Source organism: Gastrolobium bilobum, unplaced genomic scaffold, assembly GCF_033153095.1.
Source record: "Gastrolobium bilobum isolate Gb01-03AN ecotype WA unplaced genomic scaffold, APGP_CSIRO_Gbil_v1 utg28129, whole genome shotgun sequence".
In the NCBI taxonomy this organism is placed as follows: Eukaryota; Viridiplantae; Streptophyta; class Magnoliopsida; order Fabales; family Fabaceae; genus Gastrolobium; species Gastrolobium bilobum.
The window spans coordinates 27,954-98,670 of NW_026896638.1; the positions used below are offsets into that span (position 1 = coordinate 27,954).

Genomic DNA, 70,717 nt, shown 5'->3' on the forward strand with positions numbered 1-70,717 from the left:
TAATGCTTCAACATTATTGCACTGTAAGTGAGACTTGTATTACTGAGAAAGACAACGTCACAGAGAAAAAAATATTATAAACAAGTATTTTATGTATTGGATATTAACTTTTTGTTCTGTAGATTTACTTTTTCGATGCAGGAGTACCATTCAACGCATTTTTTATTAAATATGAAAAAAATAATATATTTATATTATGGGATCTATTAATCTCATGCATGCAATAGAGATAAAATTGTGGGATCCACTACTTTTTCAAAAAAAAATAAAATAATGGACCCCACTATTTTATCTCTTTTGCGTGAGATAATTATTTTCCTTATATTATTCCTGCTTTTATGATTATTTTGTCAAATATTACTTTTCCTTTTTTTTTTTTTTTGGGGTAAAAGAGTATCTACACCTCACTACAATCCCGCCTTTAGCTTGTCTTATTTTTTGCGAGTAATGCCTCTCTTTTTTTTTTGCAATGTATCCTCAAATCAACAGACTAATTTTTTCAACACGGAAGAAGATTATATTAAATGGATAAACTTCTGCTATCAATGCCTCTCTTAGTAATGCCTCAATCAACACTGAACATTAATTAATTTAACATGCACGCAAATCAATAAAAAAAATTCAGAATCAGCGCACATGGTCAAGAAATATCACCCATGTAATTTAATAATAATTAGTATATGGTAGCCATCTGAGATCTAACTACATCTGATTTCTCGGTCAAGGTATTGGTAGTATATGCCTAGCTATATCATTATTTGATCATCCAATTTGCGTTGCCTGCATACTGTGCTTCACTCATGGCTTTCAGCTATTCATCTTTTATCATCTGCAAGGTCTTTCCGTTAAGCTTACACCGATACATTATTATAACTCTTAGCTAGTAGCTCTTTACTGTTATATTAATTCGATAGATTTATTTTATTTTCATTTTTATTTTATTTTAACTAACACAAATTTGTAAAATCTGATGATCTTTTTTGTCACAGAAAGACTTGGGTCTCTCTGCTTTACCTTCATTATCATTATCATCATCATTTATAATTGATCAGAAATGCAAGAAACCAATATCAAAGAATATTGTTTCACTTGTGTCATCTCAGGAGAAGAAACGCAACCCTTCTGCAACTGGCTCAGTTGGTTTCACTTTCTTTTCTTTCCCTGTTTTCCATTTATTAATAGTGCTAAATAATGATGGGTCTTGTTTGGTGCACTGTAGACCAAAACTCCAATGACAGCGACAGAGAAGATACTGGCCAGAGCTTCAGAAAAGTCCAAAGTGAGCCCTGGAGAAAATGCATGGATTAACATTGATGTTTTGATGACCAACGATATTGCTTGTCCTGGTGTGACTGGGATCTTCAAGAAAGAGTTTGGCAACACTGCAAAGGTATATATATGTATATATATATATATATATATATATATATATATATATATATATATATATATGCTCTTTTAATTAGTATATAATCTTCAATTGAGAGACACTATTTAACTTTGTGGCTCTGTTTGGAGATTTATTTTAGGTTTGGGACCGTGAGAAGTTTGTAGTTATCCCTGATCATTACATATTCACAAGTGATGAACGTGCGCACCGTAATGTGGATATTTCAAGAGACTTCTGTATGGAGCATGATATTAAGTACTTTTATGATATTCAAGATCGCAGTAATTTCAGGGTACGCTTCTCTTTATTACGCTTTCTTTACTTAACATTTTTATGTGATTTCTATATAGTCAAATTAATATACCAACAACATTCACTTAAAAGTGAATTTTTATTTATAAAATGATTAAGTAAAAGTGTATGCATTCTTAATTAATTTAACAAAGTATATTGTGATCTTAATCCACTAACTGATCTAAGAATGGATTCATTCTTCTTTATTTACTTTTAAGAGAAGCTCACTTTAGAATTTTTTTTTTTAATGTTCCAATATATATGCTGAAATTAAATGCTGTAAAGATAAGTTGCTGATGTATGCTAAGAATAATAATAAAAAAGAAGAAGGTAAAATAGGTAATTGACCTTTTTTTTTTTTGGAAATTGTTCGTATTCTTGGCCGAAAGTCAAGACTAATTCCCTTGCGGTGGAGAGATCACGCGATCGTGGGTAGAGTCTCTTCCAATAAAGTCTTTTTTATACACACGGCTAGAGATCAAACTACTGTCACAATGCTTAAAGAACTCAACTATCTATCAACTGTTCTGTGCCGTGTTGGTGTAATTGACATTCTCAACGCAAAAAGTCACATTTGGTTTGGTTGCTTTCGTCTTTTAAGTGTTAGCCTAGTAACTATCATAGTCGAGTAGAAAAAACAAAATTTGAGCTACTTAGGCTTAGTATCTTAAACAAAATTTATATGCTGATAACATTTAGTGGCAAAAAAATTAATTTATTACTTTTTTAATAAAAAATTACGAATAAGTTGTCGTTTTGCAAAAAATTACGAATCTATAGCACTCAAACACGCCCACATGGGGCGTGTTCTGATGGAGAGAGACACGCCCATGTGGGGCGTGAGCTTGTGAAGGAAACACGCCCTACGTAGGGCGTGTGTGGTCACGCCTAAGATAAGGCGTGTTCAGTGGGTTGACACGCCCAAATATGGGTGTGAGTGACTAAACTGACTGCTATTTAAACACCCACCCCCCTACACACTCTTCACAATTCTGTCATTGTTATGCTAAACTCTCTGATAGTTTGCACTTGTTTACTCATATTTTGTTTTATCTTTTAAAATTTTGTTTTTAAAAATGAGTGCGAATTCTGATACTATTCGTGTCGTTCTATATTTTAACGGTAAGAAAGAAGAAGGTCGTCGTGGTGTTATTTTTGTAGGGGAGAAAAGGCCATCACGTATTAAACGAAACTCAACGGTTGCTGAGCTGCATCAGAAAATACGTCAAAAATTATGTCTTCAAGACAACCAATTGATCACTCTTGTCACGGCAAGGTTATGGCAACGTGAACAATACATTAGCTTGCAAGTGGTCGATGACGAAGACATCGATATGGTAATGGAAGAGTTCTTGAACCAGTGTAGAAAGGATTTCTTAGAGTTGTATGTGGATACTACAACCGCGGAGGAAGTTGTCATACCAATGAGGTCAGTTAGGTCTACTTCTCCTCTTAATGCATCATCATCTGCTGTTCCTGCTGTTAACATGTCTGAGGAAGATGAACATGACCCTACTTGGGTTATGGATGAGGAGTATGACGAAGATGATGAGGAAAATATTGCAATAGAGGATCGTCTTCTTTTAGAGGATGCGAGTGCATCGGACAATGACGAAGAATGTGGCAGGTCTGGTACTGAACTTCAACCAGTGCATGATTTGGGGGAGTCTCGTATCGTTGTACATCATGGCACAACATCGAGTTAAGTACCAGAACATCCTGAAGGTATGCTATCAATTAATATACTGACAGTTTGGTTGTTGCAATTTTTGATTAAGAAAATAATTCAATTCTATTATTATTATTACGTAGTACATGTAGGCGATGCACCTGTTGATCCTTTTTGGTCAGAAATTCCACATTACACATATATTGATTGGGATTATCCGAGTGAGGCACAATCATGGACGCAGAGTTCAGGTTCAATCCAGGGTCCTTGGCAATTGGGAGAAAAGTTGTTTGTTAACCAACAATTTACATCCAAAAAAGAGGCTCAGATGGCAATCAAGCGCTACCTCATGAAGGAGCATCAAGAAGCAATTGTGGTTGAGAGCACTCCCACAAAATTAAGCATGAAATGTTGTGCACACGTCCAAGGTTGCCCGTGGAGGGTCAGGGTAATTAAACCAACGTATGGTGAAAATTGGAAGGTGACGAAATGGGGTGTGAAGCACAATTGCTTGAATGACCATATTTCTCAAGATCATCGACAACTTGATTCTGACGTTATTGCAGCACTTGTAGTAGGTACGTAATTTCAAATTAAAAAGCTGATTAAAATTGCAGTTGATATACCTGTTGTTCTGTTAATGTTTATATTCAGCTTTTGTGATTCAGAGATGATAAAAAAGGAACCTTCAGTGGCCATTTCGCTCGTTCAGGAGAGGATAACGCATTCATATGGATTCAAAGTTTCATATCGAAAGGCATGGTATGCGAAGCAGAAAGCAATGGCAATGTTATATGGTGATTGGGAGGAGTCCTATGCATTTTTACCCAACTGGTGTGAATATATGCTTCGTTTTTCACCAGGTTCCTTTTACAATATTCAAACAAAGGATTGTTTTGTTGGGGGGCAGTTGGTTACTGGAAAACGTGTATTTGTTCGTTGTTTCTGGACTTTCAGACAATGTTGCGAGGCATTTAAATTTTGCAAACCAATGATACAAATTGATGGCACTCATCTATACGGGAAATATAAGGGAAAGTTATTGATTGCCACAGCTCAAGATGGTAATAATGAATGTGTGCCATTTGCATTTGCCGTTGTTGAGGGTGAGACATTGGAGGCTTGGTCATACTTCCTTGCCAATCTTCGTCAGCACGTCACTCAAGCGGATAATATATGTCTAATTTCAGACCGGCATGTTAGCATATTATCGGCTGTTGAAAATAATCCCCTATGGCAGCCACCCCATGCATTTCATGTGTTTTGTCTGCGACATGTTGCAAGCAATTTTAATCAACGATTTAGAAATGACAAATTGAAGGCTAGCCTGATGAATATAGGTATGTTGCACACTATGATTGGTGAATTAAATAATTGTAGTTTTTTCGTTAAGCGTCAACTATGTGTGTTTTTTAAATTGTTCGCAGGATATACTCCTTGCATGGTGGATTTTGAGAGGTCGCTAGCACGATTTCGAGACACAAGCAGGCAGAGCTTCGCTGCGCAAAATCCTCCAAAAGAAATTTAGAGAGAAGGAGGAGGAGGAGGTTTAGAGAGAGGATGGGAGGGTGGAAATGAGGTAAAAAAGTGAAAAACGGATTTATATACATCGCGGATAACACGCCCTATCGTGGGCGTGTCTCTCTCCTGGAACACGCCCTTCCTTTGCCGTGTTTGCTTCATAGCTCACGCCCTATCCTAGGCATGTCTCTCTCCTGCCACACACGCCCTACCTTGGGCGTGTTTCTTTCACAAGCTCACGCCCCACATGGGCGTGTCTCTCTCCATCAGAACACGCCCCATGTGGGCGTGTTTGGGTGCTATAGATTCGTAATTTTTTGCAAAACGACAACTTATTCGTAATTTTTTATTAAAAAAGTAATAAATTAATTTTTTTGCCAACATTTAGTTCGTTTGGATTGAGGATAGAGGAAATGAGAAAGTGAAGGAATTAGAATCTCTTTCGTTATATCGTTTAGAAAACATATTCTTGTGTGGCTAAATAAGAACCATAAAATAGTTCAATTTTAATGTCAACCATTACATCATGAACTGCATTTCTTTCAGTTACTTTTAGAACTCTGGAGAATCCTAATCCGGAAGTGAAAGGGAATGAGTTCAAAATGCGTTTGATAGTTTCCTTGAAAATAAATCATTAATTTCCTTGACTATAAAGGTGTCAAGAAATCAAGTTTTATTTCTTAAAAAGAAAAAAAAATTCTTGTATAAATATGTTATAAATCGCATAATAATTTATACATTGCAGGCTAACCCTGATTATAAAGGTGTTTGCCACATTGCTCTCGCACAGGAGGGTCATTGCAGACCTGGAGAGGTGAGTTCTGTTAACAAAGCTAATAAAATGTTAAAATCTGAAATCTACTGGTTTGAAACTATTCTGAATTCTGATCACTTGATATATATTGATAACAGGTGATGTTTGGTACGGATTCTCACACCACATCAGCTGGAGCATTTGGCCAGTTTGCTACTGGAATTGGTAACACTGATGCAGCTTTTATATTGGGGACAGGGAAGCTTTTAATCAAGGCAAGTAAACACATATCTTCATTTTATTATTTGGCAAAACATATGTGCATATTATCCTTTATAAACTTTCATGAAGTTGTTCTATTATATTCCAGCAACTGTCTGAGCATTTTTTTCTAATAAAATATGGAATGGCTATTTTATTGGTGTATACAGGCATTGATCATCCCATCACTGCATCAGTTGCTTCTATGAGTGATATCATAAGTGCTTAGCAGTAACATTGTTGTTTGACACATTAGATCACTAGAGAAAACCTATAGATAAAAAGGGAAAAAACCTGTGTACAGGCTCCCCAACTTCGCGAGAATTAGGGTGGGATCAATTATAGGCAATCTTACTCTTATGTTTTTGTAAAGAGATTATTTCCTAAACTAAAACACGTGACCTTCTGGTCACAAAAGAGCTACCTTACTGCTATTTCAAGGCTCGCCCTCAGAGTAAACCTATAGATACTAAGATAAATTTATAAAGGGTTATAACTGATGAATGTATGAGTTCATAGATTGCGAATATAGGACTATAACTGCTGTATCATTTAATAAGAAGCTTTATGCAAAAATTACAGTTCATAGATTTTGTATGAGTTCGAGTGCATAATTAAAATGACAAAACTAATTATTGTGGAAAGTTTCTATAGAAGTGAAAGCTTCCATTCTACTCCTCTCCTATTATTTTTCTCATTTTCCTATAACGCCATCATCATTCCCAATAAGACCTCCACCAGTCCACCTACTGCATATGCTGTGTTGGACTTATCGCTCCTAATAATTATACATAACACTTTCATTGCTTGCAATAATACCACTCTGACACTAACACCTGATGAGATATTCATGATCTTCTTCCCTTATCTATTTTTTTTTTTTCAAGAGCAATTAATTTTTTTATGGCTATCAGCATGTTTTGTTAATTAGTACTAGTAATAGTCTTGTCTTCAAGACAAGGCAGATGAATGATAAAGATGGCCTAGTTAACTTAATTTATGCTTGCAGTTGCATTTTTGTCAATATAACAGTCAGAATCCAACCTTGGTGATCCAAGTAATGAAAACATCATACACATTGTACTATAGTTGATTTGTGTTGATTTGGATTTGAAAGAACTCTAGATCAGTGCATTATTTTCTTCTAACCTTTCTCTCATGTTTTTTCATACATGATTTTTGTCAAAATTGTCAAACAATTACTTCGAATTTACAGAGATCACAGGGGAAGGATTCTGCAAGAATAACTTTCTAGTCCTTAAAGATTTAAAAGTACATATTCGACCAAATGCATAAAGAGTGCGTTAAAGCACTATTTTGATTCATTGGATGTGCAGAAAGGTTTTCCTTTTACATGAGCTGAAATATCCCTTATGATGAAGGTTAAAACATTTCAGCACCCCTCACATACAAGATGAATGTTAATATTTTTATTCCAAGATAAACAGCACTATCATTTTGCTTCTGCATTTAGTATTTGTTGTTATCAATCACAGAAAAATTTACTGAATATACTTAAACTACAGGTGCCTCCAACATTGAGATTTGTACTGGATGGTGAAATGCCCAATTATTTGCTTGCAAAGGATCTAATTTTGAATGTAGGTGAAGGGTTCCTCTCGCATGTTTTTCCATTTGAATGAATTGCAGTTTATCAAAATTATGTGACACGAGTATATTATAACACTATTTTCTTGGTGTTGTTGCCTTATGAAAACACTAACCACCATTCAGATTATTGGTGAAATATCTTTGTCTGGTGCAACATATAAAGCGATGGAGTTTGCTGGGACCACTATTGAAAGTTTATCCGTATGCAAACTTTTAACTTTTTCTGTTTTCTTTCTCTATGCTAATGTTATTTGCACAAGTATAAGATTTCTGAATTGTTGTGTTGTAGATGGACGAAAGGATGACAATATGCAACATGGTTGTAGAAGCTGGAGGGAAAAATGGTATTGTTGCTGCTGATAGAACCACATACGAGTACCTTGAGGTTGTTGGAGTTAATCAGTGCCCTTTATGTTTTTCTCAATTTCATTGTTTTTCTCTTCTCTCTAGTAGCAAGTATGTAATATATGCTTATGCACGTGCTTAAATATACATATAGACATACATGCAAGATGCTGAATTTTCAACAAAAAAAGATGTGATAGTTCTGCAATGCTTGAAATAACCTCCTGCACGTGTTTTTATGTATTCTCGACCCCAACTAGTTTGGGATAAAGGTCTTATTGATGTTGATGCGTTTTTGTGTATTTGAGTTTTGCCAATCATACTCTTATTTCACTTTATAGAGCTTTTCATCTTAATTCTTTCCCCTTTCTCTCGAAATATTGCCTGGCTGCTTTGTACAGGATAAGACATCTGCACCCTATGAACCAGTTTTTAGTGATGAGAAAGCAAGGCAAGTTCTATTTCCTCCTCATATATATATATATAGTTATTATTTATTTGATCCATAATTACCACGTTATAAATTTTCTTTTGTTTGTTATTAGCTCAAACTGTTGCTCGGATATGGCATTACAATATTAGATGGACCAGAGATGATATTCTGAGTCTGCTTTGGCCTTAGGATGTAATTTAAGAATCTTTGTTCTTTGAAAATGTAACTTAAGATATCAGCATTTCTGATTGGCCAACAGAGTAAATGTTTTATAGTGGTCTAATGCTGAGTTTATATACTGCAAGTATTACTAACTTAGCTGTTGAATAATGAACTTTCGTGTTTTATCAAAATTCTGCCAGCGACGAGTAATTGGGTGACTTTAAGAGCTAGTTATCATATATTATTCATTTCTCCCAATGAAACACAATCACAACTTTTCAGAATAATTCATATATTTCTCCCCTTTGCTTTGTCTTATGTGACTTTTTATAATCGTTTTTCGTTTTCTTTCTTGTTGATGTGCTAGTTTTCTAGCCCAGTATAGATTTGATGTATCCGAAATGGAACCAGTGGTGGCAAAGGTAGTTCTACTCAATCAAATTTTTTATCTTCACTTTGCCATAAAAAATTTATGAATCTTTTCTTGTCAAAAATCTTTTTGCGTTTGATTGCTGATGAAATGTAAAATGTTTGAACCATTACACAGCCACATTCCCCTGATAATCGTGCTTTGGCAAGAGATTGCAACAATGTGAAAATTGACAGAGTATACATTGGATCATGCACTGGTGGAAAGACTGAAGATTTTATGGCTGCAGCAAAAGTTTTCTTAGCTGGCGTACGTCTATTATAATTTTCTTTCTCTTTCACTCTCTTTTTAACGTGCACTCAGCATATATTTTACGATGGAAAACCATTAATACTCTGGACTCTGGAGGGGCTTGAACTAGTTACCTCTCACCATGAAGGATGGTACATAGTTAACCCCATGCAGACACTAAAATGTTTCTGTATGTGTGGTCATAAATTTGGACTATATTCTGCTTCCCACAAAAAAATTGAACTGAAGATAAACATGTTATTTCTTTTCTCCACCTGTTATGCAAGTATTCAATTAAACATTTATGATGTATAAAAGGTTTTCCAGAATATCTATGTTATAGTGATAGCCATATATAATTTCTTCAAATGAGTTAGTGTATCATAATATCTATATGGAGAATAGTGTGTTTATGTAGTTCTTATTTATTTACTTTTTCTGCATAATAAACATTAGTTACTATTCTTTTTGCTTTTTTATAATCTTTAACATAATGAAACCGGTTCCACTGTAGGGGGAAACTGTCAAAGTTCCTACTTTTCTTGTTCCTGCTACACAAAAGGTTTGTCAAGGTGTACTACTTCTATTCAAGAATATGAACTATATTTCCATTTTCAGAAGTGTTAATCACCAAGATCATCGATTGATCATACCACTCAATTACAACTTTTTCAGGTTTGGATGGACTTATACACGCTTGAGGTACCTGGCTCAGGTGGCAAGACTTGTTCGCAGATATTTGAAGAAGCTGGTTGCGATCCACCTGCAAGTCCTAGCTGTGGTGCATGTTTGGGTGGCCCAAAAGACACATACGGACGCTTGAATGAACCTCAGGTAAACTTACACTTCCTCATAATCGAACTTCAATATTCAACAATCTGCTATATATATATAGCTTGAAAAGAAATCTTAATTCCTCTATAATATTTGGAACTCTTGGATACATCAACTTCAATTGTGAAGACCATTTATTATTTTTAAGAGAATCAGAGCTAATCATGAAACCTGAAATGTTGTTGGCAATTCACCTACAAGCATATAGATTTCATGTGTTCTTTTTTTTTTTTTTAACTCAAATTTCATTGAAAAAAAAACTAATTTAGAGTGACTATATATAATTGTAACACCAAAACCAAAAAATCACTTCCCGTCAAACCCGACTAGCGAGTGTGCCTTACCCTTGCATAATTGCAAAGAGGCTGTTTCCTGGATTCAAATCCATGACCTTTCAGTCATGAAGAAACAGTTTTACTACTGCTCGAGTTCGTCTCCTTATAATTGTAACACCAACTTATATATATATATATATATATATATATCTGGGTTTGATTAATCTCATGTTAAAGGAGATAAGTTATCTCATGTCATAGAGATAAATTTGTGGGCTTCACCATCTGAAAAATAAAAAAAAATAAAAAGAAAAAGGTGGCACAGTTATCGAAGGGTGTGTAGGAGAGAAAGTTATCACATGTAGCGTAAGAGTAGTTTTTCCCTATATATATATATATATATATATATATATATATATCAACTTTGTGTTTTTGTTTTCATTTTGATGTAACTTAAGAAAGGACTCTGATTGCAGGTCTGTGTCTCAACAACAAATCGAAATTTCCCTGGCAGGATGGGGCACATGGAAGGCCAGATATATCTTGCTTCCCCATATACTGCAGCAGCATCTGCATTAACTGGTTTCGTAACTGATCCCAGGAAGTTCTTGTAGTAAGCTACTATGTCTAAATAACTTGTACGCTAAAATAATGAGCTGAAATAATTTGTACGCTACAATTATGTATTCAAAGTCAAGTAGTTTCATCCAAATTGGCTTGTATTCTAAGTCAAGCACCACAGAATTGTTACAAACAACTCTTGGAAACACTATCATAATAGGTTGCTACGACCTACGCGGATGAGGTTTACAGAACAAGATATGCATAGGTTTCTGTCGAAATTCATGTTTAACAACACCAGAATAATGCAATGTAGAAGCAATCTTAAGGTACTTCTTCTCATCTGAGTATTTCCTAAATCACACATCTGGTTTATTTATTTATTTATTGAAGGAAAAGTAATATTAATACATCTAACTGAACACACGTTAGTAGATTGAATCTCGATTCATTCTGTTGAAAATTATATATGAAATCTAGCATGTTAGCGCTTACTTTACCAGAACCTCGTCTTAAAACCTGATTTTTTGTTCAGCTCTTGAGCAAAAAATTCCACGTAGATTAAAAAGCGAAAACTAAAAAGGGATCACATACAAAGTTCACTTAACTAAAATATAACCCTTAATTAATTAACCACATCATATATATTAAATCCTCAGTCAACTTTGAAACATTAATTTAATAATGTAAAAACATTAATTAACAACATATATTGTGCAAAAACTATAAGAAAACAGAGAGATGTTCAAATATAAATATATATGATGTTGTATAGCGTTTATGTTGAATTGTAGAGTCCCAGTCATTGGAGGCAAATGGGAAGCGAAACTGCGAAACTCACATGCATTAGAATGACAAAACAATAGCAAAAATAAATTAATATATATGATGTTCACGTCGGATCCACCTGGTGGCACTGTGGTTGTGGTGAGGTCACAGAAAGCTTGCATTGTCCGCCGAGGGAGTGCGGCGGCGCCTGTTCTTCTTGCCTTTACTGTCACCACCGCATACGATGGTGCACTCAATACCACAGATATTACTAAAGCAAGAAAACAACCCATTATCACCGTCCGTGTGCCTCCGCGTGTGGCGGCTCGTCTTAGTGCTCGACGTCGTCGGGAGGCTCGAGAACTCGCCGCGATCGATCACCGGCGGCAGCTCCGTCCGCCACCTCTCCAATTTGGACTGCAACCCTTCAACACTCTGTTCGTCCAAGCTCCACCCTCCCACGGTAGAGTTCTCGCCCTCGTCGACCACCGGCCTCCTCGCCATGGCCGCAGCCACCTCCGACGGCGAAGGCCCCAGCTCCGACTCCGTCAGAACAATTGGCCCCATGTTCCCCAAGTTGGACCTGCGCGGCGTCGCATATTCAAACCCACCATTCACCTTCCCAAACGGGTGCATCGGCGTACCCCTGTGAGAACCACCAAAACCCACGGCCGGGTTGAACTTGGAAACCGCCGGCGAGTTCCGGAACTGCGGTTTTGGAGTGACCATAAACTGCGGCGGTGCCGGAGTGACCATATATTGCGGAGCCGGAGAGTTCTTGAACTGCGGCTTCGGAGAGTTCTTGAACTGCCGCGCCGGAGAATTCTTAAACTGGTTCGGTGCCGGAGAGTTGTGGAACTGTGGTTTGGGAGAGGCTTTGACTTCATAGGTAATCTTGGTGACAGGCACGTGACGCTCATTGGTGTTGTTATTTGTGTTCATTTCACTTGAGGGTGCTTCAGAGACGCTGTGAATGGGTGAAGGTGCTTTATGGTTATCATTATCAACAATATCAACGACGTCGTTCTGAATGGGTGGTTGAACGGGAACATCAGAGGCACTGGGTGCGGAACTTGCTTTTCCATTTTTAACCTTCCAAGGCAACACATCGCTGAGAACAGAACTCGTTCCCTTTCCGCTTTTTCCGGAGACACTGCTAACCACCGACGAAGCCTTCGACCTTCTCTTCTTCTTATGGCTCTTCCCGCTTTTTCCGCTAACTTCCGAACTCGCTTTCTCCTTGCTCGCCATCGCCATGCGCTGTCTCGCCACCGCCTCCGACCCGATCATCGAACTGCTGTCGCTCTTCGTTCGCCGGAGCTGCTCCGGCTTCGGAGCTGCCGCGGAAAACACGTGAGGGCTGAGGTGGTTGTGCTCTTCATAGGCATCCTTCTCTCCCATCAAATGGCGGTACCCGACGGCGGAGGAGTTGAGTGCGTACAACGGCATGCTTCTCATGGAGCTGTCGAGGACGGCGACGCCGATGTTGAGGATCCCCTGAGGCCTGCCGGAGGGACGTCGGACCTGGAGTGCGACGAAGCGCATGCCGACGGGAGCACGGTTGTTGTGAAATGGCCTGGCCGGCGGAGGGATGAGGTTTCCGACGAGGACACGAACGGTGCCGACGTGGACGTCTTTGAACCAATGCAATGCATAGATCTCAATCATGATTGCGGAGGTATCAGAATATAAAAACTCCTCGTCGACGCGGAAGACGAACTTGTCGTTCCATGTAGGGTTGGTGTGGCCTTGGGTGTCGACACGCGTGGAGAGCTTGCGGTCAGGGTGGACCCACGCCACCGCGTAGGTTTTCATGTTGCGACCCACGGAAGCCAAATCTTGTGCGGAAATGACATTCAGTTCCAACAGTTGGAATGGTGCTAATATTTGAGACATTGTGTATTATATATATATATATATATATTTAATTAACTATATGGAATTGATTCAATAAATAATCAATTGAGAAGAAGAATAAGAATAAGAATATAGGAATGAATAAATGAATGCACCCTATACCTATAGTAGGAATTAATGTGGAAATTGTTGTATAGGTATTGGGTGCATATGAAAGAATGGAATGAGGTTAAGGTTGGTTAAATTTATTTGAGTTTGTAAGAACGAACGTATTTCTTGTAGAGTTTGTCAGCGGGTTTGGTTCGTTTGAGGTTTTTGATCCAAGAGAAAGAGAAGAGAGGAGAGAAATTATGATGATGATGATGATGATGATGATGGCGGGTTATGGAAGAAGGGGTGCCACTCGTGGTCGTCCAGGGGGAGGACGACGAGGGAGGGCGTGACATGAAGGGCTGGGAAAACCAATTGGACACCAAATACGCCAACAAAATAACGCATTTCCATATCGATCCTTGGATTCACTCATCTCTGCGCACTCAAACGACACCGAATCAACATTCTTTTCTTTTCTAAAGTTGGTTCTCCTCGTTCTTTTCGCTTACCCCTCCCTCCCTCTCTCTCTCTCTCTCTCTCTTTCTCTCCCTCTCCCTTTGGGGGCAACAGTCAACACAACAAAAAAACAATAACAAACAAACTGTGTGTGACTCAAAATTATTATAACAATCAGGACATATTTTATTACAGGTCATACCTTGTTATTTTTAGAGTGTCTAGATTTTGAGCAATTTGAATGATTGGTACAACTAGGTTTGTTAATTAGAGTTCCATTATTAGCTTACCTTCCTGGACGCCGGATAAATTATATGACTTTATGTAGTTTGTATTAGCCTATTAGGTTAGCCGTTCAATTATCACCATTGTATTAAAAAAAAAAAAAAAAAAATGTATATCATTTTGAAGGATGTAAAGTTGTGTCATTTTAAGTGAGAGAAAGAGATAGATAAAGGATGAGAGAGGGTGGACAAAAAAATATAAAGGTGTGAGTCTCACCTCTTTTTGAGAGTGAAAGGATATAAGTTGTGTCATTCAAAAGGAGAAACATTTCTCCCAAAAAAAAATTTGATGTGACGTGACTTTAGTCACAAAACGGCCTTCAAAAACTACTAGTTTCTTTTTTGTGATTGACTGATGAAATGATATGCGCATGTAAGGCTGTAAAACTAGTTACTCACACCGTGAGGATTATTATTTGCAGTTTTGAGTGTGCAAGTTGTGTTTTATACGCAAATTAACTTGTTTAGCAGAATTATAATTGAGTTATATTTAAAAATGATTTTCGGTCATGGAAATAAGAAAAGGGAATTATGTGTGGGAAACTATATATATGATTTCTTCGTTGCGTGCTGCTTCTTTTTAATTTATTTGAACAACTTCCATAACGCAATTCTTCTTAGGTAAGGATTGCTGAAAACCGTAGCTAGAAAAATGCAATACCTGATCGAAGCCGGTAAACATTGAAATTTAATACAACCTTAAAAATATTAAGTTCCAAATAATGATAAATGATTTAAACATGTACACATCTACTTGAAATATGAAATGGCACTTACAAAATATGGGTTTTTATATTCATACAAAATATTGATTTTAAAAAATAGAAATATAAGTTGAAGTCGAAATAATATATCATTGCTCGCTCAGAGTTTCCAGAGTTTTTGGTGGGCTAGAAAGATCCGCTGTTCTTCAAATGGTTTGGGAAATGATAATTGATAATGTTTAGTGAGTTGAAAAGATATTTGCCATATTTGGGGAGAAAAGGTTCCTATTTATAGGGACTTAAAGTAGAAGCCTCAAAATTGTTGGCCGATGCACTACGTGGCTGGCCTAACCTTCTTTCTCTATGCTTATGGATATATGAGATTTGTGTAATTTAGTTTACAACTGTAAAAATAGGTCAGCCCGTTTGATTAGCTATTAGCTCATGTGGATTACGGTTAAAAATTACGCACCGTCAAATGAACCTCAATAATAGAGGCTCACATATGTCAAGGTCAGTCAGTAGGTCATTTAAAATTATAATTTCATAATTATTTTATCATATTCAATACATTAAAAAATATTTTAACAAATAAATATTTAACACTTTCTTAACATATTTTATACAAATTATAAATTTTTTATAATTTAATTTTTTCAATAAAATAATATCTATACACAAATATAAAAGTAAAAATGTAAACAAAATTTTAATGTCAGTGAAAATTTAGTTACTACATTTACTAAATTCATTATTAAAGGATCACATCAAATAAAGATTTTCTCATCATGAGTTATATGACATAATACAACAACTCTACTGGAAATCTAAAAGTAACGATGAAAAAATGATCTTAATACCAATATTGAATAATTGCTCTTAGTATGTTATATATTTGAAAGTAAAACTATTGATTTTATTCAACTACTATCGTTACAAAAAACTTTATATATGCTTTACCTACTCATTTTCCATTGGATCAAAATAGGGGCTCAAAAATTTCACCTAATTGAGCGCGTCTAGCATATTTTTTCACAGTAGTTGGATCACTATAACCAAGTAGAGATTAATAGGAATGTATAAACCAATGCTTCATGGATGCTTAGCGGGGGTCCTCGTACATGGTGAATAACCAAATTCCAATTGAAGTGAAATCCTTAAAGTGAATTCTCCCTAGATACACAATATACATGGCATTTTATTTCACAATTGATTCAATTTAGAGACTCGAGAAACAAAGAGAAGGTGTGTACGAACGAGATATCCAGCAACAAGAATAAGGAACAAAAATACCCAAATATTGGTTTTAACGTAAATGGATATAACCTGGGTGAAAATGATATTAAAGATGGGTAGGTAAAGTAAGTATGAAAAAATATATAGATAGCTTGGGGTGGAAGGGTGGATAAAAATTAACACAAATGGTTCTTGTGCTCAAGGAGGTTTACAATCTGGCTGTAGAGGGGTATTAAGAGATTGTAGAGGTGGCTGGTTAGTTGGTTTCTCAAAGAATTTGGGGTGTAGTTCTTCGGTTGCTGCTAAGATTTGGGGTTCCTATTTGGGTCTTCAAATAGCTTGGGAATGTAGTTACAGAAAGGTGTGGCTTGAAGGAGATTCCACAGTTGCAATTAACTTATTCTCCCAACAGAATACTGAGATGCATCCTTTACATGGACTGATTTTACGTATCAAAGAATTGTTGGGAAGAAGCTGGCAAGTTTATATTTCTCATACATACAAAGAAGTGAATGGGATAGTTGACTGGTTAGCTACGCATGCATATACTGCAAACTGGGAAATTCAGTTTTTTATCACTCCTCCTGTAGGTTGCAAAGATAGATTTCTTCAAGATTGTAGGGGGCAGCTTTCCCTCACTTAGTTTTAGTCTAGTTTATTTTCTCTATGTATTACAAAAAAAAAAAAATATATATATATATATATATAGAGGCAGGATCCTTTGACACCGGTATCAAATTTGAAACTTGACACCTCATCTGAGAGCCGTTAGATCAAAAAAGATCAACGACTCTGATTTGTAAGCATGTGACACCATTGATCTTTTTTTATCTAACGGCTCTCAGGTGAAGTGTCAAATTTCAAATTTGACACCGGTGTCAAAGGATCCTACCTCATATATATATATATATATATAGATAGATAGAATACCATATACCTTACATTATTTAGAAAATTTAAAATGTCAGTTGGGTTGGGTTGAATTATACGAGTTAAAAAAAGGCACAACAAATATCCAAAAAAAAAAAAAAAAGGGCACAACCATAACCCAACCCATTCTATATATGTTTGAAGTTTTTTAATCAAACCAACCCACTATTCATGGAATGGGTCGGATTAAAACTCGTGAAAACGCACACACACACTGGACGTGATCATAGACCTGAGGAAAACTAGTCTGATCAAAACACAACCCATGCCCCTTTTCCACCACTGCATGTGCCCTCTAACAAGTTGCAACAATTTTTTTTTTTAATTTATTGTCAAAAAAATTTATATAAGCAACAAAAAAAAAAGCATTGGATGAATTACATAGCTTAATACAGAAATAAAAATATAATTTAAAAAAAAATTAAATATTAGTATAATTTTATTAAATAAAAATTATTGCCTTTATTAAAACTAAGTTGTGCAGATAATTTTTTAGGTAGCATTATTTGTTCCATTTACAGGGTTGCCAGCATGGGCGAACAAGTTGTACAGCATGCAGACTTAAAGATGCAATCTGATTACTTTCATGTGATGGGAGACTTTCCTCTTACGCTTCTTTTTACAGAATCACGTTCATCTTATTTCTTGTGGTTGTGGGTTGCCTTTTGACCTTGTGTTGCATAACTGGAAACTTAAATCTAAACTTAGCTTTATGTGTGCATTCTTTCAAGATTATAGTGAGTTAACCAGATTAGTTGTAATGGATGAGTACGAGATATGAAGATAAGCACACAATCACAAATTCAAATCATAACTATGTCAATTACTTGACACCATATGAAAAATAAATATTTTTGTGAATTCATTTATTTTGATATGTATAACTTTGCCTTTAATTGGAGTATATATATATATATATATACATTGATTGATATACATTTACTAACCAATACATTTGTATAGTTATTTTTTTTTTATACACAGTGGACTTTAATTAGGTGACCCAAGAAATGAAATAAAAGATTCAGGTGCACGTAATACCAATAAGAAATTTGAATAGCTTTATACGCAAATTGAAGCTAAGTGTAGATAAATTTTGTTGATTTTGATTATAAATTGATCTCGATATCTCTTATCTCACCATTCTTTTTTTGTTATTTCGCAAATTTCAAGACGCAAATAGCATCACAAGATATTTGAATAAAATTATAGGTGACTCTGTTTTAGTGTTAAGAGTAAGAAGTTTCCAATTCTTTAAATCGATATTATTGAAGTCGACTCGGTTATTCACCCGATCGAGGTACTGGGTCACTGGATCACTGGTTCAATCAGTGGGTCACTGGTTCAATCAGTGGGTCACTGGTTCAATCGCATGAACCGGTAAGTATATGTAAATCTACAATTTATATTAAAAAAACTATAAATACACTTAAATTCTTGTAAAAAAATATATCAATTTCAAATATTTTAATATGAAAATAATAAACTACACATCATTATCCAACAAAAGATCAATCAAACATATAATATTTGTGATACTAGTGTTTCATGTTCAGTAAATAACATCTCTAACTATAAATCAAATCAAAATTCCCTGCATATTGCATAATCAAAATAATATTAGTGTTGTAGGTACATAATCTATGTAAGTTAATAAGCTACAAATCACTCAAATATTTCAAAAGAAAATAAATCATTTGTGTTTGAGAGTAAAAAAAAGAAGACATTAATTTATGAACATAAATTAGTTTTTTTTTGTTTATAGACCGGGCCGGGTCACCAGTTTTTACGAATACCAGCCGGGTCGCACCGAGTCACACCGGTTCTGTAACATGGTCGGTCCAATATGAAAATCGGACCGATTACGTGACGGTTCACTGGTTTTTGGGTCAACCCCGCCGGGTCGAACCGATTTTTATAACATTGCTTTGAACATAAAAGAATTTCTTCTAAAAAAAATGCTACTAATATTTACATTTTGACAAATAAAACCTCCTCCTTAAATTCTGCGAAATCATATTTAATAATTAAATTAAAATTAGCAAATGGATCTACTTATCATCAAAAAAGTTTAGAACTCTTACAACCAATTTAATTACCGTTGATTTCCATCAATTTAACGGTTATAATTTATTGAAAATTAATAACGTTTATTGTGTCACATTTATTAATTTTTAATAAATTATAATCGTTAAATTGATAAAAATAAACGGTGATTAAATTAATTGTAAAAGTTGTAAAAAAAATTTGGTGGATTAATAGGACTCCCCTTACAATTAATAGGAGACATGGGAACTACGTTCTGACCTTAGCCAACCATTCAAACAGTGAACGCTATTAAATTAGAAAGTTTTTCACCAAAAGTTTCGAAGTGGTAAATCTCTATTTTTTGTTTTCCCAAAAAGATTGGATGACATACGTTTTAGCTTTTGTTTTTTCTATTATTTATTATTATTATTTTCTAGGGAAAGGTTCTATTTGCGTCTTTGCAATTTAAAAGCAAGCAAAAGATTAGATAAAAGCATGGACCAGAATGAATATCAACTTGAAACTCTCATTTTTCCCATTTCTCAAAAACTTGAGTCTCTTTCCATAACGGTGCTACCAATATCAAACACTTATTAAAGACTTAGATTCTGAACTAAAGAAATCTAGCAGCAATTCAGAGACATTAGATATCTTGTGGCTAGGTCCATGGATGAGTTTCATAGTCCCAACTCACTACTAGTAGAGGATGAGTTTGAGTCAACGTTGCATTCAGCTCCATCATTTGCAATATACAACAACTCCTCTCATGGAGAGTTTGGAGATGATGACAACGACCCAGAAGAAGTTTTGAAGAGAACTGCTTTGATTGGACAGAGTTTGAAAGCTAAGGGCAATGAGGAGTTTAGCTTTGTGAGGAAGAGGATGGATTTGATCGAAGAAGGAGAGAAAGAGAAAGAGAATGAGAATGAGAATGAGAATGATTGGTCAACTGGGATTCAGAAGTTTAGTGTTGAGGAAGAAGATATTGAACCACCTAGTCCTCCCATGTATTTGGCAACAGGGCTTGGTGTTGGATCTGATAACCTTGCCAGTGATGATTTATTTACTCCCAACTTGCAAGAAAGTGAGGATCTTGAAGAGTATTACAAGAGGATGGTTGATGAGTATCCCTGCCACCCTTTGATTCTGAAAAAATATGCGCAGTTTTTACAAGTGAGTTGTCTATTTTATCTTTATGGATCTTGATTCTTCTTGTTAATTAATTGCTTCACATGGCAGTGTGATTTTGGACATGAAATTTCACTGATGAAACTGATTTTAATCATTTCAGTTTAGTCTGTGTGTGTTCTTCAATTCAAAAGGACATAAATTTTGATTCTCAAATGAATAGATGCAGGTCCTAGTTTTGGATTGATTCATGTGGGTAGTAGACTTTGGACCTTTTATTGATGTTGTAAACCCCACGATGCATAGTTACTTAAAAGAGTTTCACTCATAACTTGTTTGGGTATGCAGAACTCACTAACAAGTTATTTTAACCCGAGAATCTCATTGATCTCAAAACCTAGAGCAGAAAAATAGACAAAGTGGCATACTGCCAATAGTGATATAAGAATTAATGATCTTGCTAGGAGAACTAACTACAAGGTTGACAACTTATGAGACTCACTTTTATTTAATCATAATCTTTTAGTTTCATTTGGACAAGCTTGATGTTTGTTATAGTTCTTCTCAGATGCTGAGTTCTAATGTTTGACATCTACTGATAGGCTAATGGAGAACTTCAAGGGGCTGAGGAGTACTTTCTTCGTGCCACCCAAGCAGATCCTAATGATGGTGAAATCTTGATGCAGTATGCGAAGCTGGTGTGGGAGCAACATCATGACATTGATAGAACATTGATCTATTTTGAACGTGCAGCTCAAGCTGCTCCTCAAGACAGGTAACCACACTGTTAAACTGTCTGGCTCATTTAAAAGGAATCATGTTCTCTTTTTTTTATTTATTCAACGGTTCATCAATTACTTGACTAGTTCAATTCAAGTCGAAAAGGATCATATGATCAGCAAAACTCTCCCAACCAAGTTTTAACACAAATGTGTTCCCAGATACTCGAATTTGAGATCACGGGTTAAGCCGGAACAATCCCTTCCCAATTGATCCACATGCTTGGCAGTGAAACATGCTCTTTTTAAAACTGAAAATATCATCAATTAGTCCTGGTCTAAAATATGCTCTTCAACCTCATTGTAGCCAGCAAAAACTGCAAATTTCTCTTTTAAACTTACAAAATGTTGAGCTTTCCATGAGTAAAAGATAACAGCAAAGATATAACATATCCTTTTCAGCCATGTTCTTGCAGCATATGCTAGTTTTCTCTGGGAAACTGAAGATGATGAGAACGAAGGTGGAAAACATGAAACTCAGGTGCTTCTTTCTTTACCTTTGTTTTTTCTGTCTAGGAGCAGTTTTGTCTTCGAAATGACACACATTGGTTATTTAATACTCAACAGTTTATAACTGAGTGCAGAATGACATGATAAAACAAAAGACTGAACATGTGAAGCCCTCCAAAGAAGAAAGTGATGCTGTTCGTTCATTCTCAATCCTTGCAGCCGGACAAGAGATTGATGCAGCAAATCTTGCAACAGATAATTATAGTGAAGGCAGTAATGTTGCAGATTATTTTAAGAAGATGACTGATGAAAATCCTCACAATCCTTTGTTTCTGAAAAAGTATGCTCAGTTTCTGTTTCAGGTGAGGTCTTTTTTTTTTTTTTAATGCACACGCACACACACCCCATATCTTTTAGAATTCATGTTAGGCATGATTTTACATCAAGGCGAATTTCAATATTTTAAGCACACAATGTGAAGATGCTGCTAAATCTAAATTTTGATATGGACTAACACATGAAAGCTTCTTGAGCTGTCTTAATATTTTGACAGAAGAAAATCTTTTTACCTTTGTTTTTCTGTTCTTTTTTTTACTAAAGCAGTCTTTCTTTTTTTGGTTTTTTGGATGGAAAATTCTTACACAGAACACTCATTTCTGGCTTCAAATATGCCCCTGCCTCTTACAGTGGTGGCATTTATCAATAGTAGGCACAAACATCAATTGAGGCATAAACTATGGTTAGTTAGTTGAGCTTCTCTTGATTTAAAATGAAATATTCGACAATCACAGGGCTTGCACGAGCCCCTTCATATAAGTGGTAAATACCTTATAAAATCATGCATGTGTGATCATCATTATAGCATGAGGGTAAATTTGAGAATCCCCATGGTTATAGATTTGTTATTACTTAGTTTAGGGTTAGAGAATTTTGAGACCTATAAAACTGTATTCTCCTTACCCCTTATCCACCTTAAATGTACAGTCCAAGAGAGACCTTCAAGCAGCAGAGGATTACTACTCACGTGCAATCTTAGCTGATCCAAGTGATGGTGAAATGATGTCAGACTATGCTAAACTAGAGTGGGAACTTCATCATGATCTGGAAAAGACATTGTTTTTATTTGAGCAAGCAGTTCAAGCTGCCCCTGAGAATAGGTACAATTTTGAAGATACATCTTTAAGGATATATGAAATGTTTTGTTACTACACATGCCTATTAATGCTAAAACATGGAAGAGAAAAATTCATTAGTGACTAAGTCCATGTTAAGAGTAAATCCTACTTTGAAAGAATTGTTGAATCATCTATAACTAGTGTGCAGGGCACTATAGAAGTTAAATAATTAAGATGCAAGTGTTTAACACTTGTCTGCTTTCAGCAATGTTCTTGCAGCACATGCCTGCTTTCTTTGGGAAACAGAAGATGGGGAAAGCTGAAATTTAAAGGCAGAGCCATGTTCAAGAGATCTTCTGCTAGAAAATGCCGTGACTGTAGCAAATAAATGCTCATAGTCATAGGAGAGAATAAAGGAAACCATACACAATCAATACTAGGGAGCAACAAGATTAGCTCATCTAGAAATAAGGAAAACCATATTTCTTTTATTTATTGCTTCTTCTTTTTTGGCTGAAGTTTTTTGTGCTTCTGGAATAACATGTATCTAACTTTCAGTGACACAAAAATAACTTACGAAATGAATTATTCTTATGTTAAAAGCTTATGCAGTTCGAGAAATCCGTTTGCATAATTAGTGGTGCAGTCATTCAGAGCATGTCATGTCTAGTTAATGAAACTTTTTTTTTTTGGTAATCAGTTAATGAACTATGTGATTTTGGGAATTAATGAAAGGTGTTTTGTTAAAATTTATATAATAAATAAACAAACAAAAAGACCAAAACACCCTTCATCAAGAGTTATATATATATATATATATATATATATATATATATATATATATATATATATATATATATATATATATATATAGGGATAGGTTATTCTACCTATCATTTTTTCTGCCTACTTTTGTCTACTACTTTAAAACATCATTAGATCAGAATCTTAACTAATATTTATCTTTTTCTCTGTTCTTAAGATTCTGATCTAATGGTATTGGAGGGTGGTAGGCAAAGATAGGCAGAAAAAATGGTAGGTAAAATAACTTATTCTCTATATATATATATATATATATATATATATATACACACTACTCTGGTTTTACTACTATTTTAGTTGTTTCATGCATAAGTTTATTATTACATCTAATAAAGTAATTTAATATTAACTGAAACCATTTTTCACTACATTTATAACTTACAGAATCAAAATTAGAATATTCTAAAAATTATAGTATTATATAAAGATAGCATTTAAAAGATATTTTATTTTGGTGCAATTTTCTGTTTTTAATTAAGGAATTTATAATTGAGCATTACTAAATTTATCTAAATATACATTGAAACTGAAATAAGTAGTATTAAGAACTCTTAACATGAAGCCACCAGGATTGTGCTTCGTTAGGATTGGTATAATGGTGAAGTGTTTGGGTAGGTTGTATTAGATTATGGATTCATCTTTTTATCTAAAAAAAACTCCTAACATGAAATTAATTTGCCACATGCAGTGTCAACAATGGTTAATTCGATGTTATTCAAATACCAGTTTGATAGCATTGATTTTTATTGAAAGACGAATGCAACGTCTATCAAAATGAATATTTATTCCATAATAGAACCATTCACAATGGTTCCTGTGGTTTCCCTATCCACCAACATTATTACAATAGCTGAGAAAAACAATGGACCATAGCAATCACCAATCATGGCATAATGAAGTAGAACTACGAACGTAGTTCTATGATGTTCCCAAAACGGTCATTGTAGGAATATTAGTTTTGAATTATATGGATTAAACTGAATTAACTTAAAATTATAAGGACACAAAAATTCTTGTACCATTTCTATGAAAATAACTAGATTTCAATGATGAGTCAAACAATTCTCAAGTTTTTTAAATAAATTGCCAACTAAACATGAGATTCCTGAATAAACAAATGAAAGAAGCCCGTTAGACAAAAACAAAAATATAACATTCATTTAGAACATCTTAATTTAAGACATAAAAAAATATATCAATATTTGGTTTTTAATATCTATCGAAACTGACTATTTAGATCTGAAATATCTGGACTCAAAATTTGATTCTGTTGCTAAAATTTCATGTTGATTCAGCAGCATTGAGACCGCTTCTTGGCACTTGATGCCCCGAATATCCCCTCTCTAGGCGTGGACTTGGACTGGGTCTATAGAAACCATTTCCTTTGGGTTTGTTATATTCCCTTTCACCTCCATCTTGGCCATTTCCCCTGCCAAAGCTCCTTGAACCAAAACGCCCTCTTTGTGTCTCTGCTTGATAGCTAGTCCTGCCTCTACCCCTCCCTGTTGATAATAAAGTGAGTGAGAATAAGCATAACAAAACAAAGTAAAAAGTAAAAACAATAAGACTTCTGGGAAAACTAAAGGTTGTTGCCGGCAATCATCTCTCTTAACCAATGTGAACATCAATGAAACAACATAGCTTGCCAAATTGTGGTTGGACAAGGTTTCATTTTGAATAATTGATGAGACAAAATTAAATGAAGCGTGACGCGGGTCAAATCATAAGTCATAACTATAACATATCTTTGTCCATGTTACTTGGGGGACCCCAGCAAACAGTGAGGTGACACTGACATGGATTCTAATATGAAGTTACTATAGTCCATAGCAAACATAATGTGATCCTTATACATAAATTAGCATATAGTAGTTTAATTTGTAATTTCTCAGAAATGCTATTTCAGATTCTACTACCAGTCCCATTAAAAGAGAGAGAGAATAAAAAAAGACATACTTCCTCCTCGGGAAGGGATGTAACTGTTTGGTCTCCGCTCTTCTATGTATACTTGTCTTCCAGCTACCTCAACAGCTCCTGCCTGCGAACATGCAAAGCAATCATGAGTGTATACATCATATAAAATCACAAAATGGCCTCAGGGAAAATATGACTTGTAAGGTGAAACTCAAGGACAACAAGTTTCTACACCAAAGATCAGAAACAGCTTGAATCTGTTTCATCAATAATGCAAATCGAGAACTCATGATCATTGTGAGCAACTAGTATGTTCAACATAAGTTTTTGCATGAGAACAGGTATTATTACATCATAACTATTAATTCATAAGCAGTAGATATCATAAACTTATCATTTAAAATCAAATCCAAACCTTGACTGCATTATGAACACCAGTCATATCTTCAAATTCAACAAATGCGTAGCAAACTCCCACATCCTGGAGATTAGAGATAAACTTAGCTTTATAATGTGATATAAATGAACTAATACAGTTATTTTAAGATGCAACGACTTATACCTTGCGACTTCTTATGACAACACCATCAGGCCGGATCCTACCAAAATTCTTGAATTCCTCTTCAATTTCAGAAGCAGACACAGTAGATGACAAGTTCCGCACATAAACAGATTTGATTTCATCTGAAAGCATTTCCCAATCAAATCAAAATCTGCAATATTGACAAATGAATACATGATAAAAACTACATACAAGCAAATTACAGATTCTTTTAAACAAATTGGTTTATTGATAAAAGGAAGAGACGCAATGAGCCATCAAAATGTGCATCAACACCAAAGAGAAACTATCCATATAATAAAAATAAAAGAACTGAATTAATGAGTCTCGACAAGTACAGAGAGTAACCTTCATCTTCTGTTGTGGGAAACTCCTCCACTGCATCAGTTTCAAACCTTTCGAATGCATTAGTCAATGCAGTTGTTTGCTGACTATTATTCGGTGGAGTATGATCCCACTCCAAAGAGGACACATTCTTTTGAGATGTCTGAGAAGCTACAGATGGTGTAGATTGTCCTTTAGCAACCCGTAACTACCAAAAACAGTTTAATGGCACAGTCAGTTCCATAGCCATAACTGAATCTCAAAAGAAAACATTGTTTGGACATTAATCTATTAGTTAGATCACACATACGATTGAGGCATAAGTATGTTTTTGGGGCTCCTCAGGAGGTTCTTCAGCAGAAGTAGGTGCATTGTCTTGCACGGCATTCACAGTAGATTGAAGTGAACCATGAGACTCTTCAGCAACATCATCCTCTTGAATATGTTCAGAATCATGGACTCGCTGCATTTGTTGCTCTGAAAATCCATAATTGTCAACTAAACCATTTTCTTTGACCTTGTTCGTAGCAACAAACTCCCTTGCCTGTATATCTCCACGCAGCAGGTAGTTGGACACTGTAAAACCCGTAGCTCTCAGTTACTTAAAAGATAACAGTACAAAGAATCAATTATACTCCAGAATCAGCCACAGTGGTTATAAATCCTAAATTTCTCATTGGTAAAAACTATTGAAGTATTTTAAAAAAGATATGCTTTATGAAAACATTTATCAATAATAAATGCAGTTTGCATTTAAACCTCACTTTCAACTTTACACTAACTTTACACTAAAAACAAAAACACCACAATTGGCATTGCAATATTCATATGGACATAGTTGTCAAGATCCTGATTTAGATTGTAGTATCCAAGGATACTGCTATCTTTTCGCCAAAATATATCTGAATCGCAAGTAGGATCCATGAGGAACAGGATCGCATGGGATCCTAGAGGAAGATCCTAAAATCGGTGGGATCCCACCACTTCAATGATTCAAAAAATCCATACCCAAAATCATTTAACCCACAACCCCAAATCACTAACCCATGACCTGCATTCATTTAATCCCAAATTCTCCTTTCGTAAAACCTACCTGAAACGCTGCAACAGCCAACTCACTCTTCTCTAACGATTTTGGGATTTTGTTAGAATGTGATTTGAATTATTTGAATTTGGTAATGTTTTAGAATTTAACTCTATTTGGATTTGTTGTCTTTTATAATTACTATCTTTTATGAATGAAGTTGTGATTTAAATGTTATTTTATATGCATATATATCATTATTTTTATGATTAAAATTAAGAAGGTAGGATTTTACGATCCGTCCAGATCTCACGAGTTACAATCTTTTTATTCCCTTCCAATTTTAGGTAAGATCTTGATCTTGACAACCATGCATATGGATCTACGGTTAACACTTGTTAGCAACACTTTGATTTCAAGTCCTACAAATCTATATCTTCTCTTATCATCCAAATATGTCAAATGCTAAGTTTCAGTTAGTGAAAAGCAAGGATACAGTTGTCAATGTGATAAAGGCAGGTGACAATAGAAGACTGATGGTGATGTAAAAAGTACAACAATTGGTAATACATAGACTCCAAACATTGCCCCTGTATTAACAGCTACAAAGGCGTCAGTAGTGCCAGACACAATGAATGTGAAAACGATAAAAACAATAATATAAAGAAGGGTTTAATGTTCCTCCGATCACTAGAGATAACTTATCTTCTGAGACTCCAAAATGACATCATTTTGATGTTAGGAGAAAAGTATTTTTGTAATTCTAATGCATTCTAGGGCTATATTAGTTCTTATCATTGTAATTTTTTTTCTCTCAACCTCGAAAAAATGTCGTTTTGGAATTATCTCCGGTGATTGGAGAAACATTAAACCCTTATTGTATTATGTTTAGTCAGGAACCCAAGTATATAACATTCTCTGCGACTAGCAAGACACCAGCTAAAAAACACAGGACTAACAGTGTAACACAGATTCTAAACAAAAATCAGATCCCCCATCCACATAAAAGAACGGGGAGCACCCATGGCCATAGAGAGACACACAGTCTTGACATAACTTCTAAGAAAGTATATCAGTAGAAACTCTATCTTACTTTTTGTTTATCTTCTAATTAAATAACTACGAAGTGAAGCAATAATTATAAGATTCAAGCAAAAGAAACCCCCAGTCTGAAGCAGAAACTTACCTGGTTTATTAATTGTGTTAGAAGCATTCAATTTTGAATCAAGATTGCCCTGAGCTAAAAAGACCCCTTGGTGACGATGAACTGGCTCCTCTTCAACAAAGTGAAAAACATCATTGAGCACAAAAAAGCCTTTTTCTTGGGGTGCAAGGAAGAATGTCTGCATAAATTTCCTCCTCAAATTGTAGTCCTTAAGTTGCACAGATCCAGAAACCATCACAAGAACACCACCGCTCCAAGATTCCAGGGATTGTGCTGTCTTGATTTCGATTCCAGTAAAACTGAGTGACATGACAAGTGCATGGATTTGCTGCCCAGAGAGAAATTTCTTTAATTCTGGGGGGGAAATAAGAGCTTTACTATAATTACACAAACATAAAAAATAGAAGATAATGTCCAATCCCTTCAATCAAACAATTAATAAAGGAACTAGCAGACTGTAAGAAATCCAAAAACGGCACTGAGAACCCCTTATCATTTTATCTATGACAAATAAATATTTTAATAAAATGCCAAGAGGGCACCACTAAAAGACAAAGCCAGAAGATAGGAAAGTTGAAACTGTTCAATATATTCCAAATAATCAGAAACGTATATTATATCCAAAAGAAAAGGAAGAATATTAAAGACGGTTGCTGTTTAATGTCTTAAATCATCAAAACCCTGGTTTTTCAACGGCTAACAGATGAACAACCACAATTATGCTGGTATCAAAAACCAAATTTTGAATACAAGCAATCCTTTTATAATAATAATAATGTGAAAAGGGGAGGAATTACTAGCATTGCTGTAGCAGTGTCCCTAGCGTTGCCATCGATGCGTAGCATGGTACTGGCATCAGAGTAGAACTGGTACACCAACTCTGGCTTAGTCTCGAGTACATGGTAGTACTGCCCCACAAAGTAAGTTCCAACCTGAACAATAAACCACACCCACCCACCAACCAAAAACACATTTTTCAGCTTATAAGCTACGATGAGAAAGCAAATAGATTGTTTAAGGCATAAAAGAAAAGAAAAAGAACCTGAGCAGCAGTGAGGGGAATGGCAAAGGGCGTGGCCATTGTATAAAACCCTAAAAAGGAGTTGTGCTGTCTGTCTGTCTGTCCCCTCTCCAATCAAAACCTCACCTCAGATCCAAAATGCCCCCCCTTGAGATTCGCACCACAACCACAATCAGAGGGTGAGGTTTTAGAGAGAGGGGGATTTCGAGGAAAAAGATGTTGTTGTTTTTTGAAACTTTTTTTTTTATGTTTTTTAATAAAGAAGTTTGTGGCGTGTTGTGCTGAGGTTTTGTTTTGCCTGAGATTCTGTTGTTGATATCATATTGCTGGTGGAAGTAGCTTTAGCTTGGCTGTGCCTTAGTGCTTCTCCACAATCTCGCTCGTGCCCACAACACCACAAATCTTCTCACTCAACCAATTATAATTTTTTAAAGGACACAACTTATACAAATTCTAAAACGTGAAATCCATACCTTTATATTTTTTTTGTTCATTTTTTTTTCTTTTATTTATCTCTTTCTCTCACTTAAAATACACAATTTTTTACATCCTTGATACACCTTTTTTCCATAATTATAAACAATCACTTCTTTTTTTGGCACATAGATTAATACTTTTTGTGAAACTTTGACCGATAAATGTTTTGGAAGGAAAAATTCTCAAATTGATTATGCTGTATGAAAAAAATTATCATCATGATTTATATTTTTTATTTTCCTTTTTTGGCAACGCAACAAAAAAAAAAATTGGTTAGAAGGAAATTTGTAGGCTAAATTATAAATTAGCACCTTATACTTATACCTCATTTTAAAACAACACCCTCAACTTTTAATTGAAACAATTAACCTCCTCAAATTACATTATTAAATTAATAAGAAATATATAACTCTGATAACTAACGTGATGACCAAAAATGGTTCACTTTCGCACTGGAGTGATCAAAATCTCTTTTGCATTTCTCTTTGGACGAAGAAGAAGCTTCCTAGCTCTTCTTTTATTTTTTTTCTGGATTATTCCAAAGATAATTCTACTTCAACGTGCCGCTGGTTAATCCCCAAAGCCAGATGATTGTCGAACTGTGCGGGGTAAGACCCAACATTTATGTTGTTTCTACTTCAACAAGCATATCGTTACGATAAAAAAGGAGATTGGAGAAGATTATGAAAAAAAATAGTAGATAAGATTAAGTGTAATGCTATTTCAAATGTAACTAGGAGTATAAATGATAAGGATTATCCTTATCATAAGTTTAAATTTAAATTGTTATTGGATTCTTTGTATCACACTATATATTAGATGAATGAAACCTCCCTAAAAGATTAAGAAAAGAGGGAAGTTTTTTAGTGAGGATGCAGGTCACTTGATCTAATCTCCAAAATCACTGTGTCATGTGCGTGCTCTATTGTAAAAGAAGGTTTTGATTTAACCGTATATGGTTGGATTACCCAACTAACGGCTTTTACTAACTCATCGCGTACCTACAATGAGCACCGCTCATGAAATTCTATATCCAGTTAAGCAGTTCTTTAATCTATATACATAACATATAAAATAATCAATTAAAAACATAAACTCCATGTTTGCCACCCAGATATTCATTTTTCACACATATATGACTTACCATAAAGCACTTATACATGATATCTCAAGCATTGAATTCTTTTTCCTTAAACAATCTTACAACAAGCACAAATATGAAGTAGTAGTAGAAGAAAAGATAAATGATATCACAGGCTTTAGCTTCTTCCGTAAAGAATCTGACATGCACGCGCATCAGGTAAACATTGTATTGGTGTAAAAGTATTAAGCATGATTAAATCAAAACATGCACAATTTTATTCTTTCTTTTCCTTTTCTTTTTTTGTTTTGGAGAGGGGGGCGGGGGGTGTTTAGTGAACCTCGTCCTACACTAACATCGTAATACATTTTGGCTACCAACAATCTAGTAACTAGCCACGCTCTTAGATTATAATGGAACTAAAACTTCCACTCCCTAGCTACATTTTCAGATTTTATGCTGCCTTTATGAACCTTTTTTTTCTCTACAGGATCAATTTTATGCTTGGACCCAGGCTCCTTGTATTTTCTTGTGTCTGGAGGAATATCAGTAACGTCATGTGATTTAACTTTACAGTGTGCATGTCTATTTTGTACGGTACCATTCTTCGGTGCAGAAAGTCTTCCATCTCTATTCCGGTTTCTATTCCCGATCAATATGTCATTATCTGAATACAAAATAGAGACAGAATTTAGAGGTCAACTTTGAGAAATCACATATAAACTGAGTTAGCTGCACACAGCTCTCTCATATCTCAAAACAAAGAAACTAGAATCAACACCATAAATGATGCTTTCGAAAATCACAAATATCCAACTCTCTCTGTTTAAAGCATTTCTTTCTCCGCAATTTGGGAAGAAAACAAAGATTTGCCTTTTCTTCTCCATCAGGCAGAAGGGAAAGTTATTTTAAAATATTTTAGGTTTCTTATGAGTGGTGAGAACCATGGGTAGATATCTTAAGAGCCTCCACTTAAACCTTTTGCACACCATAGGTTTTGAAGCAAACCCTATTATTCATGTGAATGATAATTGATTGGCTGTGTGATTCCTGGAATTGTGATCATAATGATATTTCATGTGTTAATTTGCATTTAGATTTAATGGTTTAAATATATTTTTGGTCCCTATATGTAACAATAATTTTCAATTCAGTCCCTACACATATGGTTGAAAATATTAGAATTATCTATAATTAATGTTGTAATTTTCTGTGCTTATCTTATTAGAATTTGAATTTATTCTTATTAGGATTTGGGTTTATTCTTTAATCCCATTAGTCTCTCTATATATTATAAACTAATGTACATGTTCAATACACAATTTTCTCAACTCTAAGTTGGTACCAGAACTCAAGTTCTGGCAAACCTAGCTTCCCCAAATCCTAATTCTGTTGCGCCCACTGCCCAACAACCATCATCTTCCTTGCCACGCATCCTACCGGTGTCATCTTGCTTGTCGCGCATCCTACTGGCAAACGATCCTTCCACACATCCTATATATGTTGCTCAGGGGGGTTCTGATCTAGTATACAAGCTTCGCAAATCTTTATACGGCTTGAAGCAATCACCCTGAGCCTGGTTTAGTTGTTCCAATTCAGCAATTCAAGCTTTTGGGCTATCTTGTAGTGAAGTTGATCGCTCTATCTTCTATCGGCGTCGCTCCTTTGATCCGTGTCTCTACTTCCTAGTCTATGTTGATGACATTATCATCACCAGCAGCAATTGAGTTGGAATGCAAGCCTATTAATACACCCATGGGTTCTAATGCCAAGCTTCTACTTAGACAACGGACGGGGGAGCCTCTTACTAATCCTAGTCGTTACCGAAGACTGGTCGCAAAGTTAAATTATCTTAATGTAACAAGACCAGATATCCCTTTCGTAGCTAGTGTGGCCAGTCAATTCCTCAATTCTCCTTGTGATGCCCATTGGGACAAAGTTGCCTGAATTCTTCGATACATCAAAGGAGCACCAGGAAACAGTTTGTTATATAAAGATAAAGGGCACGTTGACATTTGTAGCTACTCAGATGCTGATTGGGCAAGTTCTCATTCAGATAGATGATCTACTTCGGGCTATTGTGTCCTATTCGGGGGAAATCTAATTTCTTAGAAAAATAAGAAGCAAGTTATAGTAGCCAGGTGCAGAGGTTGAGTATCAAGCAACGGGAGCTGCAATCAGTAAGCTTATTTGGTTAAAGCAATTGATCAAAGGACTTAGCCTCTACGAACAATGTCCTATGAAACTAATTTGTGATAATTAGGCATCATTACACATATCCTCTAACTCGGTCTCTCATGAGAGGATCAAGCATATCAAAATTGATTGTCACTTCATCCGAGAAAAGATTCAGTCTGAAGAGATCGAAATAGCATTTGTCAATTCCATTGATCAACTTGTAGATATTTTCACCAAGGCTCTTAGATGTCCCCGAGAAGACTATATCTGTAGCAGGCTTTGAGCATATGATATATACACACCAGGTTAAAGGGGAGTTAATGTTGTAATTATCTATAGTTATCTTATCACGATTTGAATTTATCCTTACTAGAATTTGGGCTTATCCTTTAAACCCATTAGTCTCTCTATATATTGTAACCTATTGTACATGTTCAATACACAATTTTCTCAACTCTAAGTCATACAATCATTTTCAAATTAAAATCCCTACCATTTGTTGCCTTATAACACCATGAAATTGGTTTCGAGTTCTTGGGAAGTATAGGAACCAAACTGAAAATGACTGTCACATTTAAGGACAAAAATATAGTAATTTTAGTCCCGAAGCATGACACTAATTGTTAATTTAGCCCCTACGCTTTACTTTAATATATCTCCAACAGACAGTGTAATAACACAGTATCACACAACGAGGATCAAAATGAAAATAACTATATGTATAAGGACTAAATTTAAAACATTTTTTTATATAAGGACAAAGTTGAAAATAAATGTCACAAGTAGGGAGCAAAAATATATTTTAACCTTTTATCATGCTATTCAGGTTTCAGAATAGGAAAATGACGTAGACTCTTAGTCAAGAAAACATGACTCGTTGCATAACAGAATAATCCAAAACTAATATCATGGTCCGTTAACTTAAATATCTAGCAAAATATACTTTCACCCTTGTTATTTGGAGGTTTCACTCTTGCACTTGTGGAATTTTCTGCAACATTAATAACTACCATGGTTAAATAGATTGGTTTGTAAATAAAATAAGCGCAAATAAAAACTCCCCTTTGAATCTCACTTGTATGTCTTAGTGACTAAAATGCTTTGATTTCACCAAATATCTTCAACATATAGAGCGACAAACATAATCTGATAAGGACCCAACCTCAACCAATAGAACACAGCACTCAAATGGAAAACATAGATGAAAACAGGGATATGTATTACTGGGATTTAGCTTCAACACTACAAGGAAATTGATCAATTCTACAGTACAACTGATCTGAAACACTGCTACAGGGAAATTAAGGAATGTAGTAATGGAAGAAAAAATGCAATCGATGACAGAAAAATAAGAGGATAGTGTAGAGAAATTAGTGAGGCTCTACTCTCTCCCAAGCCCAAAGTTCCAGCCAAGATTCTTCCTCCCCTTTCTCCCTCCTATTTAACCCCTCTTACCTCACCTCCCTTACCACCCATTATGTTAAAGTTAGTTAGGGCCCATTATGTTCGATAGTAATTTTGTTTAAAGCCCTGTAGTTCACACACACTCTCAAGCTCCCATCTTTCTTTTTCACTAAGATGATGGGGCTGGAGTAAGGGCTAATATTGTGTCTAATCACTCCACTTTGTAGCATCTCAGAAATCAAATTTTCAATTTCAGATTTCTGATAGTGTGGGTACTTGTAGGGTCGCAAATTAGACACTTGGCTTCGTGGCTTTAGGTTGATAGCATGGTCGTGAGTCCTCTTCCGTGGTAAGCCCTCGGGTTCTTGAAACATGTCCTCAAATTCCCAAATTAACAGCACCAACCCTTCCCAGACAACTCCTCCTTCTTTGTTGGCACCCTCCTCAGAACTCAGAAAAAACCCTAGCCCCTGATCTTGTAAGGCTTTAACAGCAGACTTCTGAGAGGACACTGATCTGGATCAGGCAGGGTCGCCCTTAATTACCACTTCCTTTCCTACTTCCCAAACCTCATTGTCATTTTCTTAAAATTCGCTTTAATCTCTCCTAATTGCACCAGCCACTCCAAACCCAGAATCACATCAGCATCTCCAGACTCAAATGAGTAAATATTTCTTGACTCTATTTCCTTACAGCATGATTTCGACTCCTTTACACACTCATCGACAACTAACCTTATGGCCATTGGCCACCACCTCTACTTTGGTATTCAGGTGTCTCTGTGACCATCAACCCCAATTTGCTCTACGATCCCCTTTCTTACAAGACTATTGGATGCTCCACATTCCACCATCACCATGACCCTCTGACTACCAATCTCCCCCTAAACTTTCAGAGTTTGGCTAGAAGAGAGCCCAAGCATACTTTGCATGGAGGGCTCCAAAGTCATTTACTCCCAGATTTCCTACAGGTCTTGAGCAATTAAAGAGGCTCTACTGTCTCCCAAACCCAAAGTTCCAGCCAAGATTCTTCCTCCCTTTCTCCCTCCTATCTAACCACCCTTACCTCACCTCCCATGTCACCCAGTCTGTTAGAGTTAGTTAGAACCGAATGGCAGAGTCATCAACTGGGACCCACTTCCTCCTCGTTTTATCCCTTTTATATACTTTCAAAGGCTGAACCTTATCACAATCTTTTTATATAAATGTGCATTTGGATCTGTTCTAAGAATTGAAGACAAGAATACAAGCCACAAGCATCTATATTGGTGTATATTAAATTTCTCATAACAGAATGGACTTCAGAAGGTGGTATGCCACAAAAACTTCATCACAGTTGCTGAGAATTAGGGATTAGAGGGAAAATGGAAGCAGAGACTAAGAGGGGACACAGTGGTCTTGTTAGATTACATAAAATGGTTACATTACATGACTGATAGCCCTCCATTTATACAGGACTTCTACTACACAACGACACTAATACCCTTTACATTGGGCACACTACTAAAGCAATTTCTTAATAACATAATATTACTTTATATTCCTTAACAGACGTAAATGTCACTATCACAAACTCGGAAGTCTAGTTTTCCCTGAAATATTCTCATAAGTACTCCGAGGTTTCTTTTCATGCAACTGATAAACAATCTCGAACTATCAATCATATGAAGTGCTTCGATTATGTGTTTTGATTAACTTCAAAATCATTCAGGTGTTTATCTCAAGTAGAGTTTTGTATTGCAACCTTCTGAAACAAGTTTTAGTGAATTACAGTAGTTGCAGGAGCCCAAAATACGGAAGACTATCATCCATGCATCAATGGACCCAAGCAACAAACTCACAACAAGTGAATCTAACATGACATATCGACCAAAAACCTTAAGGGCCTGTTTGGAGCACCTGACAAAGAAGATAGGATAGGATAACTTATCATATCCTACTTGTATCTCTTGTTTGGTGGGTCAATAGGATATGATTAGCTTATCCTATTGTCTCATTTTATCTTATCCAATACATGATTTCTTATCCTATGGGAAGAGCTGGGTTAGGATTCAACAGGATAAGATACCAATATTGGATACCCAATATATCTTCACGCTACCTAATATATTTGTATTTATTGCATTATATTTTGTTTTCTTTTACCTTTATCCTTCTACATAATCTTATCAGATTGCTAATCAGGTGCTCATCAAACACAGGACATGATATAGGCTTATCAGCCCTATATCATCTCCTACCCTTATCAGCCCTGTATCATATCCTACCCTTATCCTATCCTGTCTACCAAACGAGCCCTAAAGGTGTTAGGTTAATGGTCCTTTCACTTGTATGTTTCATACTTAGCTCGTGACTTTATCACTCACACTTGAATTCCCAATATAAAGCATAATTGTTATTATGATTTCTATAACCAACTGCGGATGAAATCCAGACATTCAAAATTGCAAAAAGCAACTGGTAAATAAATAAATATAATTAAACAGAAAATGGATAAAAAAGAGAGAGAAAGAGAGAGAGATACCAGGACTAGAAATGACAGCACGAGGACGGGGAATGGAACTGGCTTTAATATTAACTTTATTGTCATCAGTATTATCCTCCTTCTCAGGTTCTGAAGAAGAATCGCATGTCAAACTGCTGTCTCCAAAATCTTCAGTTACAGATACTCGGGGAACAACATAACACTTTGGTACTTTGACAATGGATGGCACGGACACAACTTTCTGGTTCACCACTGTAAATTCAGACAAACCGTGATTCTATATCAATACATTGAATGGCATAGATAATAATAACTCACAACAAAAATTAAAAAAAAAAAATGAAATAGTAAATAAGAATTACCCGGAGAAGGAGAAGCATGCACGGATGGAGAGATGAAAGCTTTCAAACCCAGGTCCCGTAAATCATCATCGTCTTCTTGATTCGGTTCCTGTCTTACCTTCACCCTTGGATACACTGAAATTTCACCAAAAGGGTGTAACTAGGTGGCAACAAGAATACTAATTTTAAAAAATAAAATAAAAAATTAAAGCACCCACTTGTTTATTTGAAGCTTTGGATAAAAGCTGTGCGAAACGAAGCTTGGATGGTTTTGAGAACAAAAGCGTGAAGAGAAGAATAAAAGAAAGCGTGAATTTTTGGTTTGATGCAGTTGTTAATTATGACTTGTGAGAAGAAAATGAATAGGTTTGATACTTTGATTGATATATTGAGGGAGGGGAGTGGGTTTGTGTCAAGGAATCCCGCGTTGCACTTGTGGAATAGTGGGGTCCACTGAGCACAGCACTGATATTGATTTCACATCATATACGCCGCCGTCCACCCAAAGTGAAATCAAATCAATCTTCCTTACACGTTTTTTTCAACTTTTCTTTTCGCCTTTCTCTCCTTTTTCCCCCTCTTTCCTTTCCTTTTCATATCTCCGCCAAATACCTTTTTATGGACTTGTTGAAAAAAAAAAAATTACGGATTTTTATAACACTTTTTTAAGAAGTCAGAACTCAGAACTATTTTATTTTGAATTTAATATATCTTATTTTATAAGAAATAAATTTTATATCTTATGCACAAAAGTATCTTGAGCTTACCTGAGTTCATGTGAGGAAAAAACATATGGTTTCAACATATTTTTATAGGGTAATGTTTACATAAGGAAATTTTTTACATAGACATAAAAATGATTCCATCAATTTTTTATTTTTCTTTTATCTTAAAAATGATGGACCCCATAATTAATTGGCTCTATGACATGATGTAAGAATTTTTCCTATAACGTGATATTTGTTTTTCACATTTTTATATTGTATAAGAGATAAATTTATTTCCTATAATATATAAAACAATAAACCCTTTTAATTTTTAAGTAAAAAACAAGGGAAAATATTCCTCATTTTAACGAATGATCATTTTAGTTAAAATTAATATTTTTACTTAAAATTTAAAGAAAATAAAAAAATCACTCACTTTCTCTCCCTATAAACAACATTTCCGAAATCAGATCTTTTTTAATTTCTGTTCCCAGAAACAAAAATAGATAGGAAACTCGTTTGGTAAAACCGGTTTATTTTTTTGTTCCCGGATGAACCAAATTAATTTTTGTGTTGGGGAATAGAAAAAAGAATCAAAAAATTTCTGTTTTTTTTTCTCTTGGGCACAAAATGAGAAACACTAGTCTCTTTCAATCACTCTCCACCTCCACTATCATTACCACCATTGCAATCATTCCGACACGACCACCACCACCATCGTCGTCACCACCGCCACTGCCACCATGATGCCACTCCCACCATCACCACCGCCTCCATCCATATCTACCACCATGCCACCATTACCATCACTGCCATTATCATCATCGTCACCACCACCATCATTATTGCAGCCACTGCCGCCACCACCATCGCTACCATTACCACCACCCTACCATAACCACCACCGTCACCAACCACCCCAACCATCATCATAGTCACTGTTGTCACCACCAACATCATGCCATCACTGCCACCGCCACCACCAACCACCACCGCCACCACCAACCACCACCATCGCCACCAACCACCACCATCAATGTCGCATCCATCACCGTGCCATCATCACCGCTACCATCACCACCACCACCACAACCACCGCCATCACCGCCACTAACATGCCACCACCACCATTGTTGTCACCACCATCGTCGCAGCCACTGTCGTTACCACCACCGCCACTGCCACCACCACTATGCCACCATTACCACTACCACTATTGTCGCCACCAACCACCACCACCATCGCTGCCACACTATGCCACCATTACCACCACTGTTGCCGCAGCCACTGCTGTCACCACCACCACCATGCCACTACAATTATCGCCTCCATCACCGTCGCCGCCACCATCACCATCCTCGTAGCCTTTGTCGTCACCACGATCACCATTACCACCACCACCGCAGCTACTGCCGTCACCACCTCCGCCGCCGCCACCATCACCATAGAAAAAGGAAATGATGATCCGGAATTTTTTTATGTTTAATAGGAGTTATTTTGTATTGTATTATTTGTTGTGTTATTAAACGCAATTCTCATTCATGGAATAAAAATAGAACATGTTATCAAACATATTTTTTTCTCAAAAACTGTTCCAAGGCACATAAATAGAAAAGATTTTTTTTTTTTCAGAAACAGTGCCAAGAAACAGAATGATTTTCATGCACACCCTAATTGCTATTTTATATCTCTTTCTCTAACTTAAAAGATACAATTCTATATTATTTAAAAGTTCAAACATCAAACCCAAAAAACAATATTTTGATTTTTTCTAAAAGTTAACAACGATGGTTTCAAAAAAAATATTTTTAATTTGGCATCAATACCGAATTACTAGTTGCTCCCTTCAATAAAAATTCATTAGGATTAGTCTACTGGCGAGGGATGTGGATAGTAAGGATGTAAATGGATCAGCCGGCCTAACAAGGGTCTACAACTTGGTCTACTTCAGATCAGACTCAGCCTATTATATATAGTTAAATAGAACAGACTTAGCCCTCAAAAAAAGCCTGTTTAAAAATTAGGTTATAAGATTTCTTTTATATGTTCGGATTAAAGCCTATTTGCCTACCTATATTATATATTTATTTTAAATAAAATTATTATTTTAATTATTTATTTTTTAGTACAAATAAAGGTCGAGCGCCCAAAAGAAAATAGGTTATAAGATAGGTTAATTTTAATGATTTTAAATAATAAAGTAATATTATTTAAATTATTTTTTTAATTGTTGAATGCTTAATAGACTTAAACAGGTTAATGACCATTGACCAAGTGTTTTTTTTTAAATATAGGTCAGGCCATATTTATAATTTGACCTTAAATAATAAAGATATAAAAATATGATAAAAAATAAAATAGAAATTAAATAAATAATAAAATTAATATAAAATAATAGTAAAAAATATATATGTAAATTTTTTTTAATGAAAATAAAAAAAATTTAATATAAGGCTTATATCATTCTCTAACACACCCCCTCTCACAAGAAAACTTTGGGCTTGAAGCATGAATATTGCGTAGGCCCGATTCTTTTTTAGTTTTACAATGTGCTTATTTAATTCCACTTGAAAGTGGGAGGCGATGAGGACGAACTCGTAATCTTATAGGTCAGGCCAGATTTATAATTTTGACTTACACAAGGCTGTTGATCAGGTCAGATCTAAAATATTTTACCCAAGTCTTAATCTATTTAAATCAAAATTTAGTCTAACTCAATCCATTTATACTCCTAGTGGGTAATTATGTAATAAATTATATATTTAATTTCTTAATGTACCAAAATAATAATAATAAAGTAGTATAAGACCCAACAATGACAATTTAATTGATACAAGAGAGTTGTGTGGTGGTAATTGATAAAAGACCTAACTTATAACATTTTGAAGAGGAATATAAAATCTTTATTCTTTGACCAATGTACCTGTCTCCAAGAGACATGCATTCAAACAAACTAATAAACTTCCGTTTTTTAAGAAAAGCCAATTGTTCCAAAACCAATTTGAAAGGATCAAGTGGGTTCTCCGTTTTCATTTGCACTCCAGCTCTAATTAAGAAAATATTCCAAACCAAAGAATATATTATCTACGCAAAAGGAAATTGAACAAAACGAAATCGCAAATGAACTCAAGTAATTTTCAAATTTATTTTGGGACCACAACATAAATTAGATGGATTAGATAAAAAAAAAAAATTTAATTTTTAATTAAGATATTATATTTTTCATATTGTAAGAAATAAAATTATTTTTTATATATAGATATAAAAATATATAAAACTTATATGAAATTAAGAGAAAAGAGATATATATATATATATATATATATATATATATATATATATATTTTATATATATATTTTACATACTTCTATATATGTTTAAGAAATAATTTTGTCAAACTCTCAAGACAAAAATAAAAAAAATTAGGCTTATGTTTTTATGCTTCGAACATGCTGAAAATTCTGGAAAAACTGTGACTCTGCACAGGTGTACAACAACATGGACGTTCACGTTCGCACAATGGCGAATCGTTACTTATCCCAACTCACCCACACAACCCTCGCACGTGCCGTCCATGCTCACATCCTCACCTCCGGCTTCAGACCAACCACTCTCATCCTCAACCGCCTCATCGACATTTACAGTAAATCTTCCAACATCCGTTACGCCCGCCAACTGTTCGACAAAATTCCCAAACCAGACATTGTCGCAAGAACCACTCTCCTTGCAGCATACTCTTCTACTGGCAATATAAACCTGGCTAAGCAACTCTTTAACGACACCCCTTTGACCATTCGTGACACTGTCAGTTACAACGCCATGATCACTGCTTTTTCCCACAGTCTCGATGGCCACGCCGCTGTCCAACTCTTCATAGAGATGAAAAGGGACGGTTTTGTTCCCGACACGTTTAGCTTATCAAGTGTGCTTGGTGCTTTGTCATTGATAGCTGATCAGGAGAGGCATTGCCAGCAGCTGCATTGTGAGGTGATCAAGTGGGGTGCAATCTATGTGCCTTCTGTTTTGAACGCTTTGATGAGTTGTTATGTTTGTTGCGCCTCTTCGCCGTTGGTGCAATCTTGCATTTTGATGGCTGCTGCTAGGAAGTTGTTTGATGAGATGCCAATGAGCATGAGGGATGAACCTTCCTGGACTACCATCATTGCTGGGTATGTGAGGAATGATGATCTTGCCGCGGCTCGCGAGCTTCTTGATGGGATGACTGATCACATTGCTGTTGCTTGGAATGCCATGATTTCTGGTTATGTGCACCATGGCTTTTATGAAGCAGCGTTTGACTTGTTCAGGAGAATGCATTCCATGGGAATTCATCAGGATGAGTACACTTACACCAGTGTAATTAGTGCTTCTTCGAATGCTGGGTTGTTCAATATTGGAAGACAGGTGCATGCTTATGTTCTCAGAACAGAGGTGCAACCGTCCCAACATTTTGTGTTATCTGTTAATAATGCTTTGATTACGTTTTACACTAAATGTGGTAAACTGGTCGAGGCAAGGCGAGTTTTTAATAAGATGCAAGTAAAAGATCTTGTTTCGTGGAATGCCATTTTGTCCGGGTATGTTAATGCAAGGCGCATTGAGGAAGCTAACTCCATTTTCAGGGAGATGCCAAGGAGGAACATACTGACATGGACTGTGATGATATCTGGCTTAGCACAAAATGGTTTTGGTGAAGAAGGTTTGAAGCTGTTCAACCAGATGAAGTTAGAGGGACTGGAACCGTGTGATTATGCATATGCCGGAGCAATCACGTCTTGTGCTGTTCTTGGATCATTAGACAATGGACAACAGCTCCATTCTCAGCTTGTCCGATTAGGTCATGATTCAAGCCTCTCAGCTGGCAATGCACTGATTACGATGTATGCAAGGTGTGGTCTTGTTGAATCTGCCAATACTGTGTTTCTTACAATGCCTTATGTCGATTCAGTATCCTGGAATGCCATGATTGCAGCTCTTGCACAACATGGACGTGGGGTCCAAGCCATTCAACTTTATGAACAGATGCTGAAGGAAGATATATTGCCTGATAGGATAACTTTTCTCACAATTCTTTCTGCTTGTAGCCATGCAGGCTTGGTGAAAGAGGGGCAGAATTATTTTGATACAATGTGTTCTCGTTATGGTATTACCCCAGGAGAGGATCATTATGCTCGTTTGATTGATTTGTTATGTCGTGCTGGTATGTTCTCAGAAGCAAAGAATGTAACTGAATCGATGCCTTTTGAGCCCAGTGCACCAATCTGGGAGGCTCTTCTTGCTGGTTGTCGAATTCATGGGAACATTGAATTAGGTATTCAAGCTGCTGAACGACTCTTTGAGCTTATGCCACAGCATGATGGAACCTACATAATCCTTTCAAATATGTACGCCACTTTAGGTCAGTGGGATGAAGTGGCAAGGGTGAGGAAATTAATGAGGGAAAGAGGGGTTAAGAAGGAACCTGGTTGTAGTTGGATTGAAGTTGAAAACATGGTCCATGTGTTTTTGGTTGATGATGCTGTGCACCCTGAGGTGCAAGCAGTGTACAGATATCTGGAGCAACTGGTACATGAAATGAGGAAATTGGGGTATGTTCCCGATACGAAGTTTGTATTGCATGATATGGAATCTGAACATAAAGAACATGCCTTGTCCACTCATAGCGAAAAGCTTGCTGTTGTTTATGGAATTATGAAACTTCCTTTAGGAGCTACAATTCGGGTTTTCAAAAATTTGAGGATATGCGGGGACTGCCATAATGCATTCAAGTTTATTTCCAGAGTAGTGGAGCGAGAGATAGTTGTGAGAGATAGGAAGAGGTTTCACCATTTTAGAAATGGTGAATGTTCTTGCGGCAACTACTGGTAGGAAGAGGTTCTGTTATTTGATTATCATCAAGGGTTAATGTCAAAAGTGGTCAAATGAATTTACAATATGTGAAGTGGATCCTGGAGCCTCTGCCATCGGGAGTTCAAAATTAAGACTGATAATGACCCCAAAATGATCTCCTAAAGGTTGATCAATGGTAATAGAAATACTTTTTTTAACACATTACTCTTCTTTTTTCTATGCCATTTTAATTTTTCTTTTGCTAAATTGATACTTCATCTTTGGTTACAAATTCAATGGTGCATCTTGCTCTCCTGTCACTACTATTTGCAGGACATGCCAAGGCCTTTGTAAAGGAATTTCATGATCTTCAGTTTGTTTTTAGCTGTCTACAGGATGGAAATTGGCTTCTGCTAATGCACTTCTCTTGCACATGATTGCTAGAGTGGATTAGTGCTATGTCAAGTCATTAACCTTGGGAATAGAGGCCAGTCGCAATAGTCAGAGAAATCAGTTGCTTGTTCATGATGTGGCTCTGTCGCATATGCCACGTCTTCTATGCTGCCATTGTTACTTCAGTTTCCCTTTATTTTTCTGTTTCAGTCTTTGCTTCACCTGTATGTTAGCATCAGGCACATCATTTCAATTTGGTTTAATCTGTTTCCTAGGTGCCGCGTTGCATGCCATCTCGATGGCCATGGCTCTGGCAAGATAGAAGGGTCAAAGGATGGTGTTCAATTTAAAGGCCCAGGCAGCAGAACAGAAACAACAAAAGCTATTTTGAGCTAAAAAGGAACAAAACTCTGTACCCAATTATTGACTCATCAATGTGTAAGAAAGCCCAAAGCACAACACTCTCACCCTGCAAGTGTCAGAGGAGCTTTAGTGGCTCTCTATAAGCATGGCTTCTGCGAATGAAAACTGAAATCAATGATCCTAGAAATAGAATACATCTTACCAACATATGATATGGCCTCTTCAGTATGTAGTTTACTGAACTATCTGAATCTGAGGGTTCACAAACAAGAATATAAGCATTCTTATGATATTTGTGGAGATGGAGGACTACAGATACTATATTGTCTTTTATCTTTGTTGTTGCTTGTTGGGGGCTCGTAAATAAAAAACGTCTGTGAACCTTTGCAACCAAGAGCAATGGCTTTAATGTGAATTAATAAAAGTATGCAAGCCCATTAGTTAGGATTAGGAATTAGTTATATATATAGATGTTTATGCTGATCGTTATCTTGTAATTGGGGAATTGGGATGGGGAATTAGGAGAGGAAATAGGGAAGCTCTCAAGGTTAGGTTATTGTCTTAGAGTGGAGTTTTTCCTCTTATTCTTTTTACTATAATTGTCCCTTAATCTGTATCTGGTTTCTTCTTTATATCAAATTGAGGTTCCATCAGTCTCCTTCAGTTTGATGGAAAGAGTTACTCAGTTCAAAAGTTTTTTTCTTTGGAGCCTCGACTACCTGATACAAATCTCTAATATTTATCCTATCATATATGAAAGTGAACGTCATACACTCCATGACTAGTCAAATTGGGGACTGGACTTCAAATATTTTTTGGAAAACAAAATGGACTTCAAATATGCCGGCATTATTAACAAGGGTCTCTTTTTTATCTTTTTTATCACCGATTATAATTATGTATTATAGAAAATATATAGTTTTAATATAAATTTTTTCTTCTTCTCTCTTCACATCAGTTAACAATTTTTGAAGAGAAAAAAAAAAATTAATATTATAAAGAAATTGTATTCGCACCTAATGTTATCTAGAATGGCTGCCAAAACATCACTGTTTGATTCTTAAACAATTAAAGACATCTATGTTGCTCTCTAATTAGGGTTTTCATTCTCTCTCCACTTCTAACAATTTAAAACATCTTAAGTTTCACAATCCAAACATAACCTGGTAGCACACTACCCTAAACATGCCCTCAACACTTTTGCATCTTTTTTTTCCCTTGGTAGGAGTCAAAATTCAAAGTTCGAATAAAAAGAGGGACACTTGCACTCTCAATTATTAGTGATCTATATTAAAAGTTTCAGCTCTCCAGGCTCTTTGTATGAGTATTTAAACCGATTTCATTATCTTTTCAAATATACGACAGATTTTACTCTATTCCATATGCTACTCCATATGCTACTGATTACCATTCACAAATTTGGAAACTTTTAATATGGTCATGTCCCTTCATGGTCCTCCCATTGATACACTGACACATGGATTTTTTAATTTTTTTTTCTCTTTTCTCCCTCTTCTCTCCTCGATTTTTCTCTCACTCTTTCTTCTTCACCCCACCCAATCCCTTGTGAGCCGGGACCGCCAAATTTAATCTCGAGAACGAAAGCTCCTTCCAGTGCCTGGCTCATAGTAATATTGAACAAATAAGATTTAAAACAAATAAAATAAAATCGTACTCATCAATGTTGCTGCTGCCTTCATCGGTGTCTGGATTGTGGAACTTAGATGTTTAAAATTGTTAGTAGTGGAGAGAGAGAATGAAAACCTCAATCAGAGAGCAGAGAGAAACTTACATGTTTTTAATTGTTTAAGCATGAAACGGTCGTTGGGCTTACTCCTTCAATGCTAAGCACAAACCCATTGAGGAGTTTCTTAAAAATCCTAACCCTCGATCTCACCTCCTCTATATATTCATTAGTTGTGGGTGGAGGCTAGGTTAAATGAATGAGAGAGAAAAATTTGAGAGATAATTATTTGATTGTTTAAGCAAATTTATGCGTTGCATTTGAGAGATCTCTAGAGAGAGTTTGAGTGAAACATCTCTAAGGTTAAGTTAACCACCACATTGGTGTATTCTGATTATTTTGTAACCATTATTTTCATAGTGGATCTTTGATCTGGACTAGGTCCCGTGGGTTTTTACTTCTTCATTGGAGAAGGTTTTTCCACGTTAAAACTGTTTGTGTTCTCTCTCTCTCCCGTGTTTTACGTTTTGATTTTTCCGCTGCGCTGCCCGACCTGGTGAAATTCAGGCTGAGGTATTGCTGAGATCTGAGATCGAGGATCTCATTGACAAACTTCCACAAAGGCCCTTTAGCCGATCTGAGGGGACCAAGTTCCCAACAGTGGTATCAGAGCCCGAGTTCGACGGGTTCTGAGGGAGACGAGATGGAAACCAGTGGCATAATCAATGATGGAGACATGTTCAAGTTGACCGCAGATAATTTCACCTATTGGAGACCGATGATGGAAGATCATCTCTACTGCAAAGATTTACATGAGCCCATAATCCTTGATGAGAGACTGACAGGCAAAACTGATAAGGAGTGGGAGATCCTGAGTCGGAAGGCGGTAGCCACGATCAGGAAATATATTGATAAAAGCCTATTTGAGCACGTGTCCGAGTTCACGAACGCGTATGAGTTGTGGATGAAGCTGGAGTCCATGATTCAGAAGAAGACTCCCAGGAATAAAGTATACCTGATTCTTCGACTTGTGAAGCTTGAATACAAGGTCGACATGAGCATGATTGAACACCTCAACACCTATAAAGGTATTGTGAATCAGCTGTCAAAAGCTGAGATGAACATTGACGATGAGATGCAGGCTTTGCTGCTGTTGAGCTCGCTGCCAGAAAGCTGGGATACTCTGGTGGTGACTTTGAGTAATTCAGCTCTAGAAGGAAAGTTGAAGATGGATGTCGTGACAGACAGCCTCCTGAGCGAAGAAGTCAGGAGAAGAGAACGAGGTGTTTCAAGCACGTCTGAGGCTAACATTACTGAAAACAAAGGGAAATCTGACTCCCGGGGTAGAAGCAAAAGCCGGGGTCGAGATCGTGACAGAAGAGGAAAGTCCAGAGATCGGTCAAAGCTGAAATATGAGTTGAAGTGCTTTTACTGTGGAAAGACAGGTCATAAAAAGCCAGACTGCTGGACTCTGGAAAATGACGAGAAGAACGGCTCTGTGAAGCCGGATCAGATTATTCCCGAGAAGAGGGAAGACAAGAGCACCACTGCGGTGGCTGCCAACCCGGATGCCGAGATATTCCTCCTTGGTGAGGATAATTATTTGAATGTTGCATATGATGACTGCACCTGGATTGTTGACTCCGGTACCTCCTTCCACGTTACTCCACACAAAGGTTTTTTCTCCTCTTACCGAGGTGGTGATTTTGGAGTCGTGAAGATGGGAAATCAAGTGACCAGCAAGATTGTTGGTGTCGGTGATGTAACTCTGACCACGGATGTCGGATGCCGACTTGTGTTGAAAGATGTAAGGCATGTTCCTGACATGCGTTTGAACCTAATCTCGGTAGGAAAACTTGATGATGACGGGTTAGTGAACTACTTCGATAGTGTTAGATGGAAGCTGGCCAAGGGAAACTTGGTCGTGGCCCGAGGTAAGAAGGAAGGCTCCTTGTACGTGATGCAAGGAAAGATCAATGGCGGAGAATCCAATTCTATCCGAGATGAACCTAGCTTGGAGCTATGGCACAAGTGCCTCGGCCACATGAGCGAGAAATGGCTCCAGATCATGAACAAGAAAGGATTATTGACCGGGTTGAAAGGCCAAGCGTTGGAAAGTTGCATGCATTGCCTAGCTGGAAAGCAGCACCAGGTTTCTTTTGTGAGACCGGATCAACCTAGACGACGCAGGTATATTCTTGACCTCGTCCATACTGATGTTTGCTCCATGTCGGAAAGATCCCTCGGAGGAGCTCAGTACTTTGTTTCATTTATTGATGACCACTCCCGCAAAGTGTTGGTATATTTGTTGAAGTATAAAGACCACATACTCCAATCCTTTTAAAGAATTTCATGCAATGGTTGAAAGGGAGACTGACAAGAAGTTGAAGGTGGTCCGATCTAATAATGGGGGTGAGTATTGCGGCCTTTTTTATGCATATTGCAGAGCGGCCGAGATCCGACTTGAGAAGACGCCCCCCAAGACTCCACAGTTGAATGGACTCGCTGAGAGGATGAATAGAACTATTGAAGAGAAGGTCCAAAGTATGTTGTCCAATGCCGGATTGTCGAAATCATTCTGGGGAGAAACCGTCAAAACAGCTGTTGACTTTATCAACCTCTCACCATCACAGCCACTTGAAGGAGAAATTCCAGAAGAAGTCTGGACAGGTCGGAAAGCGGACTATAATCAATTGAAGGTGTTTTGATGCCGAGCTTTCGTGCATATCCCTAAAGATGAAAGGGCTAAACTTGATGCAAAGGCCAAAGAATGCATTTATCTTGGTTCGCCGAGATGTGAGTTCGGGTTCCGACTTTGGGATCCAATCAATAAGAAGATCGTGAGAAGACAAGATGTGATCTTTCATGAGCATGAGAACATTCATGACATCTCGAAGCCCAAAGTCCGAGTTACTGTCAGATGAGAAGAACCCATCCCTCTTGTCCGAGCTGAAGCAGGGGGAGAAAATGAAGAAAATGATGATCAGCAACAAGCTGAAGATGACCAAGACACTAAGGTCCGAGTTAATGATGAGATTCAGGATAAGAATGATGAACCAGGTCCTCAAGCTGAAGAACAGCCGAGATATCCAACTCGAGAAAGAAGACCCTCTACAAAATATCCATTTGTGTTGTTGCTGAAGACGGTGAGCCTCAGAGTTATGATGAGGCTGTAACGAGCTCAGAGAAAGAAGAATGGGAAAAGGCAATGCAAGACGAGATGAAGTCTCTGCACGAGAATCAGACTTATGAGCTGACCGAGTTGTCAGAAGGAAGACGAACTCTGAAAAACAAATGGGTCTACAAGATTAAGAATGAAGAGAACGGGCAGAAGCCGAGATACTAAGCCCGGATTGTAGTGAAAGGCTGCAATCAGAAGAAATGAGTAGATTTTGAGGAGATTTTTTCTCCTGTGGTGAAAATGACCTCGGTTCGAACCGTGTTAGCCATGGCGGCTTCGATGGACCTCGAGGTAGAACAAATGGACCTGAAGACAACATTTCTTCACGATGATTTAGAAGAAGAAATATACATGGAGCAACCTGAAGGATTCCAAGCTCCAGACCAAGAAGACTTGGTATGTCGGTTGAAGAAGAGTCTCTATGGCTTGAAGCAAGCACCTCGGCAGTAGTACAAGAAGTTTGAATCATTCATGACTGATCATAAGTTTGAGAAGACAGAAGCCGACCACTGCGTATTTGTGAAGAGGTATGAGGCCGAAGATTTTTTGATCTTGTTGTTATATGTTGACGACATGCTTATTGTAGGGAAAGACAAATCGAGGATAGCCTCCCTGAAAAAGGCGTTGAGCTCGTCCTTCGCAATGAAGGACCTCGGCCCTGCAAAGCAGATTCTCGGAATCAAGATCATCCGATATAGACAGAAGAAGCTACTGTGGCTGAGTCAAGAGAAATATATTGAGAAGATTCTGAAGAGATTCAACATGGACAAAGCCAAAACAGTGAGCACCCCCCTTGTCGGACACATAAAGCTGAACCAGAAGCAATGTCCGAGATCTGATGAAGACAAAGATGAGATGATGAAGGTCCCTTACCAATCCGCTGTCGGAAGCTTGATGTATGCAATGGTTTTCACTAGACCCGACTTGGCGTATGCTGTTGGAATGGTAAGCCAGTATTTGTCAAACCCCGGCAAAGAGCACTGGGAAGCAGTGAAGTGGATCTTCAAGTACCTCGGAGGTACGACCGACTTATGTCTCAGATTTGGAGAAGGCAAAGTCGAGTTGCAAGGCTACTCGGATTCTGATTTAGGGGAGACGCCGACTCGAGGAAGTCGACTACAGGATATTTGATGAGATTTGCCGGAGGAGCTGTCTCTTGGCAATCAAGACTTCAGAAATGTGTTGCACTATCGACAACTGAGGCTGAGTACATTGCCGCTACTGAGGCAAGCAAAGAGATGCTGTGGATGAAGAAGTTCCTCATGGAACTCGGCTATGATCAAGACAAGTACGAGCTGGGTTGTGACAATCAAAGCGCAATCCATCTTGCGAAGAATTCGACCTATAACTCCTGCACTAAGCATATTGATGTGAGGTATCACTGGATTCGGGATGTGGTGGAAGGTGGAGAGCTCAGACTCGTCAAAGTGCACACTGACCAAAATTGGTCCGACATGATGACAAAGCCGGTTCCAGCAAGAAAATTTGAAGATTGTTGTGAAGGAGCCGAGTTGATGCTGAAGCCGACGCATTGAAGTCGGAGGGGGAGATTTGTTGGGCTTCCTCCTTCAATGCTAAGCCCAAGCCCATTGATGGGTTTCCTAAAAACCCTAACCCTAGATCACACATTCTCTATATATTCATTAGTTGTGGGTGGAGGCTAGTGAATGAGAGAGAAAAATTTGAGAGATAATTATTTTATTGTTTGAGCAAAGCTTTATGCTTTGCATTTGAGAGATCTCTAGAGAGAGTTTGAGTGAAACATCTTAGGGTAGTTTGATTATCACCATTGTTGGAGAGGTTGAGTTAACCACCACATTGGTGTATTCTGATTATTTTGTAACCATTATTTTCATAGTCGATCTTTGATCTGGACTAGGTCCCGTGGGTTTTTACTTCTTCATTGGAGAACGTTTTTCCACGTTAAAACTGCTTGTGTTCTCTCTTTCTCCCGTGTTTTACGTTTTGATTTTTCTGCTGCGCTGCCCAACCTGGTGAAATTCAGGCCGATGTATTGCTGAGATCTGAGATCGAGGATCTCATTGACAAACTTCCGCAAAGGTTCCTGAGCCGATGAATTCCCAACAACGGTGACCTTTTAGCAGCAATGTAGATAATATTAGATGCAGTTATTGTAGAAATATTATTTCAATATTATAATTATGTATTCTTCCGAGTATATAGTTATAATTGGTGGTAGAAGAAAAAGATTGTTGCAGCAATACAAGAAGTAGATTTTCCTATTAATAATGGTGATTTTTTTTCCATGTTGAACGAATTTCTTCTCAATAACTCTATTTTCTCCGCATCCAAATGAACATGTAAAAAGAATAATAAACAATCCACACATTCTTCATTTGGGAGATTAATCATGAAGTAACTGACGTAAATCACAATTTTCATCAATGAAATAATTTTATTGAAGAATTTGAGAAATTGCGGGTTTTTATTTTCTTTTTTCTTTTACTTTTATAGGTAGGTTATGGAAGCAAAATAATCACTTGATAATAATAGTAAACAAAAATCATGTAACCTTTAAAATGAGAGTAAATATTCTTTTTGGTCCTCAGCAAATTTCACGATACCCACTTTAGTTTCGAGCAAATAAAAAGGTCCCTAAGAAATTCAAAATAAACTAATTTAGTTGAAATCGTTGTCCCTTACAAATTCAAAAAAGACCCATATTAGCCTCTTAAAAGGATTAAAATGGGTCCATTTTAAATTTTTTAAGGACCACGAATAACTTTTTTATTTGTTAGAGACTAAAGTTGGCATCGTAAAAATTTGCTTGAGTACCGAAAAAGATATTTACTTTTAAAGCTATGAAGAAAAATGATAGTTGCATACAAAATGCAGTCATTTTCTTTTATTTATATACTCGTTATATGATTTCTTTGAGTTAGTAAAAGGAATCTAGGTGTGTTTGGTAGAAGATTTTGTGAAGGATAGATAGGCAAATAGAAGTGGTATTTTTGAATGTCCATGTTTTAAAAAAATTTGCTAGGGAACTCATTTGCCTAGTATTTGCTTTTTGTGTGTAAAAAACACCGTTGAATAATATTACCTACAAGGTGGTATTTGGTGATAGATGGGGAAATCCAAAAAGGATTGCAAGTAAGAAGACCAAAATGACCCTGATGTTTGAGAAAACTACAATAAACTAAAACTATATTTTCCTATTTTACTTTGGTCAAGGGTTGTTGTGGTAATTTAACCATATTTTCTCATTTATATTTTACCTTCAACTAAACATAGACTTATAAAATTCTACCCAATTTTTCCGGTAAAATTTTGACCAACCAAACAATTTTTTTTTAATTTTCCTACCAAACTTCATTTCTCACCATTTTCTTAGTAAAAAAAAATTTCTCTTCTACAAAACGCTCCCTAAGTAGTTATGTGAGCTTTCCAAACTAGTTCAAATTATGCACGTTTATCCAAGTATTATTTTGCATCAAAGAAATAGGATAGCCCATGTAACAGGAATATGTTTACAAATAAAGCACCTTTCGCTCAAACCAAGAGCTGGTGAAAATGTATCTTCTTTTCGTTGAATCACTAGACACTTTGCATAGAAATTAGATTTGATTATTTGATCAAAAGAGGAGGTCGAATACTGTCAGCATTCTGATAAAAGTTAAACGACTCTTCTTAAATTTACGCAATTTTTTTTTTTTTTTTTTTTTTTGTAAACAACTTACGCAACTTAACTATTATGAATACTAATTATTTAACTGTTTTTATGAGCCAGTGAAAATAGATTCAATTGGTAGCATCAAACAGTCTCGATAAAAGGATTTTTGAGTTTGATTTGGAAGAATTATGACATGCGTTAATTGTAGAATGGAACTTTTCATCCCTCTGAACTTTTATGTACCAAGATTTTATGTGTAAATCCAGAATATTCTCATTCTGTATGAACGACATTAATGTTCCCCAGACAATCAAGATTATAACATTTATGAGTTTTTCTTTTCTTTTATGCCCTTCAATTTTTTTATGAGAAAAGAAATACCAGCAAACAGGCCAAATAAACAGCATTTTCCAAGAACAACGTGTAGACAGAGAGAGAAAGTGTGCCACACATAAGTCCCAAATACTGTGCCAACTTTTTCTTGGACCCTCGGTAATCTAAATGTACAATTAATTGATATTGACTTGAAGTTACGTACCTGTCATTGTCTAACCTAAACACAAAAACCAAAACATTTCTGCATCGGAGAGTGGAGGGAAGAGAGAGGGTGTTGCAACTTTGAAAAAGTTAAAAGTAAATAAAGAAAATGTAGACTCAATGGTATGGAGAAGAGCGAAAAGAGAATCACCCACATGGCTAAAGGGGAAGGCACAAAATTTTCATCCATTCAGGATGACAAACATTCATTCCCCAGGGTATATTTTTTTCACTTGTAATGTAAAAAAATTCTCACTTTCATGAGCTAAGTACACCGTTCTTCACAATCAAAATTTTCTTATCTAGCTACAAGAATTAGTAGTCCCCACATTCAACAGTCCTAGATTCTTTCTCTATCTGCTAAGTATATATACCAGAAATTTTCCATCTCTTTCACCCCAAAAGTTATATATGTAGAAACAATCCACCGCAAGAAGAATTTTGCCTCCCCTCGTCCAACCATCTTCTCCTGTCAATAATCTGTGCAAGAAAATGATATTGCAAAATCACATAATCAAAATATAGAATAAGATTATAAACTGAGTAATAGAGAACACATCCATTCCATAGTGACATGCATAACACCTACCACCATGTTTCTTCATCAAACTCCTAGCAAATAACAAGCATATAACCAAAAAAGCCACCCCAGCTGCCCCTCCTAATATTATAGCCACTGTCTTCCCTGTATTTTGCCCTGTCATTGCATCAATTTTCCACACATCACTCAATAATAAAAATATTATTTATATTGAGCAAGGTAGCACCATTGCTTTGAACATAGAGACAATTAGGGAATGGTATAGCAAATTTGCGCTCTAAGTATGTGAAATGGAATGGACTAGGACAAAAACAAACTATCTGAAATTTGTAACATAACAAGAAAATTAGATACTTTCTTTCCTCCCAAAATTTATGTCATTCTTATCTGTATGGTTCTGACATCTGAGTGCTTGGGTATTAGTTTATTACCTGAAAAAGTTGAAGAGTACGAAGAAGAAGAAGATGATCCTGCAGATGAAGAGTGTTTCCCAGGAACCCCATTTGGGGAATTACCATAACTAATGAAGCACTTATATAAATAGACTTGACCTGAAATAGAGCTCCCACATTCAACTTCAGCTCTCTGAACAGCTTGTTTCACACACTCCCCACAATCAGAATCACTAACATCTCCCTCACACTGTCCCATCACATACAAAGACTGGTAGCTAGTAGCGTAAAAGCCATGGCCACTGACCACCCCATTTTCCATCGCTGAGAATGCAGTGTCCCTTCTCTCTTCAAACCCATGTCCTGCAGCTGCATTTGTTGCCGCACAAGTCTTGTAAAGAATTTGCATCCCTGAGATTTGTGAAAAACCAGCAACCTCGTACAGCATGTAACAACCTAGGACCTGAACCCTGGCAGCTATGGTGTGGCCACACAACTTGTCAGACAAAACTGGGAGCCCACTGACACAGTTGTAGCAATCAGAATTGCTGAGGTCCCCTCTGCATTGGAAGAGACCGGTTATGCTGTTTTGGCCACTGCCAGTGGTGGCCTTAAAGAACTTGGCTTTGGTGGATTGTGCAACCAATGAACCAAAGAGTGCTGAAAGAGCTTGAGAATACACCCCATTTGGATCTGTGTAAGTCTCCTTTGAGCAGCCCTTGTAGACCAAAGTAGTGTAATCAGAAGCAGATTCAGCAAGTTGGGATGGCCCAAGATTTGTGAACAAAACCAGGAACAAAAGAAGGAACAAGGACTTTCTAGGAAAACCCATTTAGGTGTGTGTGTGGTGTTGAGACTTGAGAGGGATCAAATCATGGCAATTTTGGGGAGGAAAAAAAAAGCCTTCAGAGGGGATGGTAGCTATCTGATTCAGAGAGGCTCTGATTAAGGAAAAGAATCAAGGGTTGTGGTTGATACTTGGGTGCCATTTTTTGTACTGCTTTTCGCTGAATCTGGATTTGGATCTCTGAGGTGGAGTGACTCTTCGTTATGGTATTTGTGTCCTTGGGATTCACTTTCCTTTGGATGTAATGCCTATGAAGTTGTGCGTCTATTGTACTCTTTCTCTCTCTATAACTGGTTAACAGTGGGAAAAGCTAGGTATTTTATTATTAAAGTATAGGGGAAAAGTTAACCAATATTCTTGTGATTTATTCGAAAATTATCTATGTTCTACTGAATTTTTTTTTATATTATACATGTCCATGTGATTTGTAAAAGGGTCATGTGTCCATGTGATTTTTTTACTTTTTACAAACTACAAAGACATATATGATAAAAAATATCACATGTGATTTTTTTACTTTTTACAAACTACAAAGACATATATGATAAAAAATATCACATGAGTATAGGTGATTCTGAAACAAACCACAATAACATTGGTGAATTTTTTTCTAAAGTATATATATATTATATGTATATATAGAAAAATAATGATCTCATTGCACAAGATAATTATCTCATGTAATAAAGACAAAGTAGTGAGGTTCATATTATTATTATTTTTTGTTTCACAAATGGTGGACCCCACTATCTTGTTTTCGTATCATGAGATAAACATGAGATTAATAGGTTGCATATATACATGGTAAATGATTTTTCCTATCCTGGAGATAAATTATTTTCGGTGAACCAAAATAACATTGTTTTTAAGTTTGACTATCTTTAAGCAATTAATTCTTGTCATAAGAGGATTGAGTCGAAACGAGAGATTACCAAAACGACTTTGTTTTTAAGTTTGATTATGTTTAAGCAATTAATTCTTGGCATAAGAGGATTTGAGTCGAAATGAGAGATTATCAAAACTTGCATGATGCAATTTGTCATCGTCTTCTTCCCAAATTTTTTTGCAAATGCACGTGTTTTTTTATTAGATTTAACGGAATCTAAGTTTAACAAATAGGTTGAATTGTTATGTTTTAAAGTGTAAGTAGTGTAGTTGCTTAAATCGGGGTGATTTTTTTTGAAAAGTATCAAAGTTTAGTGTGGTAATTTATAATTTAGCCTCTCTTTTTTTTTGTTACAGTTATTAATTGAAAAGAATGAAAACAAAAGTAATTGAATTAAGGGTTATAATTATAAGTAACAGGAAAAAATATTCCCAGTGCAGAGAGAAGGTTAAAGTTTTGGTGTTGGTTTTGGAGTGCACAAAGAGAAAGGAATCTGATTTTGGTAGGAGAGAACAACACGCAGGTTGACCGTAGCACATCCTGCTTTATCAAGGATTTGAATACACTACGCGTCAGAAACTTTGTACTTTGTTTTTAATTCTATAAAGGCTCAGGCACATGCAGGGAATTTTTTTGGTACATTTGTTAGTTGTTACCCAGATTATATTGGAATTCTTCTGAAAACTTGATACGGAGAATTAGAATGTCACGTTTGATACTAATGAATGCAATTTTTTGATTTTTGTTGCTACGTGCAGAGGTGACAAAGTGGACCGTCCGTCCCACTCCGGTATTAATCTATCAAAAAATGAGTCAGTTCGTCTTGTCTCGTTTGACGAGTTGACCTGTCAGCCTGAGCCTATTTTACACTAAACCGCTTCGGTTTGCCTATACCTGCCAACAAATGAGCCCACCTCGTCCTGCTTTTGAGATGAGTTGAAAAATTCAGCCCGCCTCACCTCGTTTGGCGGGTGGGACGGGTTGACCCGCCGAGTTGAGCCCGTTTTGCCGGCTCTAGTTATGTGTAAACTCTTGTACAACTATCTTATTAGAAAATCTATAGATTGGGTGGTATAATTTTTTGCATGAGAAAGTAAATTAATCCTACTTTTTTATGTACTAATTTTGAATGAAAAAGTAAAAGTGGGGTTATGTATGTAAAATAACCTCACATTCCTATTACTATTTCACAATCAACCAAACATTAATTCCGTAAACTCAATCAAATATTTTCGGGACAAATTTTGGTCAAACAAACACATTTTTATAACTTATCCGAAAAAAAATATTTCCTATCACATTCCGGCGAAATTATTTTCTCAGTAAATTTTTTTTCTCCTGTATCAAACGTCCCCTAGATGTTTAACAAAAAGAAATCTTTCAAATAGAAAATTAAGTATGGAATTATTCTCGTTCTATAGGAGATAAATTTATTTTTTATAAACATATAAAAATATATGAAATTTATATTTTCTTTTTTCTTTTTTTTATTGTTACATAATTTTATATGGGATAGATTATTCTACCTGTCACTTTTTCTGCCTACCACCCTCCAACATTGTTAGATTAGAATCTCAATAAAAGAGAGAAAGATAAATGTTAGTTAAGATTCTGATCTAATGATATTTTAAAGTGATAGATAAAAGTAGACAAAAAAAATAATAAATAAAATAACTTATCCCATTTTATATAAACCTCGTATATTTTTATATATGTATAAAAAATAAAATTATTTTCTACAATATCGTAAACATTAATCCCTACTTTATATTAGTGTTACTTACAAATGAATCTGCATGCACTATAATAGGATCATGGTTTGATAGGTTGACAAATTTCAAGAGTAGTGCAGTTTAGCTGGCACATCTGTCATTTTTCGGATGAAACAAATTGAATTCAGACAAAATTGTGTGCTATTGTTTTCCGCGGCGAGTTAGGCATAACTTTACATGCAACAATCCAAACTTTGTTAGGCTTATTATATTGCGACTAAAAATTTAAATTGATTTTTTAAAAAATTAAGGATTAATATTTCTTATATTATAAAAGATCAATTTTATCTTTTACATACATATAAAAATATTTAAGATTTATATATTTTTTTCTCTTATTCTCATATGAATTCACATAAGTTTCACACACTTTTATATATGTGTAAAAAATAAAATTATTTCTTATAATATTAATCCCAAAAAACTAATATAGCAATCTATGACTGTTTATTTTACCATGTTTAACACAGATACATGATACATTAGGAAAATACTAAAATTAATCTAAGGTAGAGCTGTCAAAACGGGCTAGCCCGGTCCATTTAGCCCTAGCCCAAGTGGGTTAGGGCCAAAAAGTCCGCAGGACCAAAAAACTCACAATGATATAGATCCACACGGGCCAAAGCCCTATAGGTTAGGGCCAGCCCGCGGGCCTTCTAAAAAAATAATATGTATTTTTTTAAAAAAATATTTATAATAAAATGGTGCATAGAAATTATTAGAAAAATAAAAATAAATAATTTTAGAAAATTGTCACTTTTTTAAAAAATTATTGCATAGAAATTTTTGACAGAAAATGTTTCTGTAAAAAAATTGACGAAAAAAAAAATTCGTCAAAATTCTTTACAGAATCTAAATTCCGTAAATATTTTTGACGAAAAAATTTCCGTCGATTTTGTTGAAATTTTTGACGGAAAAAGTTTTTGTCGAAATTTTTGACGAAAAAAATTTCCGTCGAAATTTTTGACACAAAAATTTACGTCGAAATTTTTGATGAAAAAAGTTTTTGTCGAAATTTTTAACAAAACACATTTCCGTCAAAAATTTTTGACGAAAAATATTTTTGACAAAATTTTCGATAAAAGATATTTCTTTCAAAATTTTAAACGGAACACATTTTTGTTAAAAATTTCCCACGAAAATTATTTCAGTAAAAAACTTTGACGAAAATATTGCTGTAAAAAATTTCAACGAAAAAAAATATTTTGTCAAAAATCTTTACGAAATGTAAATTCCGTCGAAAGTTTCACAGATACATTTCCCTCAAAAATTTTGAAAAAAAATATTTCCGTTGTAATTTTCATTGGGTCACATTTTCATCGAAGATTTTGGACGGAAAATATTCCGTCAAAATTTTTGAAGTAATTCTTTTTTCCGTCAAAACTTTTGATGAAATTTTTTCGTTGTAAATTGGGTTGAATATTGTAGCCCGCGGGCCAGCCCCAACCTAACCCTATAACGAGAGGGCTTTAAAAGGATGGGCTTAAAATGACCTCATTACTTAGAGGGCTAAAATTTTATAGGGCTTGAGCCCTTTTTGACAGCTCTAATCTAAGGTGTTGAATTTAGGATATGACTGGGTTATGTTTTTCAAAGCATAGTTTGACCTAATTTAAAGGTTTCAGTATTTTTTTCCCTTCTACTCAAATTATAATTTGAAATCCAAGATGATATCGTTAAGAGGAAGTAGTTATACCGGTGTGTGGCTTCAATCCGGGCTAAATTTTAACAAATTATACTTATTATATATATTATATAATTAATTATAAATTGGTTTGGATTAAAATTGTAATTTAGTCGGGCTACAATTTATAATTGACCCAATGTAAAAATTAAAATATTTTTGGTGAAATATTTGAATAAGTTGTATTAGGTTACGTGTCTTCTAAGAAAATAAATTATTTTTAGTAAAATTTAAAAATATTTAAGAAAATTATAACTCTTCTTAGTGCTGCTTGTTCAGATGTTCTGTATTTAATATAATTTAAATATATTATGATATGAATTAACTAAAATTAAAAAAAAATACACATAATTTTTTAATCCGAGCTCAAATTTGAGTCCGACTCCACCACTGATTATGCTAAATGCACAAACTCAATGTGGAAGCTATATTTTGAAAATTAGTTAAGTTGAATTTAATTACATTATTTGAATGTTTTACGAAGAATGCGTAAAATAAAATAAAACTGGTAGGGCCCAGGGGGAACACCGACCAAAATGTCACTGTTCACCAAGTTTTTTACCTAAATGCTACGCGAACAGTGTTGTTTCTCAATCTGCCAGGGGGCAAGTTCGCTACCCGGTGTAGCGAACTCGGTTTCTGACGTGTCACATTTCTAGTGGATAACAAGTACTAAGTTAAAAAAAAAAAGTATGGAGTTCGTTACATTCGATAGCGAACCTGGTTAAAACCAAGTTCGCTATCCCATGTAGCGAACTTGGTGTCCACTAGATGTGACACGTCAGCAAACCGAGTTCGCTACACTGGATAACGAATTTGCCCCGTGATAAATTGAAAAATAATACTATTTGCGTGACATTTAGATAAAAAACTTGGTGAACAGTGACAATATCACTATTCTGACCAGGGGCAGCTCGGAGGGTAATCTTCCATTTGCCTGCTCCTTAGGTTACAAAAAGGTAGCGAGAAAACGTGATAATTCCTCCTCTCATAAGGATCGTAAAAAAAATAAAAATAAAAAAATAAATATATAAATTGAATATGGTTATCATATTGTTTTTGTTTTTGGTGGTTTGAAAATTATTATTTTAGTTATTAAAAGTTTTTGTTTACACGAATTAACATTTGAAATTGTGAACATGTTAATAAGTTTATCATGTTAAAGTTAATCAACATCAATAAAAATTGAGGAAAATAAAAAAAAGAATAATAGTTGATAACTTATTAAAATATTCATTTGGGATGAATTTGTATAGGCAAAATTTTTTAAAATAAAAATAAAGTAATATTCATTAAAGACAAAATTGCATATTTATTTAAATTTAAATTGATTAATGATTTTTTTAAATAATATAAATAATATGCCTTTAATAACATGTGTGGAGCGCGTTGCCACCAACAATTGCCAACAGATCCAACACGACATGTTCATCATATTTCATTTCACGCTAGCACGACATCGCATTTTCAAAATACAACGAACTGTTGCCACATATAATAGAACTGATTAATATTTCTTATATTATAGAAAATAATTTTATCTTTTATACTTATATAAAAATGTGTGGATCAATGTAAAGAGAAGAGAGAAAAAAAAAAATCTCACATATTTTTATGTGTTTAGAAAATAAAATTATTTTCAACAATATAAGACATATTAATTCCATAATATAATGATATGAAGTTATTAAAAATTACTTAGTGCAATAAATCATAAAATTTATAAAGAAATATTAGTATGTAATATTATTTGGACATGTTTAAATTACTTTATTTTGAAACAATAATTTCCTTTTTATTTATAGCTACCTGATATATATATATAGGGGAGAGATCTTTTGACTCTAGAGTAAGACTTGCAACTCTTATTCCTCATCTCAACCGTTGATTTCCGTCCATGTAACGGTTACTATTTATGTGAAATAAATAAATAATTAATTGTTATAACCGTTAGATGGACGGAAATCAACGGTTGAGATGGAGAGTAAGAGTTGTAAGTCTTACTCTAGAGTCAAAAGATCCCTCCCCATATATATATATATATATATATATATATATATATATATATATATATATATTTGAAGAAAAATAAATTATTTCTCAAAAGAAAAAAAAAACTAATTGTATTAAATTGATGTGAAAGTTGCATCCTCATTCGAGATCGTCCCCGAGAAAAAAAGAAAAAGCTTGATTTCAATTAACATAAAAAGCTAAATCCAAACCTATCTTATGATTGAAGAAAAAAGTTTATAATTGGATAAATAATATAAACGGATACTATAAGGGAAAATTGTTTGTCCTTTTAAATGACATAATTCATGTCATTTCATTTTACAAAGAGTTGAGATTCACATCTTTATAACTTTTTGTCTATTCTTTTTTTTTTTATCTATCTATTTCTCTCTTTTAAAATGACCCAATTTTAAGTTGTAATATCCCAAAAAAATAATAGTAATTTATAATACAATAAATTAATAATAGTAATAAATTATAAATTAGTAATAATAATAATGGGTGATAAATTGTTATTATTTAATTGATCATTATGCTTTAATGTTTGATTATTTGATTGGTAATGTTTGATTGGATTAGGATGAGTTAACAAACATAAATTGTTTAGATATGATGACTCAACAAACATAAATTGTTTAGATATGATGAGTCAGCATTGAGTCAGTAATGTATAAGTCCTAAACTTCAACTATAAATAGAGACCTAGCCTAACCAAACCAATTCACTCTTCTCTACTACTCTTTTTCTCTTCTCACTCCAAAAAGTTTATTTTAATTATTTTCAATCTTTATATTTTTTTTATCAACCGGTTCTCTGCCCCAAATTACTCTTTTCTTCTAAAAGTTAGCGAAAACGGAGACCAGGTAATCCTAATCCCTAGGTATTTTTAGATTATATTTTATGTCAAATTTGGTATGTGTAATCCTAATCCTTAGAAGTCTTAGGTTAATTTTATATGAATTTTGATAGGGTAATTATGATCCTAAATATATCATAGGGTTGTCTTATATGAAAAATATTGTATGTAATCCTAATCCCAAATAATTATGTTGACCTGTATATATAATTACGTTCGTTATAAATTCAATTTTTGTTGATAATTACTATCTGCATATATATATTCGATTACAAATGTTTCCTCAATTTGCTTCTGCCGAACTCGGAACTGCATATATACCTTCACTGCAAATTTCTTTCGTTTTCGTTTTATGTGCAATTCTTTAATTGAATTCAATGGTAATGGTTGTTGGTTTTATATATATAAACATTGTTCACAAAACAAAAACAAAAAAAAACTCCTTCTCGATTTTTGTGCGTCATTTTCCATTAAAGTAGTTGCTGATCGTTTCTTTCAATTTGCAAATTAGTTATATGCATATATTTGCAATGTTATTTTTCTCGGTTTACGTGATCAACCTATTTCAAATACATGCTTTCAGTATATGTTGTTAGTTACAATTGTTTCTTTTGAATCCTGTGCTTTATTTTATAAATTGAGGCACTAAAATATATATATGTTTTGATAAATTAGAAATTAATTATTAGTTGCAAAAAAATAGATATTACATATATTTGAAATAAATTGAGGAATTTTGTTATGTTTGTATAAAAAAAAAAAATTAATAGTGGGAGGATAGCTTTGGGATGGTACCTCCCAAAGTGATGAACACAACTTTTGGGCTTTATGCCTCCGATGTGAAACTGATGTGAAAATGATTATATCCGTTCTTCCCAAAGTGGTGTCTGGCAGGGTTCCCCGGGATACTAGTAGCAACTTTGGGAAGAGGTGTGCACACTAGGAAGATGTGAATTGATTATGGCCAAAGTGATTTGTTTGTGACTGGCAGGGTTTCCCGGGTCACAGGGTAGACTGGCAGGGTTCCCCGGGTCTACCATGGTTCTCTTCCCACTAAATAGACTAAATGGATTAAATAAATATTAATATAATTAATAACAAGTTGACATTTGATTCGAATTTTTGAGTTATATTATTTTATTGGATTATCATGAGTTACATCCTTTTTGTTTATTTATTTATTTTTGTATATCGGATTTGGATTACCAGCTTTGCTGACTTTTGTGTTTGTTTAACTGCAATGATCCTTCACGGGGAGCAGATTTTCAGTGAAGCATGTTGCAAAGGATGGGGCTAGCTGTGGGCAGCGAGGATCACGACTCGGATATTATATTTCTAGCTAGTTTCTAAGTTTAGAAATTTTATGAGATTTAAATAAATGCATAAGACATATTTCCTTTATTTAAACTTTAGTCTTTGGTTTTATTTTAATGTAATAAATTTAGCCTTGCACCTGTTCATTGTACAGGTGCGGCGGTAACATTCCCCAAATTAGATTTTGATTAGCTTCCGCAATATTTCTATTATTATAATTGTGAAAAAAAAAATGAATTTTGACAATTTATTTATTATAAGATTGTTTCATAAATTGTTAGAAATTTGGGGTGTTACATAAGTACTTTAAAAAGATACACACTTTTCGCATCGTATAAATTTCCAAAAAATGCGAGAAGAAGAAATTTTTTGAATATATTATCAGTCTATCACAAATATTAGTTTAAACAGTTTTATAGTCATTTATATTTAAGTTAATTATATATTATTTTCAACATGAATATAATAAGGGGAAAGAATTTTTCAATCGAAATAAATTATCTTTGGTAAGTTTAAAATTATGTTATTTTGAGACAGAAATCAAGATGTTTTTATAATTTTAATATATTATAAAATTATATTAGTTTTTATTATTAATATTTTTAGTTTTATAATTTAAAATAATATCGTTTTAGAGTCAGTAGATTAGATATAAAATTTCTCATATAATAACGTGATGTTATAGAAAAATTTGTGTTGAATACGGGATTGACACGTAAACAAATCCTTGTGCCACCAATCAATCAAACTTTGCCTGATTTACGTCGGTAGCTGTTTGGTTGTTCCACAGTTCATTCTTTTCTTTTTATTTGTTGTTCTGTTCCAAAACCACCCATTACTTCTCCCTTTGCTTTTTTCCCCAATTCTCGTTCAAAGCTTTCTCTTTGTATTTGATGGGATAATAGCTCACCTCTTCAAAAAATGTTTTCTTTCAAAGATAAAGTCACAGAGAAGCTTTCCCATCTCTTTGCCAATCCTCCCAACTCCTCGTCCCCTCAGGTAACTTTTTTATTTATTTTTTTCCTTCTTGTTTTCATGATCTGAATGTGGTTATTTTTTGTTGTGTTTGTTATTCCCAATAATTAAAAAAAAAAAAAATGAAAAAAAAAATGAGCTTGATGAGCACTGTTATTCTATCCTGTCATGTAAGCTTTTGTTTACCTTTGCCCTGATTGTTAGATCTGATCTGTGCAAAATTCTGAATCTGGGGTTGAATGGTTTCATTAATTTTCACCATGGGTTTGAGTTTTATAAAAAAATGAAAGAAAGAAAAAAAGAGGTAAAAGGAAAACAATGGTGTTGTTTCATTTCTTAAACGGTTAGAAGGTAAATATTAATGTTAATCTGAATTGTCACCAAGTATGTGTGTGTCCTTGATTGTTTTGCATTCGAACAAGGAAGTTGGTTTTATGACTTTTGATGTGTACATTAGTTACGTTACGTATTCTGCCTCCTGTGGCTTTGGTAGGATAAATTTGGACTGTTAGTCTGTGAGTTCCATTTGAGAGGCTGCTAGTGCTGGAGAATTTAAGGGAGAACATAAATAGATTTTCTGGTCCATGCACATATTTCATTTTGTTGGGATGTGTTATGGGTAGAAAATGAAAGCAGGAGAAGAATTCGACTTCTCTGTGTCTATCAAGTACCAAGCTCTACAGTCTTTAGTTGAGTTCCCCTATTATAGCTGCTTTTGTTGTTGTCATCAATGTGAACAATAAATGATTGGAGAAAGTGCATGTTGTTCTTCACTGAACACCCTAAGGAGTTCAATAAGATTAGTTTTTTATAGCTCTTTTATGTGGTCCCACGGAGTATGACCTGTAAACAGACCCTTCATTAGTTTACTTCTCTATTAATGCATTGTAGTAATATAGTCTCTGTAAACCTTCAGTATTATCACAAGATAGAAAGATGGAATTTCCAAGTGGTCAATAAGCTTCATTTGGAGTATGATTGCCTTATGCCTTCTTTTTTTAATATAATTTTAATTTAGGTGCATCACCAAGGTTTAATGAATTTTTTCCTCATAAATGTCTAATATCTTTACTTTCTGCAGTCATCACATCTCTACCTCACAGGTAGAGGATGGGGAAAACAAGAGAGATATGATTAGATCCCATTTTACATCAATTGAATAAGAATGAAGTTCAAAGAATGCCATATGGAAGCCGGGCATCATTTGAACATTGTGCTAATTTGTTCTATATATTCCAACTGGAAAAATAACCTCCTTAACTGTCCTTTCTTTTTCTTTTTATTCTATCTTTGATATGAGACTGTTATTTGTGTAGGCTAGTTCATATTCTAAAGAGGGTAAATCTTCGCCTTCATATTTGTCTTACATTATCCCATCAATCAGCTTTGGTGGATCCAAGACAAGCAAGCAGCAACATGATCCTAAACCAAGTCAATCAGATTCTGTTGGATATAATTATGAGAAATTTGAGTATCAGGATGTTCCATTGGATAAATATGTCGATTGTAGTCCCTCATGTAGTAGCATGGATTTATTGAAAGATGAAATTATTAATGAAGATCAGACCTCTAGAAGGAGCAGTAGCAGTTCTGAAGTTTTTGAAGAAGCCAATGGGCAGCAAACTCCAAATTCGTCAAAGAAGTCCCAGCCCAATCTTAGTGATGACTCTACTTTTATTTCTCCTGAGTTGTTTGAATTCTTGGAATCATGCCTCCCTAATATAGTAAGAGGATGTCAATGGGTCTTACTTTATAGGTAGCTTTGCTCTCAAGGTTTTTTTATTTGGTGCATTGAGCAGTATAATGCCATTGCATTGAAATACTGATTCAACATTTGTTCTTTAAATTAAGGGCAGTACGTTGAAACATGGAGTATCACTTCGTACACTTATTCGCAAGAGTGCTGAACTTTCTTGTCCTGGTTTGCTGGTATGTCAACCTTTCAGAACTAAATGCATTCCTTCGGTTAAGGTGTACATATGATATTTACTGGTTGCAGATCAAGGTATAATTCTTTTGTTGACAATGGATTTATTATCTATTTTGAAAAACTGTTAGATTGTTGGAGATATGCAAGGTGCTGTGTTTGGTGGACTGCTAGATTGCCCCTTGAAACCTACAGCAAAGCGAAAATATCAAGTTTGTCAACTCTCTTTTATTCATAAATATTGCGTCTTTATGAAGGCACTTCTTTATCTTGAGGTATGACTTCATTTTCTCAACTGTGTGATAGGGGACAAACCAAACTTTTGTCTTTACAACTATATACGGTCAACCAAGGCTGTTTCGACCTACTGGTAAGGGTTCTCATTGTGCAAATGCATATTTTTTGTAGGTAGATGTTGGATCAAAGGAACATGCTGTAATCTTTTTAAAGCATAATATAGATGAAAGCTAGGGATGAGCCTCAGAAGTTTTCGATTGACTGACTAGCTCATGATCACCTCTTGCATTTCCTCTTTTAGTTTAAGTAGAAACTTCAAAAGGTCTGGGATTAATGTATGGTAATCATTCGGCCTCAGTTTCTAACACATATTACAAATATATCATCTTCACTGTTTTTTTTAATCATATTGCTTTTGATCACTGTACTTTTTATCATTGGGGAATTACTGTTCTTTACAAATATGTGCTCTTCACTGATAATCATATGCTTTATGATCATAATATCCTTTTGAATTGTTTCATGGGGAAAAAAATCCTATGAGCATGTCAATTTGTTTAGTACTTTTGGTCATTGTATTTATAGGGCTTAACAGTTCACACATAAGGGTACAAAGTAAAGAAAGGAAGAAAAGAAAAGATTGATTTGTAACTACCTTCCAGTAGAAATTTTAGATGTTTTAATGTCTGAGGCATTGACAATAGATGGGTTAGTTTAATTGGGGTAGGAAATTGCAACTGTTGAGTATCATTACTAATCTAGTCTATTCCTAAATAGGAACAGCTAAATTATCTTTATTCAGGGTACGAGCTTTCAATCTTTTATTTTAAGCATGAGAAGTTGCTAACTCATTCTTTTTCTTTTTCCTTTTGAGTTTCTTTGAACTCGTGATATTCTGATTTTATATATTTATATGCAGGTGCCAACCGGTACTACTACATGTGTTTGACAGACTTACTTGCACTTGGTGGTGGGGGTAATTATGCTTTATGTTTAGATGAAGATTTGTAAGTATTTCAATAGCACTTATTAGTTTCTTTCAGTACATTTTAGTTATAGTTGAAGTACCACTGGTGGATCTCTTCTTGAATGAATCCTTCTGGTTGAAAAGGTTAACGGGAACTAGTGGACCTTGTGACACATTTGGAAACTTATGTCTAGCTCATAGTCCAGAGTTTGAGTTGAAGCATGTTGAGGTAATGTTCTTGCTACTGACTTTTGTTATCTAGCTTACAACAAATTAATATGTGGCTCTCAGGTTTTCATCCCCTGCTGGCTGCTGCTCAACTCTTTTATCTTTTTTTAGTATGCTTCTGCGTGCTTCAATACTTTTTCCATCTAATTAATTTATTATTTGTCTCACACTCTATGTTCTGCTTCACACTTCCCTAAATATTCTTTGTTCTAGTGGTTTACATAACGCTACATGACACTTATGAATTGAAATAATCCTTTGCTCTCAGTCCTTCCTTTCCTCTTTCCTGACACCATGAAAAAGATGAAGGACAACTCACATAAGATTTATGTAGTTTTCCTTTCTTGATGAATAGTATAAAATTCGTGAGTTCAATGTCTTGTCACCATTTGCAAATTTTTAAATGTTTTCGATAACTAGCATATTTTGAAACCAAATGGCACTGAAACCAGTTTCTCTGTAAGACTGTAACAAAGAAAGAGGTACCAATGTACTCATCATACCCAAGTTTGGATGCAAAAGTCGGTTTTAATTTTCCCCAACCTATATATTTTCATTATATAAACGCCATATATAGTTCAATTATGCCATGCATTCATTTTGTCCAATGCTTATTTCTAATACCTATTGTTCTACATTTTCTTTATATAAAGTTATGATATGATGATTTATGTTTTATTCACCATTTTTCTAATACATGCAGTTGTGGGGTTTTACACATGCTTCCCCTATGCAAGGCTAAGATGCTTTTGTTTGGATGTCCACAAGAAGCGTCACTCTCTCTCTCTCTCTCTCTCTCTCTCTCTCTCTCGCCCCCCCCCCCCCCCCCCCCCCTTTTCCCTTTACTAGTTTGCTAGCAATTTATCCATACTAAACTGCTTGAATGTAGTTTAGTTTACCCACTTTCGTGAGGATGACTGTATGCTTTTGAGTGATTGATCAATTTGATATACTGTCAGACATGTCCCAAGCTCTTATTAGTAGATTGTAGGCTTGAAATTCCATTTTGCAAAAGTTAAGGTTTGTGGAAGCCAGATGGTCCGAACACAAGAAGGTTGTAGAGTAGAATGTAAGGGATGGAATCTACTCATTAAACTACTAAGAAATAAAGCACCGACCAGGCCATTTTACATGTAATACTTGGTTTCCCACGGCATTAACTATAAGCTCAGGTTCTGTAGCTACGAACACAACCTTTGTTTTACAATTTGATTTGACAAATTAGACTAATGAAGAGGCAAGTCATTTTGTGGGTGGAAGTACTCTCACTAGTAATGTAATCAAAGTGGATATGGATGTCTATAGTTATGGCTTGTTAACAATATATACACCTATCAAGATTGTAATTTAATTGGCACTGGCTTATGCCTTTTAAGACTTGAGTTTCATGAAATGCACATGTTTGATCTTTTTTGAAGTCATCGTTCTCATTTTTCTACTCAAGTGCTTGCTTCTCCAATGTAAAGAAAATCGGACTGACCTGGCCGGGTCGACTCAGAAATCGATAAACTGGTCATATAATTGGTCTGGATGAAACAATGGATCGGTCATGCATCAGAACTGGTCTGATCCGGTCTGGTTCAAAAAAAAATCCAATTTTTTTCTTTCAAAAAAAATCATAATGGACATATTTGAGAATTTTTTGCTTTTTGACTTACATGAGTTATATACTTATAATATTAAAGTTATCTCAATTATGTACTATGCAAGAGATTTTGATTTGATTTGTAGTTAGAGATGTCGTTTACTAATCTTGAAGTCCCGTGTCATGATCATTATATTTTTGTTTGATCCTTTATTAGATAATAATGTGTGATTATTCTTTATATTAAAATATTTGAAATTTTCATTATTTTTTTTATAGATATTTGAGTTTGTTTATAACTTTTTAATATAAATTATAGAATTACATATAATTACCAGGTCATGCGGTTGAATCAGTGACCTAGTCACTTGATCGGGTCAATGACCGGACCGGTTTTAATAACATTGATTATTTCTATACTTATGCCTTTCAATAATATTTGTGTATATTTTTTTGGACAAATTCTGCTTCACCATTTAAAAATAAAATTATAACTAAATAAGGTTTTATAAAAAAAGGCTTCTGTGTGTAACTGATCTCTCATAAATCATTTACATCTAAATATTTTAAATTTTTTAAAATAAAAGTTATTGTCATGTGATCGTGTCTTAAGGGAGTTGTAAAAGTAATACGCATGAAGTTAAAATTATTTAAAATCATAAGAAGGTTTACAAGCTTGAAAATAGAATAAATGAATTGAAAGCCTATAATAAAGAATCGAGTCTTCATCTTTCACTAGACAAAGTGTTTCAGTTAGAGCAAGAACTA

The 70,717-nt window shown here is 35.3% G+C and overlaps 8 protein-coding genes across 10 annotated transcripts; 4 read left to right on the forward strand and 4 right to left on the reverse strand.

Moving 5' to 3' along the window:
* The first annotated feature begins 800 nt into the window (after positions 1–800).
* Positions 801–10,824, forward strand: LOC133301194 (3-isopropylmalate dehydratase large subunit, chloroplastic-like). The gene is made up of 15 exons (XM_061500815.1): positions 801–836; positions 990–1,136; positions 1,220–1,390; positions 1,530–1,682; positions 5,620–5,688; positions 5,787–5,903; positions 7,416–7,490; positions 7,624–7,701; positions 7,790–7,885; positions 8,247–8,296; positions 8,808–8,862; positions 8,988–9,119; positions 9,616–9,663; positions 9,777–9,935; positions 10,687–10,824. The coding sequence occupies exons 1-15, from the start codon at positions 801–803 to the stop codon at positions 10,822–10,824; spliced, it is 1,524 nt and encodes a 507-aa protein (XP_061356799.1).
* An 880-nt stretch (positions 10,825–11,704) lies between these two features.
* On the reverse strand, positions 11,705–13,435 carry LOC133301181 (uncharacterized). Its single transcript, XM_061500802.1, has one exon. The coding sequence runs from the start codon at positions 13,433–13,435 to the stop codon at positions 11,705–11,707; it is 1,731 nt and encodes a 576-aa protein (XP_061356786.1).
* A 6,202-nt stretch (positions 13,436–19,637) lies between these two features.
* Positions 19,638–23,185, forward strand: LOC133301195 (uncharacterized). 2 transcript variants are annotated; one of them, XM_061500818.1, is made up of 7 exons: positions 19,638–20,300; positions 20,858–21,030; positions 21,437–21,515; positions 21,619–21,670; positions 21,704–21,846; positions 22,469–22,641; positions 22,865–23,185. In XM_061500818.1, the coding sequence occupies exons 1-7, from the start codon at positions 19,794–19,796 to the stop codon at positions 22,920–22,922; spliced, it is 1,185 nt and encodes a 394-aa protein (XP_061356802.1). In that variant the 5' UTR covers positions 19,638–19,793; the 3' UTR covers positions 22,923–23,185. The 2 variants fall into 2 exon arrangements, with proteins under 2 accessions (XP_061356802.1, XP_061356801.1); XM_061500817.1 differs by having other exon boundaries at positions 21,619–21,846.
* A 1,327-nt stretch (positions 23,186–24,512) lies between these two features.
* On the reverse strand, positions 24,513–29,731 carry LOC133301191 (nuclear transport factor 2-like). Of its 2 annotated transcripts, XM_061500812.1 has the most exons (9): positions 29,453–29,731; positions 29,208–29,342; positions 28,432–28,738; positions 26,532–26,797; positions 26,246–26,429; positions 25,898–26,019; positions 25,751–25,816; positions 25,378–25,459; positions 24,513–24,923 (listed from the first exon to the last, which is right to left on the reverse strand). In XM_061500812.1, the coding sequence occupies exons 1-9, from the start codon at positions 29,489–29,491 to the stop codon at positions 24,703–24,705; spliced, it is 1,422 nt and encodes a 473-aa protein (XP_061356796.1). In that variant the 5' UTR covers positions 29,492–29,731; the 3' UTR covers positions 24,513–24,702. The 2 variants fall into 2 exon arrangements, with proteins under 2 accessions (XP_061356796.1, XP_061356797.1); XM_061500813.1 differs by lacking the exon at positions 29,453–29,731 and having other exon boundaries at positions 28,432–28,764.
* A 1,392-nt stretch (positions 29,732–31,123) lies between these two features.
* LOC133301201 (uncharacterized) lies at positions 31,124–37,761 on the reverse strand. The gene is made up of 4 exons (XM_061500823.1): positions 37,615–37,761; positions 37,418–37,531; positions 37,095–37,307; positions 31,124–31,656 (listed from the first exon to the last, which is right to left on the reverse strand). Coding segments are annotated over exons 1-4 (576 nt in total). The 5' UTR covers positions 37,616–37,761; the 3' UTR covers positions 31,124–31,408.
* A 3,841-nt stretch (positions 37,762–41,602) lies between these two features.
* LOC133301193 (pentatricopeptide repeat-containing protein At1g25360) lies at positions 41,603–45,119 on the forward strand. Its single transcript, XM_061500814.1, has 2 exons — positions 41,603–44,129; positions 44,267–45,119. Exon 1 carries the CDS (start codon positions 41,603–41,605, stop codon positions 43,970–43,972), a length of 2,370 nt encoding a protein of 789 aa, XP_061356798.1. The 3' UTR covers positions 43,973–44,129; positions 44,267–45,119.
* An 8,950-nt stretch (positions 45,120–54,069) lies between these two features.
* Positions 54,070–55,490, reverse strand: LOC133301203 (plasmodesmata-located protein 2-like). Its single transcript, XM_061500824.1, has 3 exons — positions 54,698–55,490; positions 54,315–54,422; positions 54,070–54,205 (listed from the first exon to the last, which is right to left on the reverse strand). Exons 1-3 carry the CDS (start codon positions 55,488–55,490, stop codon positions 54,198–54,200), a joined length of 909 nt encoding a protein of 302 aa, XP_061356808.1. The 3' UTR covers positions 54,070–54,197.
* Positions 55,491–64,843: 9,353 nt separating this feature from the next.
* On the forward strand, positions 64,844–69,690 carry LOC133301190 (uncharacterized). Its single transcript, XM_061500811.1, has 8 exons — positions 64,844–65,029; positions 66,322–66,761; positions 66,862–66,934; positions 67,064–67,144; positions 67,239–67,302; positions 68,089–68,176; positions 68,281–68,365; positions 69,068–69,690. Exons 1-8 carry the CDS (start codon positions 64,952–64,954, stop codon positions 69,104–69,106), a joined length of 948 nt encoding a protein of 315 aa, XP_061356795.1. The 5' UTR covers positions 64,844–64,951; the 3' UTR covers positions 69,107–69,690.
* The last annotated feature ends 1,027 nt before the right edge of the window (positions 69,691–70,717 follow it).

Excerpts from the sequence above, each read along its gene's own strand:
- LOC133301190 (XM_061500811.1), top strand. The coding sequence starts at position 64,952 with ATGTTTTCTTTCAAAGATAAAGTCACAGAGAAGCTTTCCCATCTCTTT. Across the intron at positions 65,030-66,321 it reads CCAACTCCTCGTCCCCTCAG|GCTAGTTCATATTCTAAAGA; the intron begins GTAACTTTTTTA and ends TTATTTGTGTAG. Across the intron at positions 66,935-67,063 it reads TTTCTTGTCCTGGTTTGCTG|ATTGTTGGAGATATGCAAGG; the intron begins GTATGTCAACCT and ends AAAAACTGTTAG.
- LOC133301203 (XM_061500824.1), bottom strand. The coding sequence starts at position 55,490 with ATGGGTTTTCCTAGAAAGTCCTTGTTCCTTCTTTTGTTCCTGGTTTTG. Across the intron at positions 54,423-54,697 it reads GTACTCTTCAACTTTTTCAG|GGCAAAATACAGGGAAGACA; the intron begins GTAATAAACTAA and ends ATGCAATGACAG.
- LOC133301201 (XM_061500823.1), bottom strand. Across the intron at positions 37,308-37,417 it reads GCATGCTTCTCCTTCTCCGG|TGGTGAACCAGAAAGTTGTG; the intron begins GTAATTCTTATT and ends CTGAATTTACAG. Across the intron at positions 31,657-37,094 it reads TGCTGTCATTTCTAGTCCTG|ATAATGACATATTGATCGGG; the intron begins GTATCTCTCTCT and ends TTTTGTATTCAG.
- LOC133301195 (XM_061500817.1), top strand. The coding sequence starts at position 19,794 with ATGGATGAGTTTCATAGTCCCAACTCACTACTAGTAGAGGATGAGTTT. Across the intron at positions 21,031-21,436 it reads CAAGCTGCTCCTCAAGACAG|CCATGTTCTTGCAGCATATG; the intron begins GTAACCACACTG and ends TATCCTTTTCAG. Across the intron at positions 22,642-22,864 it reads CAAGCTGCCCCTGAGAATAG|CAATGTTCTTGCAGCACATG; the intron begins GTACAATTTTGA and ends GTCTGCTTTCAG.
- LOC133301191 (XM_061500812.1), bottom strand. The coding sequence starts at position 29,491 with ATGGCCACGCCCTTTGCCATTCCCCTCACTGCTGCTCAG. Across the intron at positions 26,430-26,531 it reads AACATACTTATGCCTCAATC|TTACGGGTTGCTAAAGGACA; the intron begins GTATGTGTGATC and ends TGTTTTTGGTAG. Across the intron at positions 25,817-25,897 it reads TTGTCATAAGAAGTCGCAAG|GATGTGGGAGTTTGCTACGC; the intron begins GTATAAGTCGTT and ends TCTAATCTCCAG.
- LOC133301181 (XM_061500802.1), bottom strand. The coding sequence starts at position 13,435 with ATGTCTCAAATATTAGCACCATTCCAACTGTTGGAACTGAATGTCATT.
- LOC133301194 (XM_061500815.1), top strand. The coding sequence starts at position 801 with ATGGCTTTCAGCTATTCATCTTTTATCATCTGCAAG. Across the intron at positions 5,689-5,786 it reads GTCATTGCAGACCTGGAGAG|GTGATGTTTGGTACGGATTC; the intron begins GTGAGTTCTGTT and ends TATTGATAACAG. Across the intron at positions 9,664-9,776 it reads TTGTTCCTGCTACACAAAAG|GTTTGGATGGACTTATACAC; the intron begins GTTTGTCAAGGT and ends CAACTTTTTCAG.
- LOC133301193 (XM_061500814.1), top strand. The coding sequence starts at position 41,603 with ATGGACGTTCACGTTCGCACAATGGCGAATCGTTACTTATCCCAACTC.